Source organism: Onychomys torridus, chromosome 16 (genome assembly GCF_903995425.1).
Source record: "Onychomys torridus chromosome 16, mOncTor1.1, whole genome shotgun sequence".
Taxonomy (NCBI): Eukaryota; Metazoa; Chordata; class Mammalia; order Rodentia; family Cricetidae; genus Onychomys; species Onychomys torridus.
Genome location: NC_050458.1, coordinates 36,123,327 through 36,195,415, shown reverse-complemented (window position 1 = coordinate 36,195,415; position 72,089 = coordinate 36,123,327). Strand labels below are relative to the sequence as shown.

The 72,089-nt window shown below is 37.3% G+C and overlaps 1 non-coding gene across 1 annotated transcript; it reads right to left on the bottom strand.

Annotated features, from left to right (window-relative positions):
* Window positions 1–36,066: 36,066 nt before the first annotated feature.
* On the bottom strand, window positions 36,067–36,173 carry LOC118597553. Its single transcript, XR_004946853.1, has one exon. It is a non-coding gene; the product is annotated as a U6 spliceosomal RNA (small nuclear RNA).
* Between the last annotated feature and the right edge of the window lie 35,916 nt (window positions 36,174–72,089).

Sequence of the window (72,089 nt, the reverse complement as noted above, 5' to 3'; positions counted from 1 at the left end):
GTGGTGTGTGTTGACCTTAATCCTGGGTGACCTCCAACATTTAATAAGTTTGAGAGTTGAAGAGAAGAAAGCCAATGGGGAAAATGAAAAGAAGAACAACTTGAATGGAACATAGAAGAAAGACAGCCTGGACCAAGAATTAGAAAGAACTTGACAGCAGTTTTAGGCAATGTGACCTAAAGGGCAATATCCCATTACTGAATTCCCCGTCAATTCATTTTGTCTCCTATGGACATTTGAAATGTAATAAACCGTAATCTATATTCTACATTTAGATACCACAGAAAGCCTGTGTTTTCCAACACACACATTAGCCAATACCTAGTGGGAGTCACAACCTCCCACCTGTCGGGGAGCTTTCCAAGACAGGCAAGTGTGGAGCTTGGACATTCATCTCTGCTATTCTTTAATGAAATCATGGCCCACCTCAAAGTAGTAAGGAGAAAGGAAGCTCCTGAGTACTGGTGGAGCCTGACATAGGGTCTTAGACTTCTGTACATATCTGTAATAAGGAGACGACACTTAAATCCTCACCCAAAGATGTGTTAGAATCACAGAAAGCTAGAGAAAACACCAGGACTAGATAAGATACAGAATGTTAGGAAAGAATGAATGTTTTATTTTCAAAAGAAAATCATTTGTTATATTAAGAATAAGAAAGACCTCAAACTAAATTAAAAAAAGAAACATGATCAGTAGATGCTAATGCCAAAATGACAAATATGCTGGGTCTGTCTGGGAAGACTTTAAATAACTCACCATAAAAATGCTTCAGCAAGCAATTACAAGCACACATAAAACCATTGAATGAACAGGAAGCTTTGACTTGGGTGCTAAATGAAAGAATGCATAAACCCAGAAAGCCACGCTGAGTAAAATAACATGCAGGCTCAGAGGGCAGCTCCAGCAATGCTCAGAGAGAAGGCCATAAATAGAATCTGTCTGCAAAGACATGCCCTGTAAGATTGGCTTAAAGATGCTATCTAAATAGAAAAGAAAAGAGAACGAATGAGCAAGAGTGGACAAGCAAAAATGTCAGTAACTGCATTGGGCTTCCCTTCACCATCCTAATGGTTTACACTGACAGGTGAAACAGCAGTCAGACTATCATGGAGGTGTTGTGCTATAGGCAGAGAAAATTTAAGAAATTATTCTATTCAGGGACAGGGAGAGGTATGTAAGTTGTGAGGGTTTCTATACTGAATCTCAAATGTACTAGTAGAAAGTGATGGGTTACACATACATATTTATATGTGTTTGCGTGTTATTCATATACATATATGTATATATACATGCATGGGTAAATGATCAGGGCAACCATAGACAAAAATATTTAGCAAAAGCTGAATTCTAAAAATGCTTAAGTAATTGACCAGAGGAAGGATAATAGAAACTCAAAAGCAATAATGACAATAAACAGGAATCTAAGTGTAACAAAAATTTTGTCAAGTGTAAATTCTCTAAATGTTTACCTAAGAATAAATATCATTTGTGTGAGTTAAAAAGGATCTTTTATATATATATATATAGCAAGTCTTTTTCTATCTTGCCAGCCAGCTCCCAAATAATGACACATAATTTCACAATTATGAAAGTTCAGCCTCTGTCTCAGGCTTGTTCCTAACTAACTCTTGTAACTTAAATTAACCCATTTATATTAATCTATATTATATCACATGTATTTACTTCTCTTTCATCTTACACCTCCTATTTCATCTCTACATCAACTGGTATAGTCTCATTGTCTAGATCCATTTCTTTCCCTGGAAATCCCATCTATACCTCCTGCCCAGCTATTGGCCATTCAGCTTTTTATTACAATAATCACAGCAATACATCTCCACACAGTATACAAATATCCCACAACATTTTCCCATTTTGTCTAACTAAAAAGGAAATGTTTTTAACTCTATCATAGAAAAACTATATACAATAAGAACAATTATTAAGTAAGAATTTCAATCACAGTGTCCAGTCCATTTTTATTTGTCATATTTAGAGGAAATACTCTACTGTCTATCTTATCTTGACAAATTTAAAGTTTTATACCTAAACCATTTTCTGTCATAACTTTTATTACTATTCTAAAACTGTCTTTTTTAGACCTTAAAGCATTTTCTTCAACTATTTGAGTTTTTATGTCTCTCAACCTTATACACTTTATACCTCTTTTGTGAGTTTCTTTTCTCAAATTAGAAACAAGAAAAATTTTAACTGTGCCTTTCTAGTCTTAAATTCTATCAGAGACCTGAGAAGGATATAATATTTCCTGAATAAACAAGAAGTGTAGAGCAAGCAACTTCCAAAACCACAGAAACAAAAAAGACAGTCCATTGCTTGAATAGTCACCCAAGGTTCTTCCGCAATGTTGGGGCATGAATCTTCAGCCTACAGGCCTAAAATATCTTCTAGTGGATAGCTTCTATCTATGACCTTGAAGCACTGCCCCAAGAGATGTAGCAGGTAACTGCCCTAAGTACCTGCCTCTAGGGCATGGGTCATGGCTACCCTTAAGGCCTGAGATGCACATACTCTCTTTGTTCCATCATGGGACTTGGATGATGGGACAATCTCCAGGCCAAAGAACAAAGTGGGACCATGACTCATTTTTTCCAGGACACTATGACAATTCTTCTGTTCTGTCTTGTGAATTTTCCTTTCTTAATAAATCCCTTTGCCCTTTAAGGAAACTCCATGGATTTCTCATTTTAATATCTGAAAGAATTTTCTGTGAAGCAGGAATTTTAAAGAACTGTCCTACCTCATCTTGGCAAAGTTTGGCAATCTTCTTCTTTTATATCCTTCTTGTCCAGTTTGGACAGAATATGGTCAATAGTCAAGGCAAAGGCAGTTTCTTGCCCATTGGCTAGTTTTTCCACATAGAAAATACACTTCATGTGTTGTTTTTTGATGTCCACCATTGTTATTTGAAATAAATTGGTGCTGCCAGGAAGAGATGTGTCTAACTGTCATGAAAAGCCCTATGTTATTAAATCATTTTAAATGCCATATTCTAAAGGTCTTTGAAGTGTTTGAAGAACATCTATCTATTTAAAATATATGTGCTTGACCTTGACAATGTACTTAAGATGATTATTATTTTGGTTGTCACAGATTAATAATTACTGATCTATATTTCTTTATTATCCTAAGTAGATTTCAACAACTAAACCTTTACATTTTTAAACTAGCTGCATACCTTAAACAAGAGTAGAAACACACACACACACACACACACACACACACACACACACACACACGCGTGTGTGTGTGTGTGTGTGTGTGTGTGTGTGTGTGAAGAAAAATAACCTTAACTTTGTATCAATACACAAAAATCCATGCCAACATAAAATATTTGAGACTAATATTTGTTCAAAAGTGGAATCACCTGATCATTTTATATCCCCATTTTTCCCTTCAGAAAGAGATCCTTGAATTAAATCTCTTTTGTTTAAGCGTTTTTCTTGAACATGACCAATAACAACTTATAGCCATCTCCCCTAAATGATGATCATAACCCAGAAAATGACTAAAAATCACCCACCCCAACTCTTGGGAATATAGGCATCATATTATCTAGACTGCTTCCTGTTGTTTGAGAGTGATGATATCTTTAGAGGACCCTGAGAAAATTGGGATAATGATCAAGTCCTGGGAGAGCTAACTGTATCATTTGTTCTTCAGCCTCTGTGTAATGGGAAAAATGCAGGGCTTAACTGAAGTCCTGGCTGGAGTAGTGTGTGAGGCTGGACCATTTCAGCTAGCAGCTTTGAAGATATTGTGGATGCAGAATTTTGAGGAAACTGCAACAGAGGCATCCTAAGAGGTTGGATTACCTGGACTACTTGTCTTTATTGGTGTCTGGTCCTTTTTTTCTGAAAACACACAAACTTTTAAAGTTAACATATATATTTGCATTAACACAAGTATAAAATGTGCAGTGTGCACAAGTCAGTTAAGGATGATTATTTACTTTTTTTTAATAAGAAATTTTCTTTCTTTTTTTTTTCTTTTTATTACTATTAAGAAATTTTCTATTCCTTTTATAAACCAACCACAGATCCCCTTCTCCTCCATCCTCCATCCCCCCAGCCTTCCTCCACAATCCACCTCTAATCCCCACCTCCTCCAAGAGAGGGCCTCCCATAGGGAGTAAGCAGAACCTGATACTTAAAGTTGAGGCCAGTCCAAGCCCCTCTCCTGACCCAAGGCTGTGTAAGTTGTCCCACCACAGGCACTGGGCTCCAAAAAGTCCATTCATGCACCAGGAATGGATCCTGATCCCACTGCCAGGGATTTTTTGTTGTTGTTGTTGTTCTATGTTTGAGTAGATAAAAGGTATCTGTCAACTTTATAACAATACTTGGACTATATATCCAAACCTCTATCTATGCAATATAAAAGGATGGCATGTAATAATAAGTCATGAGGACTCTTTAGCTAACAAGATTTTTTCATGTCTTATCTAGTCTCAGACTATTGTCATGACAAGGCATCAACATATATATCACTTGTCTTGTGCTCTTTCTTGACTTTTTCCTTATGTTGCCAACCATGAGTCTCCCCTGAACAAATCTGATCTTTATTAATTTTGAAGAATGCCATTACTTTTTTCCTATGGAAACAAAGGCATAAAGACTCCCCCAATGCAGCTTATATTTTGATTTACATCCTGAAGTGAGCCTTATAATCATAAAATACATAGATTGGTTCAATTTAGCAATTTCCATAATTTAATATCTCTCAACAGCTATTTATTTGTCCATTAGCATTTAAAAAATTCAAAGTTAACCAAATACCATACAGGATCCAGATGCCCTGTTTATTTTCCAACCTAACATGGCTTATTCTTTTTGTATTACTTTACTCTTTCTTTAAAGGCTTTACTATTTTTTAAATTATGCTTTTCTATGTCTGTCTATATCCATTTTCTTTTCCTTTATTTAGCATACAAGCACATTTTCAAACACACTGTAACCTGTACAGAAGTTTTGTTGGCCTGGACCTAGCTTTTATTGTTGGGCTGGGGGAGTCTGCTGCCTCCTCTGACCATGTGAGCCAAATCTTAATCTGCTACACTACTACTTCATGGCTCTGCATACCATGTAGTATGCTGGCAGCTGACTCTCCCCTTGTTGGTTCCTTGAGAGCCTAGTTTTATATCAGTGGGTATGCAGCCCCAGAGCTGAATTTACCCAACCCAGGACTGGGAATTAGTTTTATCTGCCTGAAGCAGGAGTTTGTACCCAGTGCCACATGCTCAAGTGGTCAGGTGTATAGCAGGGCCTCTGAGCCTACCCAAGAAAATGGTTTCTTAGGCCTTATGTAGATATTTGGTCCTCCACATTGGATGACATATATAAGGAGTCTTTTTCTGTCCCACCAGCCAGCTCCCAAATAATGGCATGGAGACTTCTTACTATTTATGAAAGTTTGAACTATAGTTTAGGCTTATTTCTAACTAGCTGTTATAACTTAAGTTAATCCATTTATATTATTCTATGTTCTATCACATGATGGTATCTCTCTTCCATCTTGTACGTCCTGTTTCCTCTTCATGCCTCCTGGTGTCTGCTGCATGCCTAGATTCCTCCTTGTCTTCCTTTCTCTTCCCAGAAATCCTAATATACCTCCTGCCTTGCTATTGGCCATTCAGCTTTTTATTACAAGAATCACAGCAAAACATCTTTACATAATGTACAAATATCCCACAACACATATATGCTTTATAAAAAATTCCCATTTAAAATATTCTGACACAAACATAAAAAAGATTGACTAAACATGCATTCTAAGAACAACCAAATGAAAATATGCATGGAATTAAAAATATCTCAAAAATAAACTTCAGAGCAAAGACATTTCCAGGGGCAGAAAAGAACATTGCATAAAGGAAGAATGACTATTCCAGAAAAACATAGCAACAAACAAATATAAGTTACACGTTCCAAATATCAAAGATGTGAAATAGGGAATTGGGGAGGAACATAAATTTACAGCTATAGTTGGAGACATGAAGACTGTTCTTTCAGTGACTGGAAGGACATATACCAGAGTTCAATAACAGCATCTGCAGCTGAAATTAGTGGAGATTAACTGAGAACCACAAACAGCAGCAGTAGACTCTTCTCCTGTTCCAAGTGTCTGTAACGCATATGTGCTGATACTTCAAGTTCTTGACAGACAAATCTATTTAGTTCATTCTGCTCCAAGAGTCTCATTTTCTTTTCGATTATTCTTGTTGGAGTGGCTTTTTGTCAAGATGCAGTTATAGGTGGAATCATTTGAAATGAACTTTTTGGGACTCCTGACAGTAGAAGTGGGGAATATCTCTGACTCTTTTGCCTGCACACAGGGGCACTTTTCCTCTTACTGGGTTGCCTCATCCAGGCTTGATGTATGAGTTTGTGCCTAGTATTATTGCATCATGTTATGCCATATCCTTGGGAGGCCTGCTGTTTTCTGAAGGAACAGTGGATCTGGTGAAGAGATGTGTGGGAGCTGGGAAGAGTGGATGGAGGGGAGGCATTGGTAGAGATGTTTTGTAGGTGAGAGGAATAAATGAAAAGAAAAACAAAATGTTTTATAGTTTTAAAACTTTTATATAAATGAAAGTCATATTGAAAGGAAGATATTTGGCACTGGTGGCAGCACTGGTTACAGGTGGAAAAGTCACAAGCCATGACCATGACTACCAGAGTTACAGAGAGCTTTATTGGAAGGAAAAGTGGATAGGAGAGAGGAGAGACAGGCCTTGAGAGAGAGAAAGATAGCTGGAGCAGAGTAGAGCAGGGAACAGAGAGAGGGTGTGGAGGTCTGTGTCTGTCTTTGTATGGAGCAGATTGTAACCATGCCACATGTAAATAGTCACCAGTGCCCACTGATGATGTAAGATGTAAGACCCTGAGCTGCACATGTGCAGGAGTGAGGGCAGGAGCTTAACATTCCTAACTTTTTGTTTATTATAAAAAAAAAGCAACTGAATAGGGACAGGGGCATCCTTTCTCCTGAAAAAACTGCTTCCAGCTGACTTTGGGGGTGTCAGTTGGCTCTTAAGGAGGTAGGGAAGGGGGCCTTTTGAGGTAGACAGGTGTCCTGGGATGGTGGGCTGTCCTGCTGCCCTGGAGCTGTCCATCCCTCTTGGCTTGGCACTCTGGCTGCTTTTGTGTATGACGGGATGCTAGTGAGACAGAAAAAGCCTGAAGTAGGTCAGACCTGTCCAAATGGATTTAATATCGTTTCTGGAGCTTGGGAAACATTTTTGAACATGTTAAGAAGCAGCCATAAGAAAATTAGTGACCATTGTAGTGTTTAGTATTTTGCTTGAATTGGTTAGTGTTAATGAGAGAGAAAGAGAGATTGGAGCATGTTTTTAAGCTTTATCAGATTATTTTAGGACACCTGTTTCCTTTACTAGTTTAGCATCCAGGAGACACAGGTGATCAACTGTTGAGAGCATTTAAAAGTAATAGGTGGTTATATTAAAGTCTGTTTTTTATAGAGCCCAGATACTTTTGGGTCTGGGCGTGTAAATATCTTTTAGCTGTTAAAGTTTCTTACTTGATGATCTCTGGACTCCAGTTCTGTGGTGGTTCGAAGCAGCCATTAGCTGAGTTAATTGGAAGAGGTAACTGGGAAGAGAAAATCTTATGGTTCATGAGAACTTATTTCTTTGGAATTAGGGACAGGGCAGAGATCAGAGCCCTATGTGCACTAGGAAGAGAAGTACTGCTGACAAATCTGGAGTGAGGCACATGGAGGGAACAATAAAATTAAAGCTCATAATTCAGCTGGAAAATCTTTTTCCCCTTAAGTTGAAATTGCAATTAAGTCTAGTGAGGTGGGTAAGGCTGTCTTCCCTACTCCAACAACAGGGAAATGAGGAGAGGTGAGAGCCCAAAACTCCCCAGGACTGGGTTAGTGGCTCAGGTGTCCAGAAGAAAAAGAAACAGATCACTTCCATGATGTATTACGGGTTCCCTGCATGCCTAGGTCTGCTCGAGGTCTTTATTTGTCCCCATGCCACTTGGGGCCTGGGTGCAGTCAGCTGATTAGCTGTCTCTCTAGGTGGCACTTTCAACAAGGCTCAATTGATGGCCTGGCAGGGCACACACTAGCTCTTGTGGCCTTTTTTTTGGGATCCAGCAAATTTCGAGAGCCAATCAAAAAGCATGTGCCAGCACTTGGCAATTCTGTTCTTGGGCTTTTTCATCTCTCCCCTGGTATACCATAATTGCCAAACCTGAAACTTCTCTCTGTGGGGTCAGGAGACTTGCTCTCCAGATGCTTAAAAGCAAGTATCTTCAATCTCTGGTCTAAGTATCTTTTTCACCATAGTTTTTTTTTTTTTTTTTTTTTTTAATTGCTGTCCATGTTATGTCTTTTGAGTAACTACCCTAATTAAAGAAGAAAACTCATATATAACTAATATATCTCTATTTCCTTTTTGTGGGCTTACCTGCTAATTCCAAAGTTACATAGTACCTTCATGTGTTCTGTAGACTTTTCTCATTCTGAGAAGTGTGTGTGAAAATTAAGCAAAACCAAATGAATAGTTTTTCTCAGTTTATCTTCCCCCATATCTTTGAGAATTAGGATTCTACCTGTGAAAGCAAAGAATGTGCAATTAAAAAGGTGCAAGAATTCTTTGATTCAATTTTGACCTGGAAGTATAAAGTTTTGCTCACAGGTTAAAAGTAATTTGTTTATGAAGTTAATAAGGTATTTTTTTGTTTAAAAAGCAGGGGTTAGAAAATTATAAAAATATAGTAAACACGAATTATTTTTTCACTTCCCACAATAACTCAGCTTGGTCAACTCACTGACAATGATAGTGCTTCAGTTTCCCCTATGCATATTGAGGAGGATGGTACCCATTTGGAAATGGTTTTGGTTATCAGAAAATGAAACACTACAATGTAGAAATTCTTCCTACTGGGGAGACAATGATGGTGGTGATGAGGATGGTGATGACTGGTGGTAGTAATGATGTTGATAATGGTGAAGAATCAATGTATACATTTGTATTTTCTGTTAGGAGAAATGGCAAAAGAATTGTTAATTTAATGAAAGGTTTCCACAGCCAAGAGGTTCATGCCTTATTAGATTATTTTTCTTCATCTTTCTGATGTTCACATTTTCTATGCAGTACTAAAATACTTATTTTTGTCCTGAACCTCTTTGTAGAATTTGCAAATTAGTTGAGTTTAAATAAAAACAAACATGACAGCCACAGAACAAAAACAAACAAGCTGACCCAGGTCTTCTCTACAGGCTTCTGTGTGTTTGGGGAAATGTGCCTCCTTGGAGTGACCCTGGATCCTGTTCTGTAAACATTCCCTCTTTGTTGCCATGCATTGGCATCTTCTGTGTGTTTACAGTTGCTTAGCATTCCAATTAGTATTCAGTCACTCTTAGTATTCCCCTAAATCCTCTACCTCTCCAACCCCAAACACATATCACTTCAAGTTCAAGAAACTGCATTTAGGAAAAATAATATAAACTCTGCCATTATTTTTCACTAACAAACAAGGCAGCCTTGAGGAGGATTTTAATAACCATTTATAAGACATTTACAATCATGTTTTCTATTTGAATATCTTATACTTGGCAAGGCAAGATTAGAGAGCAGTCCAGAAGTAATTTGGAAAGCAATGTCACAGAAGTGTGAAAGTCTTCCTTGTTTCAAATATCTCAGATACAGAGCTGAATTGGAATGGTGTGTTCTTAATTGTAGTTATTCCCTTCTTAAGCTAATAACTGTACTTGGCATCCAGTGGTAGTGAGGATCTTATGGATGATTCCAGAATTGGTATCCAGAGACATCATATTACAAAAACTCTTACTCATTCCAGATGCTACACAGGTCAACCTCTTGCCTTAGAATGCCCACAGAGACACTCATCCATCCAGAGAAGGTTGGCAACTGTGAAATAAAGGTTGTTTTAATTACCCATAAATTGTCCAAACTGAGCAGAATTTATAACTTCAGTACAGGTTTTCTAAGGATAGAGTGCCAGGATTTGCTCAATCAACCTTAGTGAGGGCTTCTGTACTCCCATCTACACCTGTTCATCTTGGACAACAACAACAAGATGCCTCTAAATGAGTTTCCACAATGTGATTGGATTAATTGTTTTTGAAATGTATGCTGATGAAAAAAAGGGTGAAGGGTTTCCCAGTGACATAAATTGAAGAGCAGGGACAGTTGCTATTATTCTGGGAGTTGATGATGTAATAGTCTTCTGGGTGAATCAGGCAGCAGAGAATGGATTGCAGGTGGAAGTATGAGAGCAATAGTTGTTCAACAGTAACTTGGGGAATTGCCAAGTTACACAAAAATTTATGGAGGGAATTCTGTTGAGGCCCCATCTCTTAGCATTTCTGGAAGAGAAATTGTGATTCTTTTGTGTGTGTGTGTGTGCATGCTTCTGTGTGCCCTCACATGTGCACATGTTGCAGATGGGGAAGGGGGTCATAATCCAGCTAACCAAATGTAAATGCTAAGGGAATTGAGACAGGACAGTCTATGGCTGCTGTATATGTTTTCTTACCTGTATGCAGAACTAGGCTTGCTGTTTGTTTTTGAATAATTTCTATTCCTTTTCTTTTATGGAAGTGAGCAGTTTTAGTACAGTCTCCTGATAGAAATAACAATAACAAAAATGTTAAATTGGATATTACTTCAATTTTTTGATGTTCACTGGGTGATGAGGAAGGATGAATGGAAGGTCATAAATAAAATTAGTAACAATGAAGAGAGGAGACTACATTATCAGACTAATTTGGGAGGCACTTCACTGATGTTTGTGGATTTGATACTAACTCTGCTACTGTGTGATAGAAAACTCTGAGAAAGCCACACCTTAACAATTTAGAATCCTAGGAGAGTCTTCATTGAAAATGAGAAGATTGGATCAAATTAAATTGAGATCAGTCACTTTACATATCAAACTTCAAGTTGATTAGTCTTGTATCCAGCACAGTAGATTCCTCTAATGTTCCATAAGTCTATATGTTGTTGATATTTGTCAGTTACTGAAAGCATAACATTCTCTTTCTTCTTTGTTTTTATATATCCACTAGCCAAAGGGTAAGTCTCTTCCAAATAATTTCCAAAATTCCTATGCAGGTGTAAGTTATTGCCAAGGGTTGGTATTCATATTCCACATTTCCAGACTCTTGAAGGAATATGATCCATGATTTATAAAACTGTTACTCCAGAGTGATGTTTACAGCAATAAAGAATTGTCTTGTAGGCATGCTCATTCTTTGCAGATTATTTACTGCCTCCCAAGGCAGCATTTCTCCCACAATATCCACAATAAATCCAGTGTGAGAGCCTGATGACTCTTTTCTCACCATTCTGCCTACTACCTCTCCTATAGTTCCTCTTTCTATGGCAAGGTATTGACACCAGCCCACATTCTGCCCTTCCTGGACAGCTACTGACAGCCCCAAATCTATCTCAATAACTCTCCCAGTACCTCTCCACACTGTGCCTGGAGTGATTAAGTGTAGCACAAATTGTAATTGGTCTTAATAATAAAAACCCAGAGTGTCAGATATCAGGGTGAAAGCTGAAAGATTAGAGAAGCAGAGAAGCTAGCCACTATAAAGCTTTTTTTTTTTTTTTTTTTTTGAGACAGAATTTCTCTGTGTAGTTTTAGACCTATCTCTGTACACTAGGCTGGCTTCCTCTAACTTACAGAGATCCATCTGGCTCTGTCTCCTGAGTGCTGGGATTGAAGGTGTGTGCCACCACCACCCAGCTTTAGGAATAATTCTTACCTCTAACAAATCCTCAGACTAAAAGGGCTGAGCTCCTGTCTCCACCCCACTTTATCACTTCCTCTCTCCACCCAGTCATATCACTTCCTGTTTCCTCCTCTCAAATGATGGGTTTAAAGATATGTACCTACCAAGTACTGGGATCAAAGACATGAGATTCCAACTGCTGGGATTAAAGGTATGTGCCATCACTGTCTGGACTCTAGTGGCTAGCTCTGCAATGTGATCTCTAGGCAAGCTTCATTTGTTAGAGCACAAACAAAATTTTGCCACAAATAAGTTTACTTCTAAAATGGAAATCTCTTCCTGCAAAGAAAATCTGTTTGGTGGAAATATCCCAGAGCATCCTGGTCCCATTTAGAATGAAATACAAACTTTTGGCAAACATATACATAGTTCTAGATTAATAATATCAGGAGCTGTGGATATTGCGCAGTGATAGAACATTTACCTAGCATATGCAAGGGTTTATATCAGTACTCAGCATTCAAATTAGTAGTAGTAATTGTAAAAATAGTAAAAATATAAATAGGAAGAGGTGGTAAAGTACCAATTTTCTGTTTCTTAAATGCATTAACATTCATGAAAACTTAAATATCCTCATTTCTCTGATGCAAACCAGACACCATAATGCTACATAGCTTCCTATGATCAATGAGCCTGAAACTGGGGAGGTAGGGTTCAAATCCAGTCCCATTAAGTGCAGTCTGTGATTTAGCCTGCATAACTTTTGACCTCCCAGTGTTTATAAGACTATCCCTATCTCCCTTTCAAGCCTCACAGACCTAAGATGAAGACAAGCCAGTTGTATATTTTTATTGTCTAGAACATATTCTACCTCTCATTTTAAAAGCAGCTTTCCCTCACCTCAGGCAGTTGTTGGTTAGCCCTAGTTGCCAACTTGACCCAGCCTAGAGTGATATGAGAGAAGATGCTTCAACTGAGGAACTGCCTAGATCACAAATTGCCCTGTGTTCATGTCTATGAGCATATTATCTTCACTGCTAATTGATGGAGGAAGACACAGCTCACTGTGGGCAGCAGCATCCCCTGGACAGTTGGTCCTAAGACAGCTAGCTAAACATGAGCCTGTGAATGTCACAATAAGCAGTCTTATTCCATGATCTACCTCTCTCTCTCTCTCTCTCTCTCTCTCTCTCTCTCTCTCTCTCTCTTTTTTTTTTGGTTAAATAATGTTTTTAATTCTTTTTTTTTGTTTTTTATTATATTTGTGTTTTAATTTTACACATCAGCCATGGGTTCCTCTGTTCTCCCCTCTCCCCTCTCCCATCCCCGCCCCCACCTTCCCTCAAGCCCCTCCCCTCCATTCCAATCCACTCCAGGGCCAAGACTCCCCTGGGGATTCATTTAAACTTGGTGGATTCAGTACAGGAAGGTCCAGTCCCCTCTTTCCAGGCTGAGCAAAGTGTCCCTGTGTAAGCCCAAGGTTCCAAACAGCCAGCTCATGCACTAAGGACAGGTCTGGGTCCCACAGCCTGGATGCCTCCTAAACAGTTCAAGCTATTCAGTTGTCTCACTTATCCAGAGGGACTGAAAGAACTCAAGAAATTAGATCTCTCTTTCAAGTTCTTGCTTGGGTTCTTGCTATGGCTTCCCTCAGTTTTGGAATGTAAGCTATATGCTGAAACAAACTAATTGTCTTCCTGGAGTTGCTTTTAATCAGAATTCGTTCTCACAATGAAACTAGAACAAACAGTACCTTGTCCTACTCTACTGTTCTTTTATATCTTGGGCCTATCAGCTTCTCTCAGAAGTCTTCTCTGACTCTGTGGACAACCCTTCACATTGCACTTGTGAACAGTCTTGCACAGTGCTACAGAATTCTCACCTGTACCATTGTCTACCTTGTGTATGAATCCAACTTGGCTGTGTTGAATATATTTGCTAGGACTTAGTAAACGGCATTTGAATCTTTGTAGGCAATCTTTATTTGTAGGTTATTGTTGAAACATGGTTTGATCAAGATTACAGGTGTTGATTTTCACTGAAAAGCTATTTTTTACTCATAGTCACCTAATATGAGTGATATTGCATCCCTTGAAAGGTCTCAGATGGAATCATTAAGTTCAGTGGTGATGCAGGAAGACCCAGGGAACACAAGAGGAAAGTCTTCATTGTGGTCTCTGGGAAAGGTGATGAAGGACAGCTCATGGTAGGCTTTTTGTATAATTACTTTGGGATCTGGAGTACACAGATGTCTCTGGTTGTTACTTTGTCATTTAATGATTACAAGGGATCAACATTTTCTTCCCAAATATATGCATTGGTGAGTTTTCTCATAGAAATTGTACTATTTTTGAATCTAAACTTGAGAGTTGACTAAATTTTGGATAGCCTTGGGAAGGCTACTTTCTCCCCAGTAAAGGCCAAGATGCCAGAGCATCAAGATCACTAAAACCAACAAAATATACTTAGAATACTGCTGCTCTTCCCTAGCTGTTTGTTGCCACTAGGAAAGAATGTTCAATATTGACAAGTTTCATATGTTTCAAGGAAATAAGAAACACAGTCTTTTGTGAAAGAAACTTGATATTGATCAGGATTTAAAAATAGAAAATCAAATCTAAAGCGTCAATGTGCATTAACACAATATCAGAGAGTTAAAATCCAACATCATGCAGAGTGTTTAACTGAGACACTGCATAACTTGTATGAGATGTATCCATACATAAGGAGATAATAAAAAATGCCAGATAACTTTGAGAGATGGCTCAATGGATAAAGATGTTTACCACCAAGCCTGATGCCTGAATGAGACATATGCTGAAGGGAGACAATAGATTCTTGCATGTTGTCCTCTGACTTCTACATACATCTTGAGACATGTGCACACACACACACAGACACACACACACACACACACACACACACACATACATTAAATAAATAAATCTAATAAAAAAACCAAAAAAGTTGAAGAAAAGAAAGTATCCAATAAATGTGATTTTGTCTGTATTTTAGTTTTAGGCTATCTGTTGTCACAAGGACTAGTATAAAGGTCTATTTAGTACAGTATAAAATATTGTCAAATATATTACACCATTTTCTTCTATCAATATATGAGGTAATAATGTATAATAATATATAGTATTCATCAAATAATAATTGTGTGTACATATGTATATGTAAAAAATAAAGGATAAATTTTGAATGACATATATAGCCATAGGGCCAGAAGGTGGCAGAGCTGTACAGTACACAAACCCAGGCTCCTAAATACACATAAGTTCAATGACCACTTTGCCACAGGTGTCTGTACTTTCTTAAATAAAGACAGTGATGTGAAAGGCAAATCTAATGTGTCACTAGTCATATGGAAGCATTTCTTGAATGAGATTTATTTTAAGAATGCTGCCAATAGGTAGTTTGGATCTATGAATCATGTACGAGATGTGAACATGATACAAATTGTTCTGCAATAGCTGATCAAATGGAGAAAATGACTATGAACATTAGTTACTGTATTTGTCTCCCTATAGTTACTAAAATCAGACATATTATCCTCAGATAACAGTCTAATAGGATTGAGTTCTAGTTTATCTAGTAACTGTCCACCTTCCTTCCTTAGACAAATCAAAAAGGCAAGAATATTTCCTGTGCACCATAAGCTCATTAGTTGCATATAAATCTAAATTGTCCCTATGTGCTTTGTAACATATTATAAAACATCATGTTCAATTTATTCTATTTTGCATTTTAGCTTACTTTAAACATGGATACTATGTAGCTGTATCTGTCCCTGCTTAAATGGTAAACTCACAGACTCAGAAAAATACAAGATGCTGGGCAAGAATGTTACCTGTTTGAGCATCCACACAGGGTAAAATAACTAGATAAGATACTGTATCACCAATTTTCTCACTCTGTGCACATCTATTTTTCAATAATCCCATGATTCTTACTTCTCCTGTTCACAAAAGTTCGCACATTCTTAGATAGGCAAATGGCACAATGCCCTATTCACAGTATTGTTGCCGAGTGTGTAAATAGAGCTAAGCCTTCCCATTTGGAACCTTTTCTTATCATTCCAAAATGTATTCAGAATCCACAGAGGGAGAGCTGTCTGTTTCCTTGGTTAAGATGATGTGAGCAACTCACCTGCTGCAATAAATTCTATCTAGCAAAGCATACTAAGGGCAGCACATTTAAAATGCTTCAGACCTCTAAGGGAGTAAGGAGAACACATAATCTTACCACTTTCTAGAAGAAATAGCAAGGAAACAACAAGCAAAGGAAAAAAAATAGATTGAAATGGAGCTTTGAGACATATTCAAATAATTGAGGCAGAATTTCCCTGGGAGCAGAGTTCTGTCCTAATATAGAATCTTACCACAAAAGCTAATGTTGTCTGTATGGACACAAAAAGTATAATTCTCACATCGAAGATGATTCTATACCCAAACAATGTGGAATATAGATTTAGGTTACTCTATCTTCCATGTACCAAGGTAATAACGTTTTCATCAAGTTTTATGAGAATGTAACAAAGGAAATCATAATTTGCAACACTTTTCAAATACATTGGCAGAAGCACGAATAGATACAGTGGAGAAACTTGTGCTTAAGGCTTCCCATGCTACCTGATGACATTCCTACACCTGTGATTGGTAGAAACTAGTCATCTGTTAAGTTGTTGCATTCCAAATTACTTCACCTGGTAGTGAAAGGATGTTAACTCAGATACAGAGTTGAGCAAGGAATGGCTATTAGGGTGTATGTGGAGGTGGGTAGTTAAACATAAATAATTCAATTCTTATTCCAGTTAAGTTTTCTATTGCTGAAATAAACACCAGGGTAAAAAGCAACTTTGGAAGAAAAGAGTTTATTTTGCTTCCAAGAAGGAACTCAAGGAAGGAAACTGAAGGCAGGAACTGAAGCAGAGGCCACAAAAACAAAAACAAAACACAAAACACAAAAAAGTGCTCTTTACAGGCTTGCTTTCCAGGGTTTTCTCAGCATGTTTACTTATACTTACCAGGACTACCTATCAATGTGGTCTGGCCCTCTCTCATCATTAATCAAGTATGTAGTTAGTTGTTTGTTTGTTTTTTTCTCTTTGTTTTTTGGGAGCTCACCACCCAACTCCCAAATAAATACATGGAGTCTTATTCTTACTTACAAATGCCAGGCCTTAACTTGGCTCATTTCTAGCCAGCCTTTCTAAACTCAAATTATATCCTATATGTCTTTTGCCTTTGGACTTTTATCTTTCTCTATTATACATAACTTTCTTACTCCATGTTGGGCAGTATGGTTGGATAGCTGGCCCTCGGCATCCTCCTCTTGTCTCTTATTCTATCATCTTTTCTTCCCAGATTTCTCCTCCTCTTTATTCTCTATGCTTGCCAGCCCTACCTATCCTTTCCCCTGCCTAGCTATTAGCCATTCAGCTCCTTATTATACCAATAAGGTATTGTAGACAGGCAAAGTAACACAGCTTCACAGAATTAAACAAATGTAACACAATAGAAGGCAACACATCTTGGCATCATTAAACAAATGTTCCACAGCATAAAAAAATGTGACAAATCTTCAACTAGTAATCTACAACACAGGTAAGTACCTCACAGACATGTCTACACTATAGCTGGTTCACAATTATGTGGATCTTCTAAGGACTGGTGTTTGCACTTTCCTGGGTTTGTACACAGCAGGATGACTCAGAGGAACCATCTCAGCAGAATAGTTCCATCACTGGAACTCCAGCAGGCCAGTCACATGCACTTTGTTTGCTGCTCACTTCAATCTTCTATAAACATTTGGTCATCCACTTGCCAGTTCCTTCTCAAGTAATAAGCCATGTAGACTTAGTTCTTTAATTTAGAGTCCACTAGTAGAAGACCCCAGTGAAGAAAATAAATTGAAAATTGTCCCAAAATTTTAAAGGAAAATATCTCTCTGTCTCCCTTTAAAAAAAAAAAAAAAAACTTTTATAAGAAGAATGAAAAATTCATACCAAATCTGGGGAGGATTTGTAAAAGAGTAAAATTTAAGAGGACTCTTTCACTTATGAAAACTGAATGCTAACATCAGCATATAAAATATAGAAACAAGAAAATGTTTATTTCAAAAATATGTAATTAGTAAGGATATTGAAACCAAGCATTATTCAGAATATTAATAGAACAAAGGACAAAGCATCAGCATGTTAAAAAGATAATAAATGCTTATGTTTCATACAACAAACACTTATAATAAAATGCTTCCATTAGGTAACAAGGAGACTAGGACTTTCTTAAACAGATAGCCACTAAAATACTAACTACAGTTAACTTTATACCTGGCAGTAAATATGAGAAACCAGGAAACTGAAACATAGTCTTGTTACTTAAGTGAGACCTATGATATAGGTGCAGCAAGAAAAAAATGAATAACAAGAGGTCATGCCCAATAATAAAGATGCAAAACTGCACTGATCTGTGGGTATCATTGTCTCTGTGTATGCAGAAGTATTAGCAAAATGCTAAACTGAATGCTAAGATGCAAAATCAGGTGTATTCTTCATCTGCACCAAAAAAAAAAAAAAAAAAAGGAATTTTGAGAGAAATCAATTGCCAAAGCATCAAAAGCATGGAAACATATTGTGGTGGTTTAAGTAAGAATGGCCCCCATAGGCTCATAGATTTGAATGCTCAATCATTAGTTAGTGGCTCTACTTAACAGGGATCAGGAAGTGTTGCCGTGTTGGAGTAGATATGTTCTTGTTGGTGGAAATGGGTTTCAAGTCAGCTCAGTGTATTCTTTTGCCTGTTGCCTGTGTGTCTAGATGTGAAACTCTCAGTTTCTAAAACATGTCTGCCTACATGATGTCATGCTTTCCAACACAATGACAATGAACTAAACATCTGAACTGTAAGCCAGCACCAATTAAATATTTTCCTTTATAATAGTTGCTGTGGTCATAATGTCTCTTAACCACAAGTGAAACTTGACTAAGACAGAAGTTGGTACCGTGGGCTGGGATATTGCTGTGACAGGCCTGGCATTGTTTCTTATTGGCAGAATATAGACTTTGGGACTTTGCTTTAGGAAAACAATTGAAAGCTTTAAGTGTAACTTAATGGGCCATACTAGTAGGAGCATGAAAGACAGTGGTCCTGAGAACAATGTGGATTATGATGACCTGTTTCAAGAGGTTTCAGAAGAAAGGGACATGAGCAAGTGTCCTGTGTTATTATTATTTTTTAATATTTTGATGAAGAATGTGGCTGCTTTTTACCCTGGTCTGAAAAGTGTGCTTGAGGTTAAATTGAAGAGTTTTATATTAATGGAGTTGGCAGAGGAGATTTTAATATGCCTAGTATTGATTGTGTTTTATGGTTGTTAGTGGCCAATCTTATGCAGATCTATAATCCAAAGGAGCAAGCTGAGCAAGAGAAAACACAAACTGTATACTTTGAGGAGAAAGGGGCCTCAGGCAAGGGGAATGGAGCTAAATCCTGTACCCAGGGCATTAAACAGACTAAAAAAAGTTATGATGATAAATTGGATAAATGGAGTGATGTCTTCAGGGCAAGACCCTACACAGCTAAGCTTCCAACTTCTGAAAAAGAATTAAAGAAAAGTTTAGGGCCAGGTGTGCTGGTACAAATCTTATTCACAGCACTCAAGCAGAGGCATGTAGATCTCCGAGTCTTAGGCCAGTCTGGTCTAACTGAGTAAGTTTCAGGACGGTTATTCTTAGATAGTAAAGGAAACCATCAAAACCAGAAAGTCTGTCAAGATGCATTTTAATGAGGGGTCCATGTTCCAGCCCTAGCAAGCAGCAGAACTTGACAGCTTTGGTCATGTGATTCTGGCTCCAGAGTCAAGGATACAAGAAAAGGGTGGTGATATCTCCCTCCATGGCTAAATAAAACTGCTGAGGCCAGTCATGTGTCATGTGTCAGGGGTGTTTCACATGTAGGCCCAGAGGGGCTTTTGTGTGAAGCTGTGAAAGTGAACCTTGGATTTCTTTGAAAATCTCAAGAAGTTAGAGGGCTGTGGGATGGTCTTTCTATATGCTGTGAAAATGTGTTGCTACCATTGGTTAATAAAGAAGCTGCTATGGCCTATGGCAAGGCAAAGTAGAGCCAGTCAGGGAATCCAAGCAAACAGAGAAGGAGGAGAAGGCTGAGTCAGAGGAGATGCTGTGAGTTGCCACCCAGGAAGCAAGATGTAATGGGATACAGGTAAAGCCACAGAACACGTGGCAATACATAGATAAATAGAAATAGGTTAAGTTGTAAGAGCTAGTTGATAATGAGCCTGAGCCATAGATCAAACAGTTTATAATTTATATAATTCTGTATGTTTTTTGGGACTAAATGGCTACAGTACTGGGCAGGACAGAAATTTCCACTTATGTTCGAGATGCCAGTTCTGTGGAATACCTGCCAAGGAAAGCAGCAGACTGGTTGTAAAACAGCCCAAGAAGGAGAAATATGCTGCAGTCAACAAAGCTGAAAGGAAATGGAGATATAAAGAACCGTTTGACATTAGACATGGAGATGCAGAGTTTGGAAATTAGGCAACTGGTTTTAGGTCTTGCTTTGGTCTTGTATTTCCTCACTGCTCTCTTTCTTCCCTGTTGGAATGGTAAAATATATTCTGTGTCATTGCATGTTGGAAGAATATGATCTATTTTTTAAATTTTGATTTTACAGAGGATTACAGTAAAGAGATTGCCACGAGTCTTAGAAAACACTTTGAACTTTGGGCTTTTAAACACTGTTGAGACTATTAGAGACTATGGAGATTTTTGAAGGTGGGCTGAATACATTTTTGTGCTATGACATGGCTACAAGTCCCCGGGGTCAGGGAGTAGAATGTGGTGGTTTGAATAAGAGTGGTCACCATAGACTTCTAGCTTTGAATGCTTCATCATTAGGAAGTTGTGCTACTTGACAGGGATTTGTAGGTTTGGCATTGATAATGTATGTGTGGACTTGTTGGAGGAAGTGTGCCACTTGGGGTGGGCATTTGGTTTCAAATGCTCAAACCAGGTCCAGTGTCTTCCTCTACCTACAGCTTGAGATGTAGAACTCTCAGCTACTGTCCAGCACTATGTCTGCCTGTATGACATCACGCTTCCTGTCATAATGATAATGGACTAAATCTCTGAACTCTAAGCAAGTCTCAATTAAATATTTTCCATTATAAGAGAGTAGTCATGGTCATTGTGATTCTTTATTGCAATAGAACATTGACTAAAACACATATCTACTCCAGTTTTGTAAGATTTTGGAAAGAGAATTTTAATGCATTATAGATATAGCTGAAAAGCTACATGGTCAGAGGTCACAATATGTTAACATTTCTTTGTTGGTATAGACAAATGTTAATTGTAAATATCTACAGAGCACATATATTGTCTACTGGCAAGATTTTTTTATATTTAAGTGGATGTACAAAGAACCAAATTATCAAACAATCTTGGTGAATAATAAACTAGGAGAATTTTTTAAGTATCAAGAATTATTAAATGTGTATGAATGAAATTAATGCTATGATTTGGGAGATAAAAGTGATAAATGAATAAGGCAAAATAAAGTATTGATTGAAGAAATACTGCCTCATGTGTTGAACAATCAATGCATAACACTATTAGTAATACAAAAATGAGGAAACATGAAGAATTTTGGCTGTTGATATTCAAGTACATTAATATCTCTACTTATAAAATATATGTTATGCACCAGAAGTTACTTAATGTAGGGCTAAATTATAGAAAATATTTACTAATGAGGATCTCAAAAAGAATAAGAATGAAACTGATTAAGGACTCTAATACAAATAGCAACATGAAGAAAACACAATGTGGCATGGGATGTGGCATTCAAAGCATTTCAGCAGACCATAACAGGTAAGTAATTCCTACAAATTAGTAAGGAAACCCCATGGTTTGAAAAGAACAGAATATGTTAATGCTCCATCAGCATGTGAAAGATGATTGACCCCAAAACTTATCAGCAACACACCAAATAAATACTGTCATAAATGACCAGAATGGCTAAAGTGTAAAGCTGAATATATCTTCGTAAGAATGTGGAATTTGGGAAAACAGTCTCACATAAATATAATTTGCTATACCTCCTCTTTTCAAAATGATTGAGAACATTTATTTTCCTCAAAATGTTATACAAGTCAGGAATGGTAGTATCTGTAATATCAGCACTAAGAAGGCCAAAAGAGGGGATTTAGACTGTGAAGCCAGCTAAACTACAAATGACCCTGTCTACCTGTCTTAAGTTTCTCTCTCTCTCTCTCTCTCTCTCTCTCTCTCTCTCTCTCTCTCTCTCTCTCTCTCTCTCTCCGTCTCTCTCTCTCTCTCTCTCTCTCTATATATATATATATATACATACACATATATGTATATACACACACACATATATATACATATATGTATATATACACACATACATACATAATATATATGTATATGTGTATATATATATATATATTTCACATACACGCATACATACATACACACACACACACACCACACACACACACACACCACACACACACACACACCACACACACACACACACACACCACACACACACACACACACACACACACACCACACACACACACCACACACACACACACACCACACACACACACACCACACACACACACCACACACACACACACACACACACACACACACACACACACACACACACACACACCTGACCTTAACTCATATGCAGAAAAGTTAAATTTACTTATACAGCTACCATTGCAACATGATAAAACTTTTATTTCAGGCTGTCCATTTCTTTGTCCTTATCATTTCCTACACTAGGCCTGGAAATTATTCATATCCAGTTTTGTGTGTGGCAGAATGAAAACCTTACAGCATCTCTATGGATCTATCCAGCATTTAGCTCTTCAGTCTCACTTTTATCAATTGGCTATGAGATCTGTCTAAATTTCTACAGGTTTTGCTTTCTGTTCCTTATTGCTGTTTAAGCCTTTGCTCACTTACACAGTTGATAGCTTTTGGGTTATTTCAAGATAATTTTCTTTGTGCACAAACACATTTCATATAATACTTACCTACAGAAAGTTTGGGTGAATATGATAGTTTTCTCATCAATAAATAGCAACAGGTGGGATTCTTGAGCAATGCAGTCTATTTTTTATCATGGCATCTTATTAAACATCCCTTTCTAGTGTTTTGGATCTATCAACAACACATCAAAATATGACAACTCTACATTTTTATTTTTTTATTTTTATTTTCACAGTTCTAATAGATGTGCAGAGGTGTCACATTGTAAAATTAATTGTCAGTTTCCTAATGCTCTGTTTATGATCATGTCTGGTTGCATTAACTCTGAGAAGTGTATGTATTTGGGTCTTTTGCCACCCTCTCTCCTCTGAAAAGTAACGTCAAGAGCCCAACCACACAACATTCACCTCTCAAAAGAATACTATTTCTTTTATATGGAGTGTCACAGTTCTGTGACAACAAAAGAGCAAGGGGTTCATCAACAATGCATTCGTAAGAATTTCTTGAGTCTGTAGCTTGGGATCTTTTTTTTTTTTAATGAGTAACACTTTTACAGAAATAGAAGCTTTTTATTTTCTGACTTCAATTTTATTTTCACTGTTCTAAAGACTGTACTTTTGATATTGTATCTAAGAAACCTGTGACTCATCTGAAATCACACATGAAATTATCCCATCTTGTGTTGGTTCAAACTTTATAATTTTAATCTTTGCATTCAAAAATGTGATTCATTTTTACTTAATTTCTGTATGGATTAATGGGTCAATATTCTTTATTTTGCATGTGGATGATCAATTCTTATAGCCATGTTTGTTGAAAATACTATCCTTCTTCCGTCAGATTGCCTTTGAACCTTTTCTGAAAATCAATTGATCTTATTTGTGCAGGTTATTTCTAGACTCACTGTTCTGCTCCGTTGATTGATGTATCTTTGCTCTGTCACTAGGAGGCTTTCTTGATTACTATAGTTTTAAGCTACATCTTGAAAGCAGTCCTCCTCCAATTTTGTTATTGCTTCTAAAACTTTAAAAGATATTTTTCTGTTGTTTCTGATTCTCAAAACAAATTTAGAATGTGCTTGTTTGTTATTTTTAAAAGGTTCTGCAAGCATTGTGGAGGGTGCTGTCTTTACTATGCAAGACAGTGGTTCTCACCTGGTGGGTCATGGCCCATTTTGGGGTTGACTGTTAGATAGCCTGCATATCAGATATTCGCATTACACTTTATAACAGTAGTGAAATTACAGTTATGAAGTAGCAACTAAATAATTTTATATTTGAAGACCACCACAATGTGAGAACTGTATTAAAGGGTCACAACATGATGAAGGTTGATACCCACTATCATAAACAATTATTTAAGAAGCAAAATATCTTACCACTTCATGGCAAGTTATTATCGTTGATTTTGGATACCCTCCAGGAGAAGACCCAATTGCTGAAGACCAAATGTACTTGAGTCACAGGATATGGTAAGCTCAACCTGGTAGTGACTTGGAATCTTTATCCCCGCTGGCTAGCTTTTTAGTGCTGAAAATAGCAATGTACGCTAGAGGGAAAGAAATGTAAAAAAAAAAAAAAATGGTTTTATCCATATGTGAATCTATCAAGCTACACTAATGGTTTACCTGGCAAATTATGTCCACTCTTCCAATAGTGGCATCAATATTATGGAATTAAACCAGCCACTTCCATATTGGATTTGGCACCTACTCCAAAACATGGACCCATGCCTCATACCATTGGCCATGAATTCATGAATGGTTAAGTCATAGTCCTTATGGGAGAAATCCACTACTATTATTTTGCTAAATAAACTTAAGATTAAAATTCCTTCTGAGCAATATCTTTATACATATGGATTAGTGCATTTCTCAATCCATATCAGAAAAGCTTCTTGCAGTAGATAGTAATTAATCCAGGAACCCACAGCTCTATATGTATCACACCCCTCCTTCTGAAGACTCTGGAATCCTTGTGAAAGAGAGAGAAGAAATATTATGAGAGCCAGAGGCAAGGAAACAGAGTTTTCTGGACAGGACAGGGCAGTTACACATATAAACTTAGAGTGGCTGTGGCTACATTCACAACCCAGTGAAAATTTCAACATGAACTGGAGAGGAAGTATTGACAAATGATGGTTGTTGGGAGAGAAACAGTCAGCTCTCTTTAAATACGCAGCTCCAAGAGGCAACTCACATTCACATAGATGGCTTTACACCCATGAATACACTCCCAGCACTAAGTAAATTCAGTGCTTTACCAAAAAGAACACATTAAATTTGGAGCCAAAAGTGGTGTGAGTTATAGGGGAGGAAACTATTGATGGGATAGGGATTTGATCAGAACACATTACATGCAAACAATATTTAAAAAACTGATAACTTACAATTACTGAACTTTGTAACACATGATACAACAGCTTATTTCTAAACTAATTTGTACTTGGTTTGAATTTTCTCACATATATAATATGTATAACTATGATATCTATGCTTATATCAAAATATTCATAATTAAGTTCATTTGTGAAAGTTACATGGCATTTTGGTTTTCTTATCAATTTCCAGTTTCCACTGATACATATACACACATATATATGCATATATATATATACCACACACACACCACTGGTTGATGTGTATTTCCTTTAAATTCTATAGTCCCCTAAAATCCTTTAATTGCTATTGGTTTTGTAATGCACAAAATTACAGTCACAACACAGTTTTCCCTTCAATATATTGTTAGGATTGATTTACTGGCATCCTGAAACCCTGTTTCTGTGTTGATATTCATTTTGATTGGCCATATCTTTAATATGCATCCCTTGTAAGGTCATTCTCTGCTACTGAACATTCAGAATAATGTTGCTGTCCTAAAATGGATTCAGAATTGCTTTTCTCTTTTTCTTATTTCTTTTGATTTTTTTGTATAGATTAAAGGTATGATTTGCAAAGAAGCAGCAAAAAATGCAAGGACTGAATTAAAAAATGTTTAAATAAAGTGAATATAAAAATATCAGAAAGAAACTGTTCCTGCAGATTTAACACAGATAAAAGTGGAAATATTTTTTACAAAAGAAAATTTCAAAGCACACTAATCTAATCAAACTACCTTTTTGTCCCCTCTCTCTAATGGCTGATATTACTTCACGCACTTAGGATAATTCTTTAAGTGTATAAATTATTGGATCTGAAGTGTTTTTTTCCTTCTTTTGTAAGTTACTTCTTATCCACAATGGTAGAATTCTTAGATTATCTATTTGCTATTTATTGGGTTTTATTAAGTTGTGCCCTACAATTTTCTGTTTCCCAAGTTGCAGAATTTTCAGATAAATGATTACTTTTAATGACTTTAGGTTTTTCACTACTCTGGTTACAGATTCACTGCCATTTGCTCCCCATATTCAGATTGGCTATATAACATTTTCTTTTTTGAGGGGCAACCTAGTTAAATATTTACCTGTAGTAATAATCTTTTGTTTCATTATTTTCCTTTTGATCTTTTCCTTTGTTTGTTTGTTTGATTGTTTCTTTCTTTACTTATTATTTTAGATGGACTAAGTGTCATTTTTATTAATTTTTTCATTTATTTTACATGCCAATCACAGTTACTCCTCCCTCCTCCCATCCCTTTCTGCCCCACCTCTCTTCTATCCACCCATCCACTCCTCCATCTCCCTTGAGAAAGGGGCAACCTTCTCATGGAAGTCAACAAAGCATGGGATTTCAAGATGGTGCAGGACCAAGCTCCCCCCACACCCCCAACACACACACACACACACACACACACACACACACACACACACACACACACACACCCACACACACACACACATATCAAGGCTGGGCAAAGCATCCCAGCATGAGGAATAGGTTCCAAAAATCTAACTCATGCACCAGGGCCTGGTCCTGATCTCACTGCTAGGAGCCCCACAAACACACCAAGATACACAACTGTCATGCATATGCAAAGGGCCTAGGTTGGGTCCATGTGGGCTCCCTAGCTGCCAGTCCAGAGTGCATGAGCTCCCACTAGCTCCGGTTAGCTGCTTCTGTGGGTTCCCCTGTCATGATCTTGACCCCCCCTTGCTCATACAATCATTTCTTCCTTTCTTCAGCTGGACTCAGAGGTAGGCCCAGTGCTTGGCTGTGGATCTCTGCATCTGCTTATATCAGTTACTGAATGAAGGCTCTCTGATGACAACTAGGGTAGTCACCATTCTGAGTACAGAAGGCCAGTTCAGGCTCCCTCTCCACTGTTGCTAAGTCTTAGCTCAGTTCATCCTTGTGGATTCCTGGGAGATTCCCTGCCACTAGGTTTCTCCCTAACCCCCAAATAGCCCCCTCTATCAAGATCTCTCTTTCATCACTCTCTTTCCTTCCAGCCCCCAACTCAACCAACTGGATCCCTCCTGTTCTCATCACACCATCCCCTCCCTTCCATGCCCCCATCCCCCCTGCACCGAGTTTACCCAAAAGATCTCATCTATTTCCCTGATCTATTTCCCCTTTCCAGGGAATTCTTTTTTTTTTTAAATTTTCGAGGCAGGGTTTCTCTGTGTAGCTTTGCGCCTTTCCTGGAACTCACTTGGTAGCCCAGGCTGGCCTCGAACTCCACCTGATTCTGCCTCCTGAGTGCTGGGATTAAAGGCATGCGCCACCACCGCCTGGCTTTTTTTTTTTTTTTTTTTAAAGATTTATTTTTTCATTATGTATACAGAAGAGGGCACCAGATCTCATTACAGATGGTTGTGAGCCACCATGTGGGTGCTGGGAATTGAACTCAGGACCTATGAAAGAGCAGTCAGTGCTCTTAATCTCTGAGCCATCTCTCAAGCCTCTCCCCACTTTGTCAGAGCTGAGGACCGAACCCAGGGCCTTGTGCTTGCTAGGCAAGCGCTCTACCACTGAGCTAAATCCTCAGCCCTCCTTTCCAGGGAAGTCTATACATCCCTCTTAGGGTCCTCTTTGTTGCCTAGCTTCTCAGGTGCTACGGATTGTATGTAGCCTGCTTATCCTTTGCTTTACATCTAATATCCACTTATGAGTGAGTACATAACATGTTTGTTGTTGTGGGTCTGGGTTACCTCACTCAGGATAATTTTCTTCTAGGTCCACCAATTTTTCTGCAAATTTCATGATGTTATTATTTTTGTTTTTGTTTTTCTTAACCACTGAATAATGCTCCATTGTGTAAATGTACCTTTATCCATTCTTTGATTGAGGGACATATAGGTTGTTTCCAGGTTCTGGATATTATGAATAATGATTCTATGAACATAGCTGAACGCTTGCATCCTTGTGTTATGATTGAACATCCGTTGGGTATATGCTCAAGATTGGTATAGCTGGATCTTGAGGAAGATTGGTTCCCAATTTTCTGAGAAAGTGCCATATTGATTCTAAATTGGCTATACAAGTCTGTACTCCCACCAGCAGTGAGGAATGTTCTTACTCCATGTCCTCTCCAACATAAGCTGTCATTTGTCTTAGCCATTCAAACAGGAGTAAGATGGTACCTCAAAATTGGTTTGATTTTCATTTCCCTGAAAACTATGGTTGTTGAACAGTTCTTTAAATGTATCTTGGCCATTTGAGATTCTTCTGTTGAGAATTTTCTGTTCAAATCTATACTCTATTTTTTTAATAAATATTTTTTTCTTTATTATTATGTGTTTTAAATTTTATACATCAGCCATCAACTGAAGAATGGATAAAGAAAATATGGTACATATACACAATGGAGTACTACTCAGCAGAGAAAAACAATGACATCATGAGGTTTGCAGGCAAATGGATGGATCTAGAAAAAATCACCCTGAGTGAGGTAACCCAGACTCAGAAGGACAAACACGGTATGTACTCACTCATAGGAGGATACTAGATGTAAAACAAAGATGACTAGACTGCTACACAACTCCAGGGAGGCTACCTTGAAAACGGGACCCTAGGAAAGACCCAAGGATCACCCAGTGACAGAGAAATGGATGAGATCTACATGACCTGGATGACAGTGGAAATAATGAAGGGCAAGATTTGAAGCAAAGAAAGCTCAGGGGATCAGGAGATCCTAGCTGGATCAAGAACAGAAAGGGAGAACGAGGAATAACAGACCATGATAAATGAAGACCACATGAGAACAGGTATACTCTATTTTTAAATGAATTATTTGTTATTTTGATGTCTAGTTTTTTTTTTAATTCTTTATATATTTTGATAAACAGCCCTCTGACAGATATGGGGTTAGTAAAGATATTTTTTCATTCTGTAGGCTGCCATTTTGTTTTGTTGACAGTGTTCTTTGCCTTATAGGTTTTCAGTTTTAGGAGATCTCAGTGTTGGTGCTACTGGTGTTACATTTAGGAAGTTATCTCCAGTGCCAGTACATTCAAGGCAACTCCTCCACTTTCTCTTCTATCAGGTTCAGTGTAACTAGACTTATGCTGAGGTCTTTGAACCACGCGGACTTGAGTTTTTGCAGGGTGATAGATATGGTTCTATTTGCATTCTTTTACATATGAAAATCAAGTTATGCCATCACTATTTGTTGAAGATGTTTTCTTTTTAGCATTGTATAATTTGGGCTTCTTTGTCAAAAATCAGGTGTTCATAGTGGTGTGTATTTACACCATGATCTTCAATTTAATTCTACTGACCCACTTGTGTGTTTCTATGCCAATACTATGCTGTTTTTGTTATTATGGATCTACAGTAGAGCTTGAGTTCAGAGATGGTAATATCTCAGGAAGTTCCTATAGTGATGTTTTATTCACTATACTTTTGTATATAGTTTTTCTTATATTAGTTTTAACTTTTTTCCTTTTTATTAAAATAAAAAAGGGGACATATAATGATATTTTATTTATATTGAAATGTGATTTTATTTGTATGTTAATAAAGTTGCCTTGGGGTCAGAGCAAGCCATAGCAGGAGCTGGGCAGTGGTGGTGCATGCCTTTAATCCCAGCACTTGGGAGGCAGAGCTAGGCAGATCTCTGTGTGTTCAAGGATACAGCCAGCATGGCGACACACGCCTTTAATCTCATTACCAACGTTAGAAGACCTGGAGGTCTGTACAGACAGGCAGTGATGAGGAGGTCATGTGGCTGGGTTTACAACCAATGTGAAAGCAGAGCAGAAAGTCTATAAAAAAGAAAAAATACACAGAAGTAGTGATCGGGCAGAGAGGAGAGACAGCAGAAGCAGTGAAGGGTAAGGTTTTCAGCTCTCAGCTATTGCTCTGACCTCTTGGCTTTTAATTCTGCAATTAGATCTGTGTTTCTTATTTAACAAGAGGGTTACATCTACAAGTTCCTTTTCTATACAGGATTGTTTTACCATTCCTAGATTTTGTTTGTTTGTTTTTACATATGAAGTTGAGTATTGTTCTTTCGAGGTCTGTGAAGAATTTTGTTGGAATTTGGATGGGAATTGCATTGAATTTGGAGATTGCTTTTGGTAAGATTGCTATTTTTACTATGTTAATCCTACTGACCTATAAGCATGGAAGATATTTCCATTTTCTCTTATCTTCTTCAATTTCTTTCTTCAAAGACTTAAAGTTCTTGTCATACAGGCCTTTCACTTGTTTGGTTAGAGTTACCCTATGATATTTTATATTATGTGTATACAGGGTTTTATTTCTCTGATTTCTTTCTCAGCCCATTTGTCATTTGTATATAGGAGGGCTACTGACTTTTTGAGTTAATCTCATATCCAGCCACATTACTGAAGTGTTTATCAACGGTAGAAGTTCCCTGGTAGAATCACTTATATATACTATCATATCATCTACAAATAGCAAAAGTTATTTACTATTTATATCCCCCAATCTCCTTTTGTTGACTTATTGCTCTAGCTAGGACTTTGAGGACTATATTAATAGATATATAGAGAAAGGACAGTCTTGTCTTGTTTCTGATTTTAGTGGGATCACTTTGAGTTTCTCTCCATTTAACTTGATGTTGGCTGTTGCCTTGCTGTATATTGCTTTTTTTATGGTTACGTATATTCCTTGTACCTCTAATCTCTCAAGAATCTTTATCACAAAGGGGTATAGAATTTTGTCAAAGGTTTTTTGTTTTTTTTTTTTTTTTCAGCATCTAATGAGACAGCCCTGTTTTTTTTTTTTCTTTTAGTTTGTTTATACGGTAGATTACATTGACAGATTTTTTTTGTTGTTGATCCAGTAGACCCATGGCTTTCTTCTATCCTCTATGAGCTGGTAGTACATGCAAAAAATATATTAAAAATGAAAATAAAAAACAAAACTCTTTAAAAGGAGAAAAATGTGTATCTTAACTGTAAACTCTCTAATATATAATGTTGAATAGCTCAGGTCCTCTCCATGATTCAATGTTACTTCATCCAGACTAAAGGCAAACATATCATAGAACAGCAATGCACTCTGAAAGTCTAGTTATCCCAACCTTTCAGATTGAAACTTAATAATGATAATTATACTGATAGCAACAATAATGAGGCTGCCACCAGTATAATTCTGCTAAAACTAGAGTGTGCTGGTAAATCTTTTTTCTATCTGATGTCATGTTATCAATCACAAAATTCTCCTGGGTAATTTTTTGTTTTAATATCATTTTATAGCTTTCATAAGCAAAACTCCAAAGACTTAACCCCTCACCACCAGGATGCTATTTTTCTGCTTATAGTATAAAAATTTGCCAGTTACTACTGAACATGATAATAGTCATAATTAAGATTTTCTCACTAAAGCCTGCTCATTAATTCCCACTGAGATAGAGAAAATACATAGGTTGGTCTAATCTAAGCAGACAAAACACTGAAAGCATCAAAAGTTCCCCAGGTGAGGGAGAGCAAAGTGCAAAAAGAAGTGTGGTCACTAGGAAACTGAGGCCAAAATTGTCATGGATACACAGTGTTTTAGTGACTGAATGAGACACAATGCACAAGGACTTGTGAAGAAGAAAGGCTCTGCAGTCACAGCCAGGAAGGGAAGAGTAAGTAACCAGTCTTCAGTCTCAAACACTTCAGTTCCCTGCCTGATCACAGAAGGATTCCCTTCACCAAACTGATAAGAGTGTGGCCAGGCAAGACTCCCCCGCCCCTCCTTTTGAAAAACTAAACAGAATCCTGTAGAGCCCACACCACCTGCTGACCTGTAGAATCAAGTTTTATTGGATACATGTTGTATTAGACACCTGTTGCAATTCAGATAATTTGTTAGCCAGCAGGAAAAATAAACATGTAAAGGTCAGTCAGTGTAATTTAAAGCTAGAACTTTTACATGACCTGTCCAATGTATTCTAAGTCAAACCTTCCTGTTCTCTCACTATGCTAATGGTATACATATGTGCATGTCGCTTGGCTACATTTCATCTCTTTGTCATGGTTAAATACTAAATTTCTCCTCTGACATCACTACTAACTTTTATACCCCTGTATATTCTGTGAAATATGTGGCACCATCATAGCATATTGCTGAAATTCAAGAAAGGGAAAGTCTCATTAAATTGATCTGAATTCTCAAATATGATGCATTTCATATCCCCTTCAGATCTTAACTGAAAAAGATTTTAATGAAGCTTGTATAAATCAGAGTAGCATTACATGGTCTAATAGTTAACTAATCCTTAATTGTGCAGTACTTTGAAATTTAATGACCATTATAGAGAATCCCATCAGGGCTAAAATGAACCAGGGAGAATCATGCTAGAAGAATGAATTAGGAAGGCAAACATTAACCATGCCAAAAGTGGCATCTTCTCTGCTTTCTTCCTTTGGGAAAGTTTGCAGCAAAACAAAAATTGGATCTATTGTTTGATTGGTTTTTTGATATTTTCTTTTCTTATTGTTTGCTGGCGTGAGCTGTCATGTGTTGATGAATAGAACAATAGGTAAAAATCAATCTAGACCTCTCTGTGTATGAACACAACAAAGCTAGAAAACAAAGGTTAAAGAGCTAATGCCATAGTTTGGTCTCCTGAAAGAATAGCCTGTACCACATTAAAAAGGAAAATGAAAGAATATGTATAACAACTGCAATAAATGCTAAATAGAATGCATCAATGTTATTGCATGTTGCATATTGGTTTCAATCTTAGATAAATAGTTAAATTCTTAATTGTATCCATAGATTATAAGTGGAAACCTCCCACACTAAGCAACTGTGCATCATGTATATATAATTTCCTTTTTAGCAGTTCTATACAGCAAGTACTTTCCATTTGAAATTTGCAAATGAATAACTGACACCAATATGTCCATTCAGCTGACTTTCTCAAATAACTTACTTCTCTCACGTCTGGAACCATAGCAACATGCCAGGTGTCTGACTAATACTTCAACAGTTATTTTATTATACCCATGGAAAAGTTAAAAGAGCTTTAGACTCAAGAGAAAATTTCCTCAGTGAGCTTGCTATTACATATTAACTCTACCCTATGCAAAATAAAAGTATATTGAAGTAAATTGGTGCTGCCAGGAGCAGACATGTCTCATTGTTCAGAAAAATCTAAGGTTTTAAAACATTTTAAATGCCATATTTTGGTCCTTGAAGTGTTTGAAGATTACCTAACTAATTGAAATATATCCATATATACCCAGAAAACTTAACTAACATGACTATAAGTTTGATTATCATAGATGACTAATTTTTAACCTGTATTATTAATTATGCATTACAATTTTAAATGAGTTGCATAACACAATACCTTAAACAAGAGTAGAAATATACATATAGTGTAACAAAATCAACTTTAAATTTGTATCAATAAACTGAAATCCATAGCAATGTAAAAAAAGTTTTAAAAAAGTTTTAAAAATTTTTAAAAAGTTGTTGATCTTTAAAAGTAGGTTCGATAATCTACCCTTTTATCCTATCATATCTATATTGCCCCCTTTTCTTCTTTAGAAAGAGATTATGTCTATAATTGACCCCCTTTAAATAAAAATATACATTCATAAACAATGTTTTGGGAAATTGGGCATAGCTTCTCATAACACTTCCTGCTGGTTGAGGGTGCTGGCAATCTTAGGGGGATCCTGAGCAAATTTAAGATAATGTTCAAGTATTGGGAAGACTGGCTATAACCTTTGTTGATAGGTACCATGTATTAAGTTTCAGGAGGTCTGGTTTGATCAAATCTGATCCATCTTAACCTTGAACAAATCCAGAGCCTCTGGCTTTCTGTGTAAACTAAACAAAAGCAGAGCCTCCTTTCCAAAGCAACATATCTTTAAATCTAAATTTTGAAGTCAAGATACCTTTAAAATATGCATATTTGTTTTACTCACCACCCTTCACAATTAAATGTCTTTCTGCAGTTGGACCTGCCTGTACTGAATCCACCAGGTTTAAATGAATCCCCAGGGGAGTCTTGGCCCTGGAGGAGATGGGAATGGAGGGGAGAGGCTGGGGAGAAGGTGGGGGGGGGGGCGGGAGGGGGGAGGACAGGGGAACCCATGGCTGATGTGTAAAATTAAAACACAAATATAATAAATAACAAAAAAAAAAACAACTAAGATGTTAAAAAAAAATCCGAAAGACAATACAAGCCAGACTCTCTGTGTGATTTCCATCTTTATGTGACTTATTTTTTATATTACTTTTACTTTCTTTTAAAAGACTTTATTTATTTTATGGTTTGTTTTTCGTTGTTGTTGTTGTTGTTGTTGTTATTTTGGTTTTCTGAGACAGGGTTTCTCTGTGTTGCTTTGCGCCTTTCCTGGAACTCGCTTTGTAGACCAGGCTGGCCTTGAACTCACAGAGATCCTTCTGGCTCTGCCTCCTGAGTGCTGGGATTAAAGGCGTGTACCACCAATGCCCAGCTAAGACTTTATTTTTTAAAACTATTTCTTTATATAACTGTCTATATTCATTTTCCTCTCTCTTCCAAGCCTATGTACATTTTACACACATTGTAAACTGTTCAGGGTTTATATATGAATCTGTCTTATTGTAAATCTATTGCTTAAACCACAATGACTAATACTGAAGCAGCATCTTTGGCTGCTGACTGCCCATTTCAGCTTCCTCATATGATGGTGGTAGTACATTTACTGCCAGCTCTGGGAGCCATGGGCACACCACCTTCATCATAGCAGTGTGCAGCCCAGAAACGATTTTTTTTTTTTTTTTTTTTTGTATTACAAAAGCTAAATACACCACACAGTGCACTGCATGTCTTGGAGTAGCCTCTGTGTTACTCAGTGGGTATCTGCCATGCTATAGCTCAAACCCACATGCTGTGAACCAGCTATACTGTAGCTCATGCCTTGCCTGAGACACTATTAGGAAGCTGTTTTTAGCTCCAGTTTTATTGTGATTAGAAGAGCTTTTTAAACTGTTTAGGCTTTCTGGAAATTTGAGAGCTCCACATTGGTACACCAGAGCCATCCTCTGGAGCATCAAAATCTCAACCAGTGGCCACATCCTCAGAAAATAATGATTCTGCCTCCTCAGCAACTATCCACTACTAATAGCTCACCAAAATGTGGTAGGGCCTGGAGATTTTCCATAGCATCTAGGCTGGGACTTTGCCTACCTTGGTCTTGTACAGGTCTTGCATAAGTAGCCACAGAAGCTGTGAGATCATGAGTATGGTGGTAATGTCATGTCAGAAGACAGCATTTCACAGAGCTCTTCCCCATTTCCTAGGTCTTACATTCTTTCCTTCTGATCTACCCTTCCATGATGTTTCCTGAGCCTTGGTGGTAGTGCTGGTAGAGTTAATGAGATGTTTCATTTAAGGCTGAGTAATAAATATATCAGTTATTTTTAACACTTGGAGCAGTTAGGATTTCCTCCATTGACTGATGTGCAATGTAACAACAACAAAACAGCTTCTCAAACAAAGGCTGAGACAAAGGCTAAGAGCAGCCCAGGAATATGGATGTAAACACAAGCATTTAAAAGGCAAAATATCAGTAATTCTACAGGAGGGCTATGAGCTCCCCAGCCTTGGAATTCCTCCTCTGAAGCAAATCTCAGAGTGGTTAATTACCCCCTAACAGTTATATCAATATTGCACCAGTCAGCAGCTCTTGCTTAGCAGGTCAGTATTACAGCATGCATGGTCCAGCTCTGAGCAAGATCATTGTTGCATTTTTTCCCTCACCACCTTGTCTACTTGATAGCTACCCAGGAGGAAGTTTTGCACTTATTTTAATATTAGCTTTTCTCTCTCTCTCTCTCTCTCTCTCTCTCTCTCTCTCTCTCTCTCTCTCTCTTTCTCTCATTTCTTTCTTTCTTTCTTTAGTACAAAGAACATATTAAAAATATGAAATGCTTCTCAAATTTGTATGTCATCCTTGCCCAGGGGTCATACTAATCTTCTCTGTATCATTCTAATTTTTTAGTATATTTGCTGATGAAGCAAACACTTAATACTGGTTTTTCTATATCCTACAGCTGAAATAGGCTAAGTATTTCAGCAGTGATGACTTACTGTGTAGTAATGGTAAATAAGCAACACAATGGCAGTAGTCTGTGTTGTTTTAGAGACTTTATGAGTAAACTCATGAAAAGTTAACGCATGACTTGTACTTTGATTTTCATTTAATAACCATTTTTGAGAGTAACATTGTTTTTTTTAATTTATTTTATTTGTGTTTTAATTTTACACATCAGCCATGGGTTCCCTTGTCCTCCCCCCTCCCGCCCCCACATCCACCTTTCTCCCAGCCCCTCCCCTCCATTCCCATCTCCTCCAGGCCAAGACTCCCCTGGGGATTCATTTAAACCTGGTGGATTCAGTACAGGCAGCTCCAGTCCCCTCCTTCCAGGCTGAGCAAAGTGTCCCTGTGTAATCTCAAGTTTCCAAACAGCCAGCTCATGCACTAAGGACAGGTCCGGGTCCCACTGCCTGGGTGCCTCTCAAACAGTTCAAGCTATTCAATTGTCTCACTTATCCAGAGGGCCTGATCCAGCTGAGGGCTCCACAGCCGTTGGTTCATAATTCATGTGCTTTTATTTGTTTGGCTATTTGTCCCTGTGATTTTCCAATCCTAGTCTCAACAATTCACACTCTTACAGTCCCTCATCTTTCTTGACAATTGGATACCTGGAACTCCACCTGGGGCCTGGCTACAATCTCTGCATCCACTTCCATCAGTTGTTGGATGAGAGTTCCAGCATGACCGTTAGGGTGTTTGGCCATCTGATCACCAGACTAGATCAGATCAGGCTTTCTCTCGACCATTGCCAGCAGTCTACAGAGAATATATCATTGTGGATTTCTGGGGACCTGTTGAGCACTCTGCCTATTCCTGTTCTCATGTGGTCTTCATTTATCATGGTCTGTTATTCCTTGTTCTCCCTTTCTGTTCTTGATCCAGCTGGGATCTCCTGCTCCCCTAAGCTTTCTTTCCCTCAGACCTTGCCATTCATTATTCCTACTGTTGTGCAGGTTGTTCATGTAGATCTCATCCATTTCTCTGTCATTGGGTGATCCCTGTGTCTTTCCTAGGGTCCCGTTTTCTAGGTAGCCTCCCTGGAGTTGTGTAGCAGTCTAGTCATTTTGTTTTACATCTAGTATCCTCCTATGAGTGAGTACATACCATGTTTGTCCTTCTGAGTCTGGGTTACCTCACTCAGGATGATTTTTTCTAGATCCATCCATTTTCCTGCAAACCTCATGATGTCATTGTTTTTCTCTGCTGATTAGGACTCCATTGTGTATATGTACCATATTTCTTTAGCCATTCTTCAGTTGAAGGGCATCTAAGTTGTTTTCAGGTTCTGGATATTACAAACAATGCTGATATGAACATAGCTGAGCAAATGCCCTTGTGGTATGATTGAGCATTCCTTGGGTATATGCCCAAGAGTGCTACAGCTGGGTCTTGGTGGAGACTGATTCCCAATTTTCTAAGGAAGCACCATATTGATTTCCAAAGTGGCTGTACAAGCTTGCATTCCCACCAGCAGTGGAGGAGAGTTCCCCCTGCTCCACATCCTCTCCAGCATAAACTGTATTCTGTGCTTTTGATCTTAACCATTCTGACAGATGTAAGGTGGTATCTCAGAGTCGTTTTGATTTGCATTTCCTGGATAATTAGGGATGTTGAGCAATTCCTTAAATGTCTTTCAGCCATTTGAACTTCCTCTGTGGAGAATTCTCTGTTTAGTTCTATAACCCATTTCTTATTTGGACTGTTGGGCATTTTGATGTCTAATTTCTTGAGTTCTTGATATATTCTGGATATCAGCCCTCTGTAAGATGCAGGGTTGGTGAAGACCTTTTCCCATTCTGTAGGCTGTCGCTTTGTCTTGTTGACCGTGTCCTTTGCTCTACAAAAGTTTCTCAGTTTCAACAGGTCCCATTGATTGCTTGTTTCTCTCAGTGTCTGTGCTACTCGTGTTATATTTAGAAAGTGCTCTCTGGTGCCAGTGCATTCAAGACTACTTCATACTTTCTCTTCTATTAGGTTCAGAGTAACTGGATTTATGTTGAGGTCTTTGATCCACTTGGACTTAAGTTTTGTGCACGGTGACAGATATGGATCTATTTGCAGGCTTCTACACGTTGACATCCAGTTATACCAGCACCATTTGTTGAAGATGCTTTCTTTTTTTCCATTGTACATGTTTGGCTTCTTTGTCAAAAATTATATGTTCATAGGTATGCGGGTTAATGTCAGGGTCTTCAATTTGATTCCATTGGTCGGTTTTTATGCCAGCACCAAGCTGTTTTTATTATGGTAGCTCTATAGTAGAGCTTGAGGTCGGGGATCATGATGCCTCCAGATGTTATTTTATTGTACAGGATTTTTTTTGGCTATCTTTGGTTTTTGTTTTTCCATATGAAGTTGAGTATTATTCTTTCCAGATCTATGAAGAATTGTGTTGGTAATTTGATAGGGATTGCGTTGAATCTGTAGCTTGCTTTTGGTAAGATTGCCATTTTTACTATGTTAATCCTGCCTATACATGAGCATGGGAGATCTTTCCATTTTCTGACATCTTCCTCAATTTCTTTTTTCAGGGACTTAAAGTTCTTGTTATATATGTCATTCACATTCTTAGTTAGAGTAACCCCAAGGTATTTATCGTTTGTGGCTATTGTAAAGAATGATGTATCTCTGATTTCCTTTTCAGCCTGTTTATCTATTGTATATAGGAGGGCTACTCATTTTTTTGAGTTGATCTTGTATCCTGCTATGTTGCTGAATGTGCTTATAAGCTGTATCAGTTCCTTGGTTGAATTTTTGGGGTCACTCATCTATACTATCATGTCATCTGCAAATAGGGAAAGCTTGACTTCTTCCTTTCCAATTTGTATCCCCTTAATCTCCTTATGTTGTCTTATTGCTCTGGCTAGAACTTCAAGTACTATATTGAATAAGTATGGGGAAAGGGGACAGCCTTGCCTTGTTTCTGATTTTAGTGGTATTGCTTTGAGTTTCTCTCCATTTAATTTGATGTTGGCTGTTGGTTTGCTATAGATTGCCTTTATTATATTTAGGTATTTTCCCTGTATTTCTGATCGCTCCAAGACCTTTATCATGAAGGGGTGTTGGATTTTCTCAAATGCCTTTCCCATTCAAGGTGATTCCATTGGAACTTTTTAAAAGTTACATTGTGAAATTATCCTATTAACTGCTAGCTTCCCACAACAATTTCATACTTCCTAAGATATGGTTAACCCATCCACAAGCCCCTATTCTCCCTCATCCTTGATCTCTCATTCTCTTAACCCATTAAATATCACTGTTCCCTCTCTTCTTTCTTTATACATACATTTTTAAAGTTTGTTTGTGAGACATTAGGCTTCTTTATGTCTTTTCATACCTCTTTCTTTGGGTTAGCTGTCCCCTCTCCCCTTCCTTTTCCCTTATTCCTAGACCCTGGTTCCTTAATCTTTTCCACCTCAGCATTCTACCCAAAGGCTTTTCTTTCCTGGTCACTAGCATTAAAACTGGAGGCTAGCATTCATGGAGCTCTAAGATCCTCACCACCATACACACACACACACACACACACACACACACACACACACACACACAGAGAGAGAGAGAGAGAGAGAGAGAGAGAGAGAGAGAGAGAGAAACTTTACAGAAATTTTAATGAAAATAAGAAGTTAAGTGAAATCTCTTATGTGGTTTTAGTAAAATAAAAGTTCTGCTTGATCTAAAAAAAAAGTCCTCATTGCCTAATATAAACAGCAAGTTCATTATAAGCTAATAATGTGGATAGATTCATCAGGCTTGATTAAGCTGAGTCAGTTAGTTTAGCTCACCAGTTAAGCAGAACTGACTAATACTTGATGAAGTGATACAAGACAGCTGTTAGTTCTGTGCATTTAAGAATCAATCTCACTGTGCCCACAGCCTTATAGGCCAATCAACAAGCAATACACACATTCTAATGCCCACTAATTTATTAGACAGACAGACACATAGATACTGGGAAAATACACTGTTTTACCAGGAGAGATAGACTCATGTGTGTGTGTGTGTGTGTGTGTGTGTGTGTGTGTGTGTGTGTGTGTTTTGTAAATACTTACTTAGGGTAATTCCCCTGTCCTTAGTCAAAAAACATTTTACAAGGCCAAACATTTGTGAGAATGGATGTGTTATGGTGTGATAAGGACAAATTTTGAGTATCTGTGGGTTTCTATGTGTCTGTTGGTTGTAATCATCTTCATAAAAGAGCAAACTTTAGGTGCTGCTGCATTAGTTACATATGTCTTTGGAAGAGATATCAGGACCACAAATCAGCTGAAAGCACGGTTTACAGCTGGAGACAAGGCCAGTGATATACATCAGATTAGCCTTCAACATTTTGGATTTAGAGATCCTGACTTGGAGACTTTCAGTTATACTCTGGTATGTATCCTTAAATATGACTAATATACACTGGCATTTATTATAACATGAGTGGTCTTTCTACTGCCATTGGGTTGACCTATTCCTACTAAGATTATATTTCTATGCATACATGATGTCTTGGGTCAATATTATCCATTTATTTGCTTATATTATGATTTGTCTTGGGTGGACTCTCAGTATGAAGTCTCAGTGGAACTGTGAACAAGTTTATCACTGGATCTTTTGTGTCACCTGCTTTTTTTTTTTGAGCTGAGGATCGAACCCAGGGCCTTGTGCTTGCTAGGCAAGTGCTCTACCACTGAGCTAAATCCCCAACCCGTGTCACCTGCTTTTCATCCTCTTGTGAATCTTCTCCTTTTCAGTTTCTTATAACTAAATATCAGTACTGTATCTGGCCTGGAACAGCATGGGACTGGTTTAGTTTTTACAACATACTTATTTTAGGAAAAGTAGGACAAAATATATATCCCTTTCTTCCTCTGGCCTTGAAGACAGCAGTTCTACAGTTGTTATTCAATATCTACTCTCCCAGTATTACTAAGTCAACACCTCATTTGCTAGGTTGTTCACATGGTGGTGGGTTGAACCTCAGAGTTAGTCTGTGCAGCTCTGTTTGTCTTCTTCACAGGAGCACAGATATGGTAATTAACAACACATAATCATCATTAGATGTGAGAGAACAGTAATTATATTAGTAAAATTTCTCTTTGTTAGGCATGTGCTTTCCTGCCCCTCTTCCTGTTCAAGAGACAAGGATTAGTATGTTAGACACCCTTACCAACAGAGTGTCACCTTACTTTGTCTTCTGGACCATCCCCATGACTCAAACCATAGGAATAATGTGCAGCTTTCGATTCCATGGTTCATTTAATATTTTATTATACTCGCAAAATTTTATTTTTGATTATGTGTATGTATCTGCTTGTGTATATGTATACCACATGTATTTAGTATCATCAAAAGTCAGAAGGGCTTGGAGTGTGGTAACAGGTGGTTGCATGGCCCAATGTGGTTGCTGGAGATCAAATACAGATACTCTCTGCAAGAGCATCACATGCTCTTAGCCACTGAGTGGTCTCTTCAGTTCTATTTTTAATAGGTTTTTATTTGTATAATGTGTGTGCATGTGTAGGAGAGGATTGTTATCTGTGGCTTACATGATCTTAATAAGGAGAGGTAGAAGATGGGGTCTTTGATTGTTGAGAACAGCCTTTGCTCTACTGTTTTGCTGACTAATGCATCATAGTAAAAGCATCTTTCCCTGGGGATTCAGGTGTAGGTCTTCAGTGAGGTCTGCTGCTAAACTCAGACATGGTATGACCTAGTAGGTTGAAAAGGAGCAGGAGAAAAATAAATATGTTGATTTGTTTTTCTAAAGAGTCCCCATCTCAATCCACATTGCTAAATGTGACCATTGGTCAAGAAGGATGTGCCAGGATATTTGATAACATATGGAGAATCGCAATCCTCCTGGGATGTCATTGTAATTCTACATTTCTCCACAGTTTACACATGATAACCTGGTAAATTCTACATCATGTTAATGAGGTACATAGTCTTTTCTCAACCAAATCTTGCTATGCAACAGAGGGAGTATAAGAACCAGAGAAGATAGAGGAAAGCAAGTAAATAAGGCCTTCTAAAACAACACCATCAATGTACATATGAACTCACAGAGACTGAGACAGCATTCACAGGGCCTATGAAGTTTTATACCAGTTGATGTCCTAGGCCTGAAGGAAAAGTGTAAAAATGCTCCCAACCCTAACCCAGAAACAATCTCCAATTGATAATCACTTGCAAAAAGGAATTAGTTTCCTTTAAATGAGTCTCACTGGGGAAACAAACTACCCTTATGGGTAGACTGCATGCCCAGGAATAGATGAACAACATAAAATTAACTCAACAGTATCTTGTCAAATGTGTTGCTCTGATTGGTTAAAATAAAGTGCTAATTGTCCAGTAGCCAGGCAGGAAGGATACGGTAGGCAGGACAAGGAGGAGGAGAATTGTGGGAAGTTGGAAGGCTGGGTAGAGAGATACTGCCAGCTGCCGCCATGACAAGAAAGATGTAAGGTACCGGTAAGCCACGAGCCATGTGGCAAAATATAGATTAATAAAAATGGGTTAATTTAAGATAAAAGAAGTAGATAACAAGAAGCCTGCCACGGCCATACAGTTTGTAAACAATATAAGTCTCTCTGTGCTTACTTGGTTGGGTCTGAGCGACTTTAGGACTGGCAGGTGAGAGAAATTTGTTCTGACTGTGGGCCAGACAGGAAAACTGCAGCTACAGTATCTTCGTATGTTTCTTGCCTCATATTGTCATGCTAGGTCTCTTCCTTAAAAAACAAACAAACAAAACTATCTTATTATTTTGATTTTATTTATATTTATACCTTTTCTTATTAGTCTCCAGGCCCTTTGTGTATATGTTATGGCTTCCAATTTAGTGTTTTTTTTGTGGGATTCCTGAGTGTGCTAACTAGTGGGCATGTTTCTTGTACCTGCACTTATGTTCTTACTTTCTGTTTGTTTTTGTTGTGTTCATTCATTTCAGCTATGCTAGTTTTTGTTTTATCTTATTATATTGTATTTTATTATTATCTCATAGAAGCCAGTTTGTTTTCTAACAAGAAAGAGAAAGGGATGTGTATCCGGATGGGAGGTGAGGTGAGGAGGAGTTGGAAGGAGTGGAGATAGTTGGGAAACTGTAATCAAGATATATTGTGTGAGAAAAAAATTCAGTAAAAGGGAAAAAAAAAAAACCTAAAGAAATAGCTGACCCTGGTTTGAGGGAAGTGTTGAGCTGTTAGTACAGACTATTTTATTAGACATGTTTTCACAGTTCCATAAAGGGAGTGGATTCAGTTATATAGCTGTGATGTCTTCACCTTCTTATTCTGCATGCTTACACTGCAGTCCTGGAATTTCTACTGCCAGACATTTCTTTACATCATTCTAAAATGTGCACATACATGCAATGGCTAATTTTATGTATCAATTTGACTGGATAAGGGTTTTAAGTGCTATTTCTGGATCTGTCTTTGAACATGCTTCCAACAGAGAATTTTTCTTAAATCAGAAAACTCAATAAGCTTTGTATTCTCCTTTCTCCCTCCACTGTGCAACAGACCAGTTCAAACAATAGAAAAGAAACTCTCTCTCTCTCTCTCTCTCTCTCTCTCTCTCTCTCTCTCTCTCTCTCTCTCTCTCTCTCCTGATCATGACATCAGTTTCCTCCTTATCTTAGATATCAGAATGCACTGGTAGCCTCCCCAATTCCTCCACTTTGTTTGATTTCCTGGCCTCTGTAAGGATGTTGATGAAAAGAGAGAAATAATTCTGACTACTTCACAAAATAGAACCTCTTCTTGATGTGAGAAATATATTCTATCTGAATTCTATTCTATCCATTTCAGTTTTGTTATAACCAATAACTAAAGAAAAACAAATGAACACACAAAAGCACTAAAAAACGACATCTAAACATTGTCTTAATATTGTTCAATTGATTTTCTGACAGATGTTAATAGACCACATCTAGTGTAAAGGGACTCTGAAAAGTCTTTTCTCTTCTGATGTCAATGATTATCACGAAGATGTAAGTGAGCAAGGGGACTTAGTTTCCAAGCTCAGAACTCCTTAGTGGCCCCTATGCCTAGGCAGTAAGAGTCAGTTCTCTTTTCCACATGGCAGGGTACATGACAACTTAGATGATCATCTCCATTGGGGTTTTTGGCATTGTTTATTGTTTGTGGTTTTTCTAACCCTCACCCTATCTATAAGATCTCCTATTACCTCCAAGTATAAAAGTCAGAAATAAAGTGACCTATGACAAAGATTAAAACCCAAAATGCCTGCTTTTCTTCTATTCTTTATGATTTTTTTCATTGTGCACTGAGCACATCCCAGTACATGAAATAGGTCTCTTGACATAGACCTGATGACCACCACTGTCAATAGGATATGATTTTTATATTAATATAAAATGATCCCTTCAGGCTTTATCAAACAATATTATTTAAACTATCTTCCTTCCCTCCCCTCTGTATTAACCTCCTTCTTTTCTCTATATATCAAGTTCCACTGTCTATTTTTCCATCTTTCCTTTCATGTCTCCTGTATCCTGTTATGTTCCCCTCTAACTCTCCCACTGTGTGTCCTATAACTTTCCTTTTCTTACTACAGGTTACATATTCACATCTGGAGATTTGGCGTTAGGACCCTTTAATAACAGAGAACGTGCAATATTTTTCTGGGTATGTGTTAATTCAATGTAGTCTATCCTAGTTCATTTATTTACCTGAAATGTTTATTATTTTATTTTTTCTTAAAGCTGAGTAGTATTTCATTGTGTATACATACTACATTTTTATTGCACTTTCATCTGCTGAAGAACATTTCATTTGTTTCCATCTGTTTCTACTAGCTATTGCAAGTAGAGGAGCAAAGGCCTTGACTGAGCAAATATCTGTGGAGAAGAGGTTTTGTTTTTAAAATGAAAATTTTTTTTCATACAGTATATTCTGATCACATTTTCCCCTCTCCAATTGTTCCCAGATCACCCCATCTTTGCAAAATTGACTCTAAAACAGATTAGTACCAGTTTATCTTCTGATGACTGAGGGTCTCTATAACTCTGTGATGAATAAGTTCATGGCAATCCCTAGTAAGGTATGCTGTGTTTTATTTTGCATTACAATTTATCATTCAAACCTAAGTTAAGTGAGGAGGCCCCATCACAATGGGTTCATCACAACTTAAGGGAAAATTGCAAAGCAGTATGGTTCATTATTATCCATCACATGCAAAAAAGGGTTCCACAGTGTGAACATCTCTGTTAAAGTGAACGAACCAGTCAATGAGAAAATAGATATATACACATGTTGTCAACTGAAATGAGGCTTGGTTTCTTGAATTCATCTGTATGTTTGTTGACTGCAGTAGAGCATAGATAGAACCAGCCCTTTTTAATGTATTGGAAATATCTGAGGACTACATGTTAAATATGTAGATTCCCCAAAGATTGCCATTCATAGTTCTGTGAACATTGTTAGGAACACTCTCTGGAAACCATTGATGTTGACATAAGGACATATATGACATCCCTTCTCAGAAATGGCTTTATACTACAGTTAGGGTACTGAGTCCTCTCTTTTGCAACAAAACAATGTCATAAATATGATGGGTCAACTCTTGATTATCACTATTAATTAATTGCAAGAAATACTAAGAACATACACAATGCATTTTTCCTACTTTTAAGGCAAAGAAAAAAAGTTCCAGTTTTCACTTCCATTAAAAAATCACTTACACTATCGTTTTATATTTTCTTTAGTATTTTCCCCAGTCTACAAGCAAATCTCATTATTGTATGCTAACTTTCAACTCTGCAGATAAAATATTCTTTAATGAGTCTGTTCCTATAATTACTTGCAGGATAATCTCTTCATTTAAATATTAGCAAATTGTTGACAATCTCTTTTGCAACTCAATGAACTGTTCATTGACAATTCTCTGTGGCTGTATTCTTAGTGCAAGTTTTAAAGTAAATAATACTATCTTATGAGCTGACAAATCTGCTCCTAAAATGCTTCCATTTTCTGTCCACCAGCTGTCCTCTCCGAGAGGCAAGATGTAATGAATCTCAGGAAGGGTTTATACACTGCCTACTCCATTAGGGCATTTCATTTCTAAGCTTGGGAGTAGACAATAGTGAGTTTAAACATTACACCACTAAACTTTTCATTAGACCTCTTTTTTGTTTGCTATTCACTCTACCCTGCAGAGACTCAAAAAAGTGTAATTCTAATTTAATTTTTAAAAACTGAACACCAAATATGATTGGAAACACTCTCACCATTTTTTTTCCTTTTGAAATAGTGGCAATGAACATAGAGTTCAATATATCCTCTAGTGAGTAAACAAAAGAAATTCCTTAAGGATTTGTAAATTTAATAATATCCACCAATCCTATTATCCACAAAATACTTTTGAGTGTACTTTATATATAATTTACAATATATTTGTGCACATATAATATCTATTGTGCAGTTACATATTTTATATATTTCTGACATTATGTGTTTCTATCATTAAGTCCAGTGTGTAGTTGGCATTTAATAATTGAAATGCATTTCCTCCTTTTCATTCTGCACTGAGATTTTGGCTAAAACATGTCCCAGGATCTGTCTGCCCCCAGTGGTGGCTTATGTGATGTCATGCCAACATTAAGTGGCAAGAGGAGAGACTGTAACATTAACTCCACAGGATTCCATGCCAGCAATAGAATCAAGCAGATTAAGATGCTGTCTGACCATTCAGGGAAAGTCAAGGCTCTGGTTCTGCATTGCTCCTAATGGGGAATGGGTAGTTGCTTCTTTTATGTTGAGTACAATAGTATTTTGATTGTCATAAGTACTCAATGGGACAGCATTTCAAAGCAGACTGGATTGAAAAGATGTGGCAATCATTACCCTCACAGTTTCCTTGCTGAAGGACTGCAGCTCCAACATAACCTGTCCCACTCCAAATACTGATTTTCCCATGTCTCTTCTGAGTTGCTTCATGGTCTGTTTGAATCTCAGGGCTCACTATTCAAATGTCTCTCACATATCCTATTCTAGTACATTTAACCCTGTCCTCTGTCTTCACAAAAAATTCTCACTTACATATGATAAAAACTCTATCTCTTTTTACTAGAATAGCTAAACATTGCTAGGGAAAAATCGCATAAGTGGAAGATTGAATTAATCTTACATTTATACTTCTAAAAGTCCTTCAGAAAAACCTAGAATACACATGGCCCACATTTCACTATATACTCTTAAAGATGAATGTTCCACCCCTGTCTGTCTGGCTTCATACTTTGGAAACCAAATGATATTACAGATTGTTTCCTTTCTCTTTGCATTGTGAGAGAATTTCTTGAAGTCTATACACAATGTTGGTGATCTTTGGAGGTAATTCATGGCATCTGCCAACTTCCTTACTTCCAATTTCTCCTTATCATTTCCAGGGTGTGTACCTAGAGCTCTGGAAAGACATCCTTGTCTATATCAAGATGTGAATTTTTAACAGATATATATCCCCACTTGGGCCAATCATCAAACTTTGATTTTTTAAAAAATTCTTGTATTTTTGTTTCTTAATCTAGATCAGGTACAAGCCCTTAGTGACACTCATAAAAACCTCTGAGGCATGTAAAGTATGAGGAAGGAAAGAGACTGAAATTTAATTTGAAAGACCATAAATGTTACTGTTGTAAAACTTTAATTACTTGAGATTTTTTTGTTTGAGCTAGAGTTTATAAAAGATGTTAAAATTAACTATTTACTCTAACACACACCTGGGTGTGAATACAAAAATTACCTTTCAGATGACTTTTGGAAAGTATTCTGATTTCTACTTAATATAGTTCATTAAATAGAGACTCCAATAATGTTTAAGTTTTACCTTCATATATGTACACACCTACATATGTAAAAGTGGTGTATAGAAACTACCTACAGTGCCTCAACTATATGTTCAGGCCTATGAAAAAATAACATATACCTTTTTCCTACTGAATCCTGGTTCAAGGACAGCAGAGATAATTCTTTTCCATGCTATTCTTATACAAAGAAACCTTCATCATTATGGAGTGTCCAAACTGTTTTATACTTTTAGGTATCCTGCCTTCAAATTCTAAAATAATTATACTATTTTTAAAAATCACTATCTTCAGAGGATATAACATTTTATAATAGGGAGATATACAATAAATCTACACACACACACACACACACACACACACACACACACACACACACATATGCTTGTAGATACATTTATATACACATATTGTAATAAATAATTTGAAGCATATAAAACAGTACCAGGAGAAAGGGGCTCAAAGGGACAAAATAGGTATTTTATATTAAGTATTTAACATGCGCCTCACCAACTAAGCTATATATGATAACAGTCATAAAAAAAAGGAGAAAGACAATTCAAATAATTAAAACGTCATTGCATCTAAATGCATGGGATTGAGGAAAAGGTGTTAAAAGTTTGTTTGATAAATGGAAAAAATGCCAGCTAGATTGGATAATAGTGACTTATAACGGAGAGCTAGACAAAGAAGATCATGTAATTTTCTACAGACACTCTAAACATGCTAACTAAGATGGGTAGCCATGGTGGAAGCAGCATGGTTTGGTTGCAGGCTAAGGAAATTACTAGTCTAGAGGCTAAGTTGAATATAAACTAGAAGAGGTGAGACAAGAGAGGTAACAGACTAGCTGAGAGGGAACTGAAGCAATACACCAAAAACCAAACCAAAACAACAAATGAGATAAGATACAGCAGACTCAGGATGGTAACCATAGCATAGCATGTTAGGCATGTTCAAGGGATAGAAGCATTCACGTTTATCCCAAAGCCATGTCCAAATAAAGCAGCTGAAAAATTCTCTCTGAGTGGTTAGAGAAGGTAGAGTAGGTGAGTAATTTTAGTAGTTGTACAGTTATCTAGGCCAGTGAAGATTGAAGAATCTATTGAATATACATAGAGAGAGGCATGATGCCTTATCAAGACTACATACATGATGTTCAGCATGCAGGATTTGCTCATATGGTCATCCAGATTCAGTAAGTCCATGGTCTGTTTTCTGGTAGCTGGAAGTCTAGAGAAACCAGGAGAACAATTTCAGGCTAAGGCCCAAATTCTGAGATCCTGAATCATTAATAGTGTAATCCAGTCTAGGTATAGAGACCTCAGAACTGGGAGAAAGCAGGCATCCTCATCCTCGAAGAACAGCCCTGTCTTTTCTCCACCTCTTTTCTACCTGGTGTCTCACTGGACTGGGTGATCCCCTACATTGGTGAAGTATATCTTCCTGGTTAGTCAGCTCATTCATTTCTCTTGTAAAGAGCTTTATAGACATACCCAGAGATAATGTTTCCCAGCTACCTGGGCAGCCCTAAACTCTGTGAACCTGACATACGAAATTAACTACAATACATATTTTCATCCCTAGGGCCAGACTCTATGGTTTCTATTTGATTAACTTATTTCATAATTATAAATAAACAAGTAAAGGGATGAAAAATATTAGACATTCTAGAGTATATTATCTGATAATATTTCTTGGTGTGAAGTAATAGAAATGTATGATTAATAATTCAAGGCACATTATAAAGTTTTTAATAAAAGAAAGCTGTGACTTTTTCTTTATTCATATATTTGTTGCATGGGATTCCCAAGCCACATGCCATCATTTTGTATTGAAATAATTTATAGGAGCCAAGATTACCTATTAGAAATGAACACATACTTCTTGCTCCCTTGCTTTACATGAGATTAATGCTTGCTGTGAGAATGATTGTACATTAACAGTTCCTGGCATTATCTCTTTGTCCTGCCACTTCTGGTGGCTGTATGAACCTTCCAGATTCCCTGATTCAAAGAATAGTTTCAACAAGACAAACAATTCCAGTTGATGATATCCCAGAGCCCATTATCAGTGGAGCTTTGACCAGATGATTAGTTCCTGTCCCTTCCATGGCAGCCCCAGGCCAGCTGGATTTCAACCTTGTGGATAACAATGGGGTCTCGAATTTCCTGGTAATTTGGCTGCAGAATCCCATTCATTGTTAGCATGATAGACACTGTCATTGGTATTTCTTTGTTTTATTCCTCCTGGGGTTCTTTTTCTCCTGCTGTTATTATCCCCACCAGCATTTACAGCTTTGTTGCTCTTCAAAAATTAAACATTGGTAAATGTTTTAAGGACGAATAGGAAAGCTGTTTAGGGCTGACATGAAATTTTCTCTTGTTTCTTTAAAGCTTGTTTGCCAGGGAATGAAAAGCTACAATTACTTTTGCCCGATCATGGTTTTTCACACTGATGCTGGATGCACAATTACGCCTGGCCTCAGCAATGAGTCTGAAAGCTGAAATACAAAAAGGTAATCAACCGGGTGTCTTTGTCGGACAAAGGAGACTGATTTGGGAAGGATCAAAGGGCAGAGGAAATGGCTACAGGGACAGAAAAATCCCTCCCCAGAAAGCTCAGGCAGTACTTCATCTATTTTTATATGTTGTTTCTGGTGTTTATTACTGAATGTTTGGTCAATTTTCAAAAGATTAGAATGATTGGTTTGCTTTAGCATTAGATTTTCCTTGTCTCACTCACTCAGGAAATCAGATTTGATAGGGATTTCATATTGGAATTAAATGCCTGCAGGAGTGCTGTAAGCAGTACAAATTGCAGAGATCCTCAAAAGTGAGGGACAGTGTGATGTCAGACATGTTGGGAGCTTTCCAAAGTCATGGATATTTTACTGTTCTTGCATATTATAGGGATATTAGAGTGCAAAATATGTTGGAGAATCATTTAAAATAAATTCTATGAAATAAAACAGTACACTAGGCCAAAACAAATAGTGTAACAGATAATTGTGCTTGAAAACAGTGTGTATATGGAAAGAATGCCAACTTGAAATCTAGGTAGAAGTAAGCCTCGAATGTTACTGTGTCTATTGCCAGCTGTGGGACTTCCTAAAAGCCTGTTTTTAAAGTTGTATTCTAAAAATTGAAAATAAGTTTTCTCTCATACAGCATATTCTAATTACAGTTGTCCTTCCACCAAACTCTTCCCATATTCTCTCTCCCTCACCCAACTACTCAAATCCATACCCCTTCTTTTTCTCTAATTAGAAAATGAACAGACATCTAAAAATACTACAACTAATAACAAAACACAAGCCATTTACCACTACTTGGAAAGAGTCCTCCCTTGAGAAAATTGGGTTAATTATTCTTATTTCACAGAGTTATTGTGAACATTAGAAAATGAACAGGTGATGTTCAGCATGTTGTATAGTCTGAATAGGGAGTTGATGTTTGGTGTAAGTTATATTGTGAATACAGTACAATGCAATGTTCAAGAATTTTCTTTTGAGTGGACTGTAAGGAAAGAAACCTAAAGGAATGATCTTGGACAGTCTGTCTTTCTAGTCTCATCCCTATTCACCATTTCCTAATACTATTGCCATCTTCTGGAATGCTTCTTACCCCTCCACAATTTGTCAGCATACTTTCAGCTCCATGCTGTTTTGACAGACTAACGATAGAGGCAAGACTTCATAAATGCCTGGCCACACCATGAGTGTGCATACTATATACTCAAGAAGTAGGTGGTGGAGACCTAATTACATTTGGTTCCAAGAGATCTGAAAGCTGCTCCTACCACACTGTTGGACCTCACATCAGATGGGCTCTTCCAGTCACTAGAACTTGCTGGTCCTTTCTTAAACTTAAGACTAATGACTTAAGAAATCCTCTCATTGTAAATTCTTCTTTGTTCTTTGAGATATAAATCTTTTATTGCTCATCCCACTGGGATGACAGGACCCTAACTTTGGTAAGAACCAACCAAGATGGCCTAATTTAACAAATACACAAATAAAGCAAAAAACAGGCAACTAATGAACAACTTAGCCTTGTATATGCATCCTATTGATCTATCTCACCAAAACACGTGCCATATCTTTCCAGGAGCTCAAGCTAGTGGTTCTCTGAGTGTGACTGTCTTGAATAAAGTCCCCTAGCATGCCATTAGTCCTGTGAACTCTTCATTTGGACAGTATTCTTTATGCTCAGATTATGGAGATAGAACTATCTAATTACTATGCATAGACTCCCTTTAATTTCCCATTAAAAATCAGCAGCCCAAGCAAGTGCTTTGTTGAAAGCACACTGAAGTTCATGAGTTTGTATTTTGTAAATATTCCTCTTTCCATCATATTCCCTTAATGAGCCTCATGTTATCCTCCAGTGGCTTCTCTATGAAGTCAACTTCTGTTCACTCAAAGTTAATATGGGATCTGTGCTTCTGTTTTTATTTGGTTTCAACAACTGTCTTCAATTAATTATTTTTGTGTATGTGTTTGTGTAACATGTGTGTGATTTTGTGTGCATATGTGTATGTACCTATGCATGAGGCTTATGTATGCCACAGTGCATGTGTAAAAGTCAAGGGGAATTCTCTCCATCCACCATTGGTTCTGAGACTCAAATTCAGATTCTCATGCTTCAGAGGCAAGTGATTTTACCTGTAGAGGCATCTCCCTGACTCTTTCATGTAATACTCTCTCATACATACAACTCATAGTTATTCACTAGCCTATCTTAGCTATGCAATATTCAGTGTTTCAGTTGTACAGAATGTATCTTATTAATGTCTCTATCTCCAGTTCTTAGTAGTATCTTTGACACAGTGAAAACTCCAACCATCTAGTTATTGTCACAGTGTAGGAGAAACTTTTGTGTAATTTGTAATTGCATCCAGCAAGATTAGGATCAAAAATATAAAGACATTCTGTAAACATGAGTGGTAGTGGTATTTTACTGGAAAACTTTGTCAATATTTTTTAATGATAAATATTGCTTTCATAGAAAATAACAGTGATCATTATACTCTTCTATAGAGCCTGGTATTAATACTTTTGGGTAGAATCCAGTGTCTAGGAGAATTAAGTAAGAGGATTTTTTAGTAGTGATGAATGATTGAGCTAATTCATAGATAGGGGAGTCTGTAAGACATACCTTGCAAAGGTTTGAGGATAGATAGGTGAATGCATAAATGTCACAGAGGAAAAATGCAAATGTGGGTAGAATATAATACGCCTAGCAAAAAGTGTTAATGGTTCCAGTCTTATGGACATCATGACCCAAAAAAGAAACACACAAAATATGGAGCATTTCTTAGGTAAACTTCCCTACACTGTATTTGGTGATATAGCCAGATGAGGGAAAATCCACAGAAAGATATTTTTGTATAAACATTTAGTGGAAAATCTGAGGGAGAAAGTGGTGTCTCCATTAATATGTTATTAATGATAATGTGTATTTTTAGTTCCAAGGTATTGCCTCAAGTTGTTCTCCTCTGACTGACCTGGTGCACATCTCAATTCCAAATGGTTTGAGTTTTCTTTAAATATCCCTCATCTTTCTTCTCCCTGGAGCTTTAACGTCAGCCTTCAGTAACTGGTACACAAATCTATTTTGTTGGTGATTTACCTATGGGGATTCTATGTGCTTTCCTACTTAGCTTCTATATTGTATTTAAATGTTTTATATATGTATTTTCCACCGGTAATCATAAGCCTGAGGCCAATGAATGAATCTTGAATAAAGAATAAATGAGCTGGATTCTTTCCAAAACCTAACTCATTTCCTGTGAGCTTAGGGAATTAATTGTTTCATATCAGTGGGATATTTCACATTTTGTAGGCCCGATTTCCATAGCAATAAACTTGACAAAAACCAATATTTTCTGTTGTTCCTACTTCTTAGCTGCAGTGTTTCAGAAATTATGAGGTGGGTGATTGTTGAATTAGATGCAAAGACACTTTCAGCTGGTGATTTCAATAGGTTTTCACTAAGGTTTCCTTGCTCTTAAATTGATGTTTCCTTTTTACTTAAAAAATCATTATAATCATTATATATAATATCAGTATTATATATATATTATTTATTATATTAAACATAATATATCATATGTGATAGACATCGTATATCATATATAACATATTATATATGCCGTTATAGGCATATGTTATATTTTTATTATATTTTTGCCTCTATCAAATCATACCAGATTTTACCCACCTCTATTTTTACCAAACCTCCTGTTCTTTCTTTCTCTTGCTCAAAAAAATGGCAACAAAACAAAAATAAATTTAAAAAAAATTAGGAACCCATAACAACAAAAATGCACACACAAACACACACACAACACCCCCCCCCCAAAATAACAAAACCAAACTTACAAAAAATCTGAAATTTGTTTTCTATTGGTCTACTACCCCTGATCATGAAGCCTGCAGAGGACTTATGTTTGGTTCACAGAATCAACACAATAGCTCACAACCTGTACCTTGTTTTTCATATGAGGAATGATACTATATTCTGACTTTTATGGGCACTGCATACATGTGGTCTTCATATAAATGAAAGCTTGCATTCAGTCACACACATGAACATGTGTGTACACGCGCATAAAAATAAATATTTTAATAGCTTAATGTTTCATATCTCTTCAAGTAATTATCAAAATATCTTCACTCATACCCACGGGAAGGATGATTTTGAATTCTTTTTAACTTCATAGTCTAATATGAACAAGTTATTATTTTATTTGCTTGGATTTATATTTCCCTAACTACTATGAATTTGAGTATCTTCACAATATTTAGCTATTTTATTCAAATTGTATATTCAAACACACTTACTTGTGCTTTATATAGCTTTTTTGTAGATTTTCATAAAATATTTTTTGGTAATTTCATCCATCCTCCATTCATTATTCTTGAATTTCTCCATATCCTGTAACACTTTTTTCTCTGTCTTAGGGTTTTCAATTGCAGCTAAAAGATACCATGGCCACAGCAACTCTTATGAAGTAAAACATTGAATTGGGGTGGCTTGCTTACAGTTTCAGAGGTTCATCATCATGACTGGGAGCATGGAAGTGTGCAAGCAGACATAGTACTGGAGGAGTATCTGAAAGTCCAACATCTTTCAGGGCATAGCAAGTTGAATGACAGTCACACTGAGAGAAACCTGAACAAAAGAGATCTCAAAGCCTGCCCCCACGTTGACATACTTTCTCCAAAAAGGCCAAACCTCCTAATAGTGCCACTCCATTTAGGGACCATTTTTTTAAACCACTACATCCTCCCAACTCCAATTAGTGCTGCAAGTATGTACATGGGTGCAGAGCAATGGACTAGAGGATAGGTAGCCTTTCACAGGGCTCATCCTTGAAGAGAACCTACTATGCTTCCATAGAAGCCATCAATTGTCAATAACTCCTCAGTGAAGCGTGGGACTTCATCAGCTCCTCCCTATCCATATAGGAAATTTTGCTGCGTTGGTATTATGCAGAACTTGTATATGCAGCCACAGCTAATATTGATTCACATATGCAATGACCCTGACATGTCCTGCAAATACTTTTGCTTTAGATGTCCACTACCTCTAGCTTTTACAATTTTCTTGATCTCTCTAGCATGATGATTCCTGAGATTTGGTAGTAGTAATTATCTACTGTTTTTAGCTGAATATACTAGCTTGGTTTGCATCTCTCTATTCATCGCCATTTTCTTCAAAAAGAGTTATGGTACATGCAGCTAAGATATAAATGCTGAAGAGGTGGAGACAGGAGAGTTATGAGCCTGGGACTAGACTGGAATACACATTTTCATAACTTATTTTGCTAAAATCAATTATTGGGAATGATAATATCACTTTTCCCTTTTCTCTACATTCCCCCACTAAGCTGATCATCAAGTCCTACCTCTAAAAAAGATAATATATTTCCCTAATTTCCATGGCACCTACTATAACCATTGTCTCTTGTCTATGGAGGGATTCTATATCCACTACATTTCCTTGTCCCTGGCACTACCCCTCCAAGTCACATTACAGGTCTAGAATTATTTTTTTAAGCAAGGACAATCAACTCATACTGTGCTGTAAAACGAACAATTACTGTTAAGAAAATAATTGAAACAGAAATTATAACTAAAGATGTTGAACATTTTTTAAGTGTTTCTCAGTCATTTGAGATTCCTCTGTTGAAAATTCTCTGTTTAGATCTGTACCCAAATTTTTAATTTGATTATTTGGATTTTTCTTTTTCTTTTTTCTTTCTTTCTTTTTTTTTTTTTGATGTCTACTCTCTTAAGTTCTTTATATATTTTGAAAATCAGCCCTCTGTGAGTTGTGGGGTTGGCGATAATGTTTTCCCATTCTGTAGGCTGTGTTTTGTTCTACTGATGATGTTCTTTGCTTTACAGAAGATTTTTCAGTTTCATGAGGTCCCATTTATTAATTGTTGTTATTAGTGCTATTGGTGTTCTGTTCAGGAGGTTATCTCCTGTGTCAATGTGTTCAAGATTATTTTCTATTTGCTCTTCTATCAGGTTCAGTGTATCTGGATTTATGTTTAGGTTTTTGATCCAATTGAATTTGAGTTTTGTGTAGGGTGGTAGATATGTATCTATTTACATTTCTCTACATGCTGTTAACCAGTTAGACCAGCACCATTTGTTAAATATGCCTTCTCTTTTCCATTGTATAATTTTGGCTGCTTTGTCAAAAGTCAGACATCCTTAGGTGTGTGGACTTATGTCTGTGCCTTTGGTTTGATTATGCAAATCAAAATGGCTCTGAGATTCCATCTTACATCTGTCAGAATGGCTAAGGTCAAAAACCTAAGTCTCAGTTCATACTGGTAAGCATATGAAGCAAGGAGAACACTCTTCTACTGCTGGTGTGAGTATAAACTTGTATAGCCACTTTAGAAATCAATATGGCAGTCTCTCAGAAAATTGGGAATTGATCTTCCCCAAGACCCAGCTATGCTACTCTTGGGCATATACCCAAAGGATGGTCCATCATACCACAAGGACATTTGCTCAACTATGTCCATAGCAGCTTTATTTGTAATAGTCAGAAACTGGAAACAACCTAGATGTCCCTCAGCCAAAGAATAGTTAAAGAAAAAGTAGTGCATTTTCACAATGGATTATTACTTAGCTTTTTAAAAACATGGTGAAATTTGCAGGTAAATGGGTGGAACTAGAATAAAAAATCATCACTAGTGAGGTAATCCAGACCCAGCAAAAACAAACATGGTATTTAGTCACTTATAAGTTCACAGTAATTATAAAATAAAGTATAAACATTCAACAATTTACTGATCCATAGAAGCTTTATAACAAGGGGGGGAAAGATGCTTGGATATTCCTGGGAAGGGGAAATAGAAGAGATTTTTTTTGTGGATGGACTAGGGGTGGGTGGGATTGAAAACATGAGGGATAAGATATGGGGATAAAGGGGAATAGTACTGGGAGAGATGACTGAAAGAGCAGGAGTAGATGACTGAGAAAGCAAACAATTTGGGGTAAGGTAGAAACCTAACGCAATGGGAACTCCCAAGAATCTACAACAGTGACCCTAGCTAAGACTCTTAACAATGGCAAATGTTGAACCTTAACTGGCTATCTCCTATAACCAACCAAGACATCCAGTGGAGGGATTGGCACACCAATCAGCAATATAACTTTCAGCCTACAATTTGTCCTGCTTTCAAGATGTGCTGGGGCAAAGGTAGGGCAGAAATTGTGGGAGTGTCCAGTCAAAGACTGGTCCTGCCTGAGACCCATGCCATGACAGAGAGCCCATCCCTGACACTGCCTAAAGGGCCAGTATGCTGAGGCTGAATAGCCCAGAGACCCAGGATAGAACCAAACAAGACAGGAAAAAATGTAATGATATTCTGTTATACTCATAGACTGGTGTCTAGCCCAATTGTCATTAAAGAGCCTTTATCTAGCAACTGATGGAAACAGATGCAGAGAACCACAGGCAAAGCTTAGACGGAGCTTAGGGAGTCCCAAAGAAGAGGAGGATGGATTATAGGAGCCAGAGGGGTCTAGGACATTACAAGAAAACCCAAAGAATCAACTAATCTGGACTCACAGGCACTCACATAGACTGAGCTGACAACCCAGGGAACCTGCATGGTATTGACCTAGGCCCTCTACCTTTATGTTATAGCTGTGTAGCTTGGTCTTCTTATAGTAGTCCTAACAGTGGGAGCAGGGGCTATCTCTGAATGTTTTGTTATCTCTTGAGGCCCTATTCCTCTTACTGGGTTGCGTTGTCCAGTCTTAATATGAGGGGAGTTGTCTAGTCTTCCTGCAACATGATATGTCATGTTTGGTTGATATCCATAGGAGGTCTGACTATTTCTGAATAAAAATAGTGTAGGAATAAAAATAGTGGGTTATAGCTGTCAGAGGGGGGATGGAGGAGGTACTGGGATGAGAGGATGAGAGGAGGGAGGGAAAACTGTTTGAGATGTAATAAAATTATTATTAATAATAAATGAAATAAAAATGTTGTAATAGGAACATGACCTCCTTTTCAAGCTGTGGAAGTCCAAAACAGTAAAATTTTCCAGTCACTTCCATGGCATTATTTTTTGTGTTAATGTTACATTGGCCTTTGCATCTCTGCAATATGCTAAATTTATTTCTAGCTCAGTGATTTCTTTATAATCTGACCCCTTTGCTGACATATGCTTCTCTTTGTCCTTCAGCTACACATGTCCCAGTTTGCACACTTGTTCTCACAGGGCATTCCCTTGTGCTTCATTTTCATTTCCCAAGATCATATCATTAGAGAGGAACATATACCATTGGAATGATTGATCAAAGTTTTGTTGTAGAAAGATTTATTTACACACACACACACACACACACACACATATATATATATATATATATATATATATATATATATATATATATTCATTCAGTTTTTCCTCCTAAGCATACCCTCTATGAGAGTAAGACAGTAGGATGTGTATGCACAGTTTGCCTACAAAGCCAGGATTACACCAGGTACTCAGCAACTGATGGGAGATGAAGATGAATCCAGTGTGAGGCAATATGAAAGATTTCCACAGTGGGCATATTTGAGATGGATCTCCAGAAATCCAGGCTGAGATATTCTACAGACCACAACAACCAAGGAGCAGTCCCTCCTATGTTAAGGAAATGATGACGAAGCATAACCATGGTGTTAGTTTTGAGTCAAAGAGGTGTAACTGCAGAAGGTTGTTCCTTCCTAGCAGAGTCTGTGCTTTTCCTTTACTGCTGAACTACAAGTTAGAGCTCAAAGAGGCATTTCATTGAATAGTGTGGAGAGCTTTGGGTAGTAGGTCTTCATATTTAGCTTAACAATTCTTCCACTATGCAAAATGTGAGAAACTAAGTCAGGTTTACCTGGCTTTCCTTCTCTTCTGTAGATGAATCAGGACAATTATAAGTACCAGGAGAAGGCAAGGTAGTCATGAAAAGAAAGGCTTTAGCATCCTTTAAACAGACAACAAATGACCCACATTCCCTGCCATGTTTTTCAGGTTGACTTCCTCTCACATGCCCTAAGGCTGATGATTGTGTCACCTGCCCTAATTTTTTTCATGTTCTGTAAGCCTTTTCTGATCCACTCTGTTGTTGGTGAGATTAAGGACACTAATCTAAGACCACATTCTAACTACCCTCTCTTCTCTGTATCATCTCTCATCAAATCTCTGTTACTGTTATTCTCATTACAAGTTTGGTATACCAGTTGCTTCCTGTTGAGTGCCTGGAAGAGTCTGGGCCTAAATTGGTGGCATTTTATGTGCAATCAAAGCATCAAATTTTTGAAGTCTTAATGGTCTAAGAAAGAGTGGAGACAAGATAATAAAATGGCTGTACTTCTTACTAAGTAATTTGAGTCAAGTAAAATCTCTTCCTGGAAAAATAGTTATTTTCATACTGAAAATTCTCTACAACTCTGTGAGCTATTGTTTTATCTCTATATCTTACATTTGAAGAAAAAATTAAATTTCCCATGTTCCTATAGTATGTAATAAACAATAATCCCTTTATTTATTTTATTGTCCCTATGTGGTTGTGTACTATTTCTTTGACTTAAATCACTATCAATGTATTAAAGACTTTCAAATATGTATCTCTGTGAGATTCTTAATTGAACTCCTGTGTCATGAAATCCAGAACCATTTAATCAGTTTCTGCTTTATTTAACCTGAAAGCCATACTTGGCGTGCTGGGCTCTTGAGATTTCATTGTCGCCATGTAATCTACTTCTAGCATAGGTTTCCAGCTGTCTGTGTCTTCAGCAAGTATGACTCCATCTCAGAGTCAGTCCAGCATTGTTTCCAGAATACATTCTAAGTCAGTTTCCACTCTCATAAGCTCAGATGACAGTAGCTTGCTTTTCTGACTGTGGTAGTCCATTCTGTTGGCTTGTGTTCATATCATAACCTGACTTTTCCTCTGTTGCCTACATTCATTCTTAAAATACCATAGATTACTTTCCAAAGGTTTCATAACATCTCAATAATCTCATTGCTGCCTAGCATTCTACCAATTCCCTTTTATCCTTTTTAAAAGTATTACCACACCCCTTTGTACACATAATATAGCATAAGCTTCATGTATAATGACTGTTTCTATTTTGTTCTCATAATTCCTTTTGCTTGTATATGAAGGTGTCCTCATTATTTAGGTCAGAATTTAGCATCTTGTTTCTTAGAAAGGTTATTCCAAATTTAATAAGAGAGTGTTTTTATATGCTCCATTTCACAGTTTCTACACTGCTATTTCTAGTGTCTTCCTTCCATTCTACAATCCCTTTTCTTCAATTTCTTATTTTTTTCTTTCTTCCTTTAAGTTCTCTTTTTCAGTCTTTCTTTGCAACAAAACTATAAACTCCAAGGTCCAGAAATATTACTACTAATTTTAGTTGCTATATTGGTTCTTAGAACCCACAGGCCAATAATGTGAAAAACTAATCCCAGCACATCAAGATAGTTTTAGACAAAATGTTCAAGATGGAAAAAAAATACCAAAGTTTTGCAGACTGTGATGGAGGCCAATCCAAATTAAGAAGGATGAAACTGTATATATAATCTAAGGAAAGTTCCAGAAAGGCAACAAGACCCTGAGATATAGCCACCTGATTATGTTTTCTGAGCCCACAAGATATGGGGCAGCCTTAGCATATACACTGCTCAAGTCATAAGTAGGAATATGGCTTCTGTGCAAAGACAGCTTCTTATGGCAAAGCATACTGCTGAGGTTTTCATCAATTGAGGACCTTCCAAGTCTTTCTTTCCTTAAGATATGAGTGTCAGTAATTCAAGAATTAAAAAAACAAAAAACAAAAAACAACAAAAATGAGTCTTGTTAGCCAGTTGTTGCTCTAGGGACAATCCCCAGTGAACCACTGAACTTAATGTCATTCTCAAGTGGCTTAGTCACTAATGATAGAGGTTAACACATAAAACACTGCATTTAGAAAAGTAAGGGGTTGAGGGTGGTCAATGTCAACACAGAGAAGACCAACACTTGGAAGATGAGCAAATACCAGTACTAGTACTTTACAACCAACTGTCAGTGTTTGGATGAAATCAGAACAGTATATCTCAATATTATAGTATATTTCAATATTAATATGTGTCACACATAATTATATATCAATATTAATTATGCTCATATTTTTGGTCTAAGGAGGAAACATCAATGGATTTATGAATGTACCAAGGTGTTAAAAGGAGATACTTGGCATGTATGTGATAACACAGAATTACATATATGTGAAGAGGCCAGTTTTCCATTTGCCTTCAAAGTCTTCTGAAGGGCACATAGTAAATGAGTCCACATTGAATATGTTTGTCACAATAAATTAGAAGTCAAAAGCACATATTCAGGAAAAGCCAAGATGAGTCAGGAGTAACAAAAGTCCAAATTCAGTACAAAATAAAAAGATATAAGCCCAGACATGAAAAGGGAACCTAGGAAAGAACTACAATCACTTTTTATCTAGTACAATCCATTCAATTTTTCAAGAGCATAATGTGAGGTAATGAATAGCATTCACATCAAAGAGGAGAAAAATGCAACTCATTAGTCTCATCAAACTAGTGCATATTATTGAAATATCCCTTCCCCCTGACACTGTCAAGTTATCAAACGTATTTTAGCATCACCGGGCTCTACTCTGAGCCATTTTAGCACATAGTTCAGTACCCTAGGAAATCACCAGGACTTCCTCAGCTCTGGGCAATTTCTATCAAGGGGCCATAAACTGCTCTTTCATTATGTCTCTCACTGCAGCAAATTAGAGCCACACATGAGTGGGTCTGACTACACTGACTTCATAATAAACACCACTTAACCTTGCCCCGCTTTCTCTATGACTTACTATTAAATGATGTTGTAGAGAAAATGTCACAGATGGTTTTATCTGTGGACTAAAGGAATTAGCTCCAGGGAAAGCTGGCCTACATAAATTAATACATTTAAATGCCAGTGTGTTTACATCAAGGGTCTGACTAAAACTAACCAGGATGGAAATGACCAGTAAAATCAATAATCCCCAAAGATTGAAAATTCTGAAACTTAATAATTGTATATGCTGGTGGTTCTCAACCTTCCTAACGCTGTGACCCTTTAATACAGTTCCTCCTATTGTGGTGACTCTCAGCCATAAAATTATTTTCATTGCTACTTCATAACTGTAATTTTGCTGCTGTTATGAATCATAATATAAAATATGTTATCTCTGATGGTTTTAGGTGACCCTTCTGAAAGACTCATTCGACCCCCACATTGAGAGCCATTGTTATACGCTATTATTCACAGAATTTATAAAAGTATGCACCTGCACACATCAGTTTGGTTTCAGGTACCACCTTATAGAAAGAAAAGAGATGCATTTTAAGAAATGAACATGTCATTATTTAAATGAAAAAAAGAACAGAAATATTCAAAATATTGGCAGAGCATGCAATGCAATGCTAAAGAATTCATTCATTCATTAACTATTCTTAAGTCTCAACCATGTGTAGGGTGGAATGTTTTCAAAGGAAATAATGACTCAGTGTTTGAGCAAATTCTCCTGGCTTGGATGGCTGTGGTTTCAGAATGCAAGATGAAAAAACAAACAAACAAACAAACATACAAACAAAAACAACCTTTAAAGAAACCCTTCAGTTTCTATGGATCAAGTATGACAATGAGGTAGTCCCTGAGGCTTCAAGGTACATCATAGAATTATTTCAGCTTTTAAGTGGATCATTATTCATTTCTCAGGAAACATTTTTTCGTCATATTTTGTATCAATATCAGCATACATATTCATCTTTGAATCTAACTTTCTTCCACACAGTTAGTACTTAAATACTTATCCTGTAGCCTCAAGTGGGTCCAAGCTCACCCATTTGCATTCTCTCCCTACATGAGGACCCCCTTTGCCAGCATTATGCCTCTCTGACTTCAACTGTATGAGCTAGTGGGAGGTGTGTATATGGGGGAGCATCAGAAGCCTCAGAAAATAAACACCTCAAAGAAACCCCCAGTCAATGACAGATATGATTTAATAGTTACTCCAGCTTTTTCACCTCTCTGTGGACACAACATTGAAGTGTGTCATGTACACCTTCTTGTAAGTTGACATCTAGACTGAATTCTAACTCTTTCCTTGGCATTTACAAGAATTGTTTCCCCAAATAGGCTGCATACTGCCATCTTCTTGACCCAGCCCCATCTTTGAAAAAGAACCAATGTAAGTCACATAGTTAACAGAATAGGTAAAGCTACATACAAATTAAGCATGAAACACAACCACACCCACAGGGATATGTAACAGCTTGATCTATTTCTCAAAAGACCACAGTTCTGAATCATACTATGCTTCTAAGAAATAGATTGTATTCATACTCTTACCTATAGGCCTAGGAGCCACAAATGTGGAATTTTTGCTGTAGCCATGGTAAATGCCATACAAGAAAGTGTAATGAAGAACCCAACCTCAAAAGGTTGTGGTGAGCACTAACAGAGTTAATGCATGAACTATTATAACAGACTGCATATATAATGATTCCTCCATGATGGCAGGTTGTTACTGCATACATGGATAGGTTACTGAGTCCTGAATACTCTTGAACACAATATTGCACCTTCCGGGCAGTTAATGGTTATTGCTTCCCATGCTGAGAAATGTTAGAAGTTCCATGGTAGACAATTGGGAAGAACACTGAGCAGCATGGGGACAGAGTTCACAAGGGCAGGGCTGCACTGTGATCTATAATTTGGGCATAGTTCTAAGAATAAATACAAACTAGAGTCTTGTTTTCACCATGAATCCTTGAGAGTTGAGAATATCAAGTAATATATTGAACAAGATTTGGAATAAAGAGATAGGGTAGCCACAGGCATGAATAGACTTTGTATGAAAAGTAAGATGCGAAAAAGCTGTTGGCATGGAAAAAAGACTTTTCTAATTAGAGACACAATAAAATCTCAAATTGCACTCCCAAATAGTGGTTTTGTGTGAACTGGAGTAATGATGGAAAGCTATCTATCTGGACACTAAGCCACAGACTTAACTGTAAGTTTCAGCATGTCTCCTCACTTCTAGTGAGCAATAAAGAAATTATCCATATATGATGGCATATTCTCAAATGGGCATATGCATGCAAAGAAATTAACAAATGTACTTCAGCAATAAATAGTATACTTGAGAGCAAAATGTACAGGTTGATGCAACAACAAAATCGATGTAAATAGAGTGTTTCAATAATTCTAGACAATTGTCATCTCCCATGCGTTCAGGGGTGGGCACTCCAGAGTAAGCAAGGTGACCTGCTATACTCAGCATGAAAATTTCAACCATCTTCATGGTTCCAATTATAGAAGAACAGGTAAGTAAGCATTATATTAATTAAATGTGAACTCTCACCAAACTCTATAAATCCTTTTTTCATGTCTAAAATTTAAGTTGTATCCCTATGAAATTGGAACTCAGGAGTCTATGAAAGAAAGATATATGAAAATATGGTTAGGCATTTTGTATGATTATAGCTAAATCGATTAGCACCTTTCCTCTCCAAATCAAAAACTAAATATTTGGAAGGGAACATTGAAAATTGTTATATACGATATTTTGCCAAGCTTCTCATCAGAAAAATCTCTCATGTTCTAGTCAGAAGCAAAGGTAGACAGAAGTTTCTGTGGTGTAAAGGGCTCTTTGGAGAAGAGAAACAAGCAGCACAGAGAACTCAAAGCTATAGAGTTCGGCCACTCAACAAAGCAACCACCTCTAAAAGGCAAGAGGATATTCTAAACAGAGAAAAAATAGTACATTTTTCTTGGAAGATTACCACTGCAATCAGAGTAACTGCTGAACAGAGAAAAATGTGGCATGACACTGGTTTGGCAGGGAAAGAAGCTGAGTTTCACCAACATTTTATGGGCACCATGATTGCAGGAAGCAGTCTCTCTCCACAAGAAAGTCAATGTTGTGTTGGAAAACAAGAAGTTTCTATGTGTCAAGATGATCTTGGCTAACTCCCACAAAAAACAAGCAGTTCAGTGAATGAGTGATGTCAAAAGAGAAGGCACAACATTCAGACATAGATACTAGGAGAAATAAAAGCACTAGATAATACTAAAAAATTGTAGTGGGGAACAATAAATCTGAAAAATAAACTTTGTACTGAAATATTCCCTTTCTTCTTGCATATTTAGTTTATGTTCTGCATCTTAGGTGTTCTGCATCACTATACTAAGAGCAGTAGGCCTGAATTGTTGGATCTTATGTTATACATTAATTATCCATTAAGAAGGAAAAAAATTAACCCCAAACTGGGTGGATGTAACAAAGCTGTGATCATTTACCATCTTGGTTCCTATAGGTCAGCAGTTCAGGGGCACCTGTGTAAGAATTGAACAGACATAGGACTGATAGCTAATCTTGGTTGTCAACTTGTCTACATATAGAGTCAACTAAAACCTGAGCAGCTGGACATGAATGTGATGGGTTATTATTCTTTATTGGATTATTTGAGATAAAAATACCTATTGTATCCCAAATCTGGGTCACACATTCTGATAGAAGGCAACATGATAGGGCATAGAAGAAAGGGGGTTTTGCTTTTTGCCTGCTTGACCCTTCACACATACAGACACTCACAGACATGCAAACAGCCACATTTTTTCTTGTAATTTTTTAATTTAATTTTTTCTTTCCTTTTACATACTAACCCCTGTTTCCCCTCCTTCCTCTTCTCCTGCTCCCCCCTAACTACCCCCATCCCATCTGCATCTTCTCCTCACAGAGGGTAAGGCATCCCTTGGGTAGTCGACACAGGCTTACATACGAAGTTGGGGCAGGACGTAGTCCCTTCCCCCTGCATTCTATGCTATCAGTCCCAATCCTTTAGAGAACCTTTGCCTATATTTTAAGTTCATGTGTTCTGAGTTATGAACCACATAACTTATTTAATACCCAAAGCTAAAGAAGCAATTACATTTTCCTGAAGCCTGGAGAAGCCACTCTTATTCTCTTCCTCCGTTCAGATTTGGTTTGCTGAATTTGACAATAGATTTGCCCAGCACATGGGTGTATTCTCAGTGCCTCTCACAATGGGTCAGCCATGCAACTGTCACACCCTCCTCGGAACAGAAGATAGCTTCATTATTGCTTTCCTTTGATGTGCCAACCACAGAAGCTCTCAATAAGAAGTGTGACAAAGTAGCATAAAACTCCAGAAGGAACCGATGGATTTTATTCAATGTCTCTCTGGCTCTACAGCCTGTACCCCAAAATATAATTCTGAAACTTACACAGCCCACAAACACTATAGCCCTGAGCCTTGCCCAAACTGCAAAGGTCAAAGAAAAAAATCTCTTCTGGTAAACATTTTCTCAGGATAGGCCATGACAGAGAACAGGCCTGCTTAGACAATAGTGGAAATCAGTGGCTTTGCCTGGGGACAGCTTTGTGAGCTTACAGCTCTTGTGTGTGATTTCATAGGGTAGAGGGAGACATGAAGTGCTATAAAATTGGCCATTTTATCTTTTCTGATATTTATTTATTTAAGGAGAATGTTGTCCCTGAAAGGTGTTAATCTTCATTGCTTGTCATTTATAATCAATTTATGATGCCAGGGGGTGAGCTGTGGACTGTTAAATCAATGCCAATTATGACTGAGTGCCTGCGAAGAGGTTCAATTGTCCGGAATACTGTACTGTCCTCAATTGATAGCTTCACTGCTAGGAAAAAGAATCTGAAAATCTCTTTCAACACCGTCGCCCTTAATTATAATCTTGCAGAGGCATTAGCTACAACAGTGCCCATGTCTTTCAAGCTAAATTGTTGAATGCAACACAGCTCTGCTAGCTTTTATAAGCCCCAGGCACATGCATCAGCCAACTACAAAGACAGTAGGGTTGGACAAACTGTGTTCTCCACATGCTGGGCAGAAGAGCTGTGTCCTATTTTCTGAGGAAAAGGACACTCCATCAGCCTTGCACTTATCCATTATAAAGACCCTCCTTCACTGTGATAGCAAGGAAGAACCCTCAAATTTTAGCAAAGACTGTGGTGGTGCTGATGCACTTATGGATGTTTTACAGAAATATGAAGTTTTTTTGGCTATATTTCTCTTTCTTTTGACTTATTTTCCTCAGGACTGAGCAGTCTCCTTTTGTCTCAGGCCCTTTTAGGGGAAAGCTTTCTGTCCAGAAGATTGTCCTCAATGTCCTACTTTCTCAATATGTACTGTTCCTCTGTTGACAGATATGCAAATCTAGCATCTATAAACAAGTGCATGAAACCTATAATTTGACCTCACCTTTAACATCAAGCAAGAGTACTTGTGGTTTAAAATTTGTAAGAATTAAATTTTATTTCATTCTGAATAGTCCATGTGATAACTGTGAGGCTTTGAATTGGCTGCACAATACAGGATCTCCAGCTGCTCATCCAGTTATGTCATGACATTATGAGACATGAAACCTCCAAAGATGCCATTGAGTTCATTTTCTGTTGGCCATATACTGATGGACATTCAGCCTACAACTTAAGAGTTGTTTCTCCAATGAGACTTCCTTGAAAGAAACTAAATTTTTATTTGCACTTCTTTCAGTGCTAGGATCCCAACTTGTACAGAATCAGTCTTGTGGGTTCGTATATGCATCCATCATGTTGATTTAAAGGCATTGTTTTTTTGGTGTACTCCATTCCCTTTGAACCTTACATTCATTCTAAGGATTTTATAGACACCTCCTACTTAGGGTTGGGCATTCGGCATTTCTCACTTTCTGCAAAATATCTGGCTCTGTGTCTCTGTATTTATTTCCATCTACTGTAGGCAGAGGTTTCTCTGCTCCTGGCTGATCAAGGAAGGAATTTGATCTGCTTCTCTCACTGGAAGAGCCTCAGATTTTGATTTTCAGTTAATTTCTATAATCCAAGTTTATATTTTTCAATTAAAATATTTCTTTGTTGTGGTACTTAACAAAATCCTTGTTTAATTAAGGGTCTAGAGAGCTTTCAGTGTTTCTATTGAACTGTAGATCTCTGTGTTGACTTTCCTGAAGGAGTTAAAATAAATGAGTTAAAATTTCTCCTACTTAACTTTGTCAAAATAAAAAAACCATGATCAACAGAAAAGCATCAATGCATACTCTCAGTCAAATTATATACATGGCCTCTGTTTTACTACCTGAGATGGTATCTACACTCATATTCAAAATCTTTATAGAGGTGATAAAATACACAGAGAATATTAGGAAACATATTTACCCAAATGACCACAGCTTTTATGAGAAGAATTCATATAAACAAGGTTTTGTGTGGACATAATACATAGGGAAAGGATAGAAACCCACAAACCATGAGGAGGGTAGAGTAGGTGCCTCCATACAGATCTCAGAAGGAAGTAACTTCTAGTCACAACTGCAAAATTCCAGTCTTCAGATATATGAAGAAATGCATGTTTATTGGTCAAATCATGGTGGTTATTGTAACCATCAAGTGAGTGAAACATAATCTTCTTGACACCCATAAATATAGAGTTTTGAATATGCATATACTTCATCTCTTCTCAGATTTCAGTTCTCCTATTGGAAACTGTGTGTGTGTGTGTGTGTGTGTGTGTGTGTGTGTGTGTGTGTGTTTGATAGAAATTTTCATTGTCATTTTGTAATTAGACAACTTGCTTTTTATACACTTCATTTCCCAGAAATTAGTTCATCAAAATGCAACTGAAGTTAATCAGTACACTACCCCAGAAACAAACTAGCAGATAGCTAGTGCTTTACTGCTGTGTGTTTAGCATGTGTTTAGAACAGATTTCTGCTTCTGTATCTTTCCACTTCTGTATAGATACACAATTTCTTAAATGTTCCTAGCACTTTTTAATGGACACATCTGTTCATGTACAACGCATATGAATATTTAATATGTATCAGTTCAATAGGTTTTCAGATAGGAAAACAAAATTCCTCTAGTCAGAGAGCCAGCAAAATCCTGATCCTCTTCTTTGCCATATAATCTGACAAAGTTACTTACTTGACTGATCTTGCATGCTTATCTTTAAAGCAACAACAAGCTGCTGTAGGGGATCAGAAGTATCACATCAGAGACATTTACTAAGTGACTAACTCTAATGTGCATTGAATGGATGGCAGGTTACTGTCATTTGTTTATGATATTGTAAGGACCTCAGATTGACCAGCATACAATTCTTTGCTTGTTTGTCTTGCATCAAAGATCATAATATGTACATTTCCCATGTTCCAAGAAATTTCACAGATACTGAATATCCTAAGTGGCTGTTTTATTGCCCTACCCTCAACAAGCTTATGGAAGACTGAGACAGACTCAGTCCATTCTTGTGGTCAGTACAGGACAAAACTCACATGACAATGAATTCAAGAGTTTGAGAAGCTCTCTTTACTTACCAGTTTCAAAACATTATCATTTTATATGCATTGAGATTTCAATCAGAAATTCCTGGTGCAATGTGCACACCTGTATTTCTAGAACTTGGTAGGCCAAGGCTCACATAGTAAGAGTAAGTCACTCACACAAAATAAGTTTCGAGGATTTTTTTTTCTTATTTAATGCCTCAAATAATGGGGAGATAATGTATTATTTTTAATCTTTCTTTGTGTGTGTGTGTGTATGTGTGTGTGTGTGTGTGTGTGTATGTGTGTGTGTAACTCAAATATGCAAGAATGCTGAGAGAGCAGAAGACAGTGTCTAATCTCTTGGAACTGCAAGTACAGGCAGTCGTTGAGGCACCCAGAAATAGGTGCTAGGAACTGAAATTGGGTTCTCTGGAAGAGCAGTGAGCTTTTTTAACTTTTGAGTCATTTTTTCCAGCTCCACAGAAACATTATTAATTCTGTGGGTTTCTTATCAGTGCAATAAGCACACAGATCATAAAATTCTAGCCCTAAAACTGAAAAATGCCTTTACACTGGATGCGTAGAGAGGAGCAAATTCAAATAGAATCCTTACTCATTCACTGATACCATGATTCTCATGGAAACTGGCTGTTTTGATTATGCAAGTTCTGTGAAAATGCAGGTGATATCACTTGACGACTTTGGATGCATTTGTAAGAGCTAGCACATCATATATTGCCTGTCTCTTGAGGCTTGTGGTGATGGATAATAAAGTACTTGAGGTCTTTGATAAATGCATTTGTTATTTTGGTTGTCTATCTGTTCCATCTGTTTGATTATGTCATCCATTTCAATAACCATTACTCCATTCTTCTTCAAATAAGCTTTGTATCAAATACTATCTTGAGCTTTTGATTTCAGAAATGTGTATATACTGTGTAAATTTTACTCCCAAAGGACTCAGAGTCTCATCAGAGAGTGTCATGTATTCACAAGTATATACAGTTCCATGGCAGCAGGAAGTAATGGTGAACATATAAAGAATAAGTTGGGACTGGAAAGATGGCTCAGTATGTAAAAGCCTTGGAGATGTAACCATAAAGACGAAGAACCCAAGTAATGTGATTTTCAGTACTTGAAAATGACAAAAGACAACTCATCTCCCACCTCCTGTATTGTAAGCTATCAATTCACCCAACCACATAGCATTGCCTTTCACAGATCCTGAAGCATTTATCAAATGGGAATAACAAGTTTCAAAAATTTCATTAAAAGTAGCTTATGATAGTAGAGGTTCAAGGAGTTCAGTTTTTGTTCCTAATTAAATTTTATTTAAATATCCATTAATGTTTTCCTGTAATCTTGAGCAAATCATACATAAACTGTTTTTTGTATTTGTTATCTTTAGTATAATAGTTATTTCCACACATCATTTCTCGTTGTGGACATATAAAGAAATAATGTAAGTTCATTAATTTGTTCCAAAGGTGTTGAATGCTGTGAGATGGAGATATTGACTCAGTTAAGAGTATCTTATTAACATGCATGAGGCCCTAGGTTCAAGCCTACATATTCCTAAAAAGGGGGGCGCTTAGAAACAACGCAAAAAGTAAACCCATCTGGATTGCTGTAATGTGTTATATTATGCCTTCTCCCCCTTATTGATTTAAAAGAGGAAAAAAATGCATCCATTCCTGTGAGAGGTCACCAACATGGGGGAAAATATGCCCCCCCAAAATTACAATAATCACTGTGAATATAAAGGTTACATGCCAGAGTTGGAAGGGCACACAGAAAGACCAAGTAATTCTTCCCACGAAGCATGAGGAATAAAGATTTCTGAAGCAGGAATGGGTGAGCTCAGCTCTTGGGATGTGAGAGTGTGCTACCAGATATACGCAAGTGATTACTGGGAAGGAAGAAATGATTTCTTTGCTGGAAGAGGGTGTGAATAGTGTATTCCTTTACCTGGGCTGATGCACCTAAAGTCTATAGACTGGTTGGCTTAAACAAGAGGGGCTTATATTCTCACTGTCCTGGAAACCAAACTTCCAAAAGAAAAGTTCTGAAAACTCTTCCATTTCTGGTGAGTATTTCCTTTCTGGCTTGTAGATGAATATGTTCTTACTGTG